Source organism: Zosterops lateralis (assembly GCF_965231275.1).
Source record: "Zosterops lateralis genome assembly, chromosome: 5".
NCBI classification, from domain to species: Eukaryota; Metazoa; Chordata; class Aves; order Passeriformes; family Zosteropidae; genus Zosterops; species Zosterops lateralis.
Genome location: NC_139766.1, coordinates 13,735,304 through 13,807,392, shown reverse-complemented (window position 1 = coordinate 13,807,392; position 72,089 = coordinate 13,735,304). Strand labels below are relative to the sequence as shown.

Sequence of the window (72,089 nt, the reverse complement as noted above, 5' to 3'; positions counted from 1 at the left end):
TTAAATGTCCTGAAGAGCCTGTATATTTTCTTCTTAGTCAAATAACAATGGCAAAAAACCTTAAAGCAAAAAAAACAAGGATGTACTGTCTAGCAAGATATTATTAGAACACTTGCACTAACTATCCAAATGAACAGACAGAAACCTTCTCAGTTATAAAATGAAACATTTTAAAATGCTTAGCATTTCAATATACTGGGTCACCCCAAGGATAATGCAGGTTCCTGTGATTTGCTCCAGTCTGATGTTTGGACAAACAACTCATGAAATTTCCTGCAGGGCTCTGGAATTTGTTTGCACTGCACATCCCTCTTCTGAAAGTAAAAGCCCCAGGAAATCTGCTGTCTTTTGTGCAACAGAGCTAAACTAAAAGCAAAGCTACACATCTTCACTTTTCCCTGACTTTCATTTTGAAATTTCATTTAAGTAACTATAATTGAAAGGTTTTGATCATTTTTTATTGTTCTTGGCAAATAGTACTTGGCTGAATTTTTAACCCTGCTTCATATGTTCACTAGTCAATTTTTTAGACAGCACATAAAAGCTAATTTTCATTTTCTCATTACCCTCAGTTACGCTTTATATAAACTCTTGGTGGCTTGGGGCCTTTAATTTTTCTTGCTTCTTTTTAGGTTGCATAGAAGCATCCCTTCTGAGCCTAGTTCATGGGAGATTGGATATTTTTGTTGCTGTTTTTTTGACTAAGATGGTCCCTTAAGGACAAGGGCATGAGTGGCATGTGCCCTGCTTCAGTTTGCTTGGCAAGGGGCCTCTTGTACCACAGGGTTTTAGCCAAAAGAAACAGCCAATCTCCTTGACTCCTGCACAATGTGCTGCATGTCCTTGTGTTCCTGTGTTTGATGGGCAGAGGAAGAATGGCAGTGTAAAGTTCATCATGAAGTCCCAGCATTTTTCTTATCTACAAAAGATTTTGTGTTGCTGATGAAAAGCAGACACACAACTACAATTTGTTGTCACTTACTCCTCCTTTCATCCATGGAACGCCTACATTTACAATCTGGGCCAAATTTGCTAGTCTAAATGATTGCAAAACCTTTTCTTAATCAATAGCAGACATGATTGGGAATTTTATTAGTTATATTTATTCCAAGGATTTATTTCCAGTGACCTCCACACCCACAGTAAAGGCAGACACCCAAATTCAGTAGGTGTAAACTGCCAGAAAAGTGGCTTATCACAACACTTCTGTAGAGAAACTTAGTATAGTATTACTTTTGCACTCTGAGTGATTTTCAGCTAGATTAAGATTCAGCTAGATAAGAAATAAGGAGGTGTTTCAGTGATTCAGCTAAATATGGTTCTCAGTTGAATCAGCTAATGTATTTGAAGTTTTCTCCCTACTACATTTTTCATTGCCACTACTGACAACTTCAGTCTTTTAACACTCTCAAAGCAAGCTTTAGAAAAATAAAGAGGTTTTTTCATGAGAGTTTTCTCTTTTGTTCCCTTTCTAACTTGGACCTTATATTTTAAGATCCAGTTTACATCAAAATGCCTATAAATTTTCATAATAATATTGCATAACTATGTCATAATTAAATTCATAAACCCACACTCATTTGCAATATTATGAGTTATTAGAAGTTTACAGTTTCTCTCATGCCATATTTGAACACTTTGAAATAGGTTCAACAAGTGTAAAGACACAAAGAAAACGTTGACCAAACTGCTTCAAAAGTGCTCATACATTGATAGCAAATTTTCAGGTAGCTTTCTTCAGAATACAAAGGATTTTTCAGATGTTTGAAGCATAATGTTCAGTATTTAAGGCAGGAAAAATAGCTTTATTCTTGTAGTATGTGGTAACAGAAGTCAGAACTCTCTGGTGAATTTTTTAAAAAGAAACTGTTTAGAGAAAAGTGCTGTTTCTTGCACATCTTCCAAATTTTTAATTCTTTCTTAATTTTAAAAAGTAATTAAGGAACCCTTTTTCTCAGGTGTCCATCTGCTTTACCAACACTGCAATTCACAAGCCATGATTGGCAATTTCTGCTATCACAAACCCATTATTGTGATTTCAGAGAAAGAGCAACCTGCTCTTGAAATTTACTAAGAATACCAAAAGCACAGAATAAATACAATCCATATATAACAACAGCAGGAGAAAAGAATTGTAGAAAAATAAAAGTTCGGTTCACTACCAATAGGATTCAGCAACAGCAAAACTGGGTTAAAGCATTTTAAAATAAACTGAATGTGCACACTCATGGGTAAATAGAAAGCTTAAGAATTTTAGTCTGTGAATTTATGGCCAAATGGAAAGAAAATGTAAAAGAGGGTGAGGATAATAGAAAGCTCAGAAAGAGTTGATATACGTACAGTTGCAAGTCTCTGCCATTTGACAAGTTGCTGCACATTAGGAGAGCAGACAATAAGACTATTTTTTACTTTCACTGCAGTTATTAAGCTGAGAGAAAGTAATGGCAATGGACAGTGATATAGACAGAGTAAATGGAAAAGTTATAAATTCCATTTTTATGTCTAAATTATGTGACTACTGAGGCTTCTATTAGGAAATATCAGGCAGAGACAAGCAGACAATTGGAAAATTGATTGAGTCATCAGCCTAAAAGTCTTGGCAATACAGGAGCTGACAACTCTGAAACAGGTTTTAGAATTCTAGATTTCTTCAACAAAATAGTAAAACCGAACTTTTGAAAACTATGTGTGCATGTGTGCTGGTTTGTGCATGTACATAAGTATTTTAACTCCCTATTTTGTGACCAAGGAGTTTCACAGACCCATAGTATTTAGATTTGGTTTTCAGAGATAATTTTCAAAATTTATGCTTTGTTTTTAAAATTTAAATTTCACTTTTCAAATTCTCATATAAATGCAGATCCCTATGTACAAATTCCATTACTGACTGCACAGACAGTTGTGGTAGAACAGTGTGTGCAATAAATGAAAATTTGTCCATGTACAAATGGAGATGGCATTAAGGGCACTTTTAAAAACATGATCGCACTAAACACTTCTGGATGCTGCTCACAGTCATCATCATATCTTCAAACACCTGCAGATTAACACCTGCTAAAATTGAAACATTTTCTCCTTAAAATAGAGTATAATTCAAGATGAGTTCTTTTCTAATTTAGTAAAAATTCTTTTTTTAAAAAAAAAAGATGAAAAAGTACTGAAAACTGAAATATGAAATACATCTATATTTTTAAGTCTTTAAATAAACAGTATGTTTATTTTTTCATCACAGACCCTTTTGAACATATGCATTTCCCTGACTCAGGAACCATGAACAAGGAGTAAGTACCTGAATGTTTGCCAACCTCCCTTTGCCACTCAATATTTAGTTGCTATTGCATTCAACTTTGATTATGGATGCTAATTTTATGCTTCACTCATGCTAAGGGTTACATGGCATCAGTCTTTCCACATCTTCTAATTTGTTACTGCCTTCTGCTTTTGTCCTTTCTGAAACTGCCATGTTCTACTTTATCTCCTATTTCTCAAATCACCCCTCCAGTATGATTTCTGAAGGGTGACTTTAATTCCATTACACTAGCCTCTGTATAAACTGAGTATAAACCTCTAAATATCGAGTATATAAACCTCATCTGTCTTTCTAGGAGGGCATTTCAAGGTTTTTAAAGAAGGCTAAAGAGCCATCAGCCCCATGCAAATCATGAACTGAGAGGACACGTGGGGGGAAGTGAAATCACAAACTAATTTCATATGTGCAACTAAAGATCCTCCAATACCTGGGAAAAACAGATGTAAAACTCTAGACTCAGCTTGTAGGAACCTCTAGTAGGGCAGAAAGGTGAGGCTTGGTTTTGAAGCCAGTTAAAATACATTGAGTTCATTACCAGACCCAAGCTCATATAGAGATTGAGTAGCATGTCCCAGCAAGGAATAGAAGCTTTTCAAATCCCACTCAGATGTCCTTCCCTGTGAAACACTGCCCCCTGTGTTTCTTTTCAACTGGGGACTTTGAACACAAAGTTTTTCAAAGCAGTTCCAGAGACATATATTAGTGGATAGCTAAAGAATATGTTTTAAATAATCTGGAGCCAATGGATTTTTCCATGTGTAATAAGTAGACTTTAAAATTATTATTGTGTTACATTATCCCTAAAAATACTTCTGTTGTGTAAGCATCCAAAATTAACAACTCATCTGGGAGATGGACTCAGTAACTTTACACTTCCTTTATGTGTTTTTATTTTTTCTCTTGCATACCTCTCCAAATTTATGTCTGCTTCTTGCAAAAATATTAAGACAGAAATGAGAGGCAAAGACTGAAAGTGACTTCTGTGTTTGCTGTTGAGATATTTTCCCCAAAGAAAATCTAATTGTCCAACGAGGTGACTCATCTACTGTGAGGTATCTTGTTTTTTACTCATAAAAAGTACCTGAACTTGTGCTCAGGTTACCTCACTTTCACCACTTACACTGCTGTTGCAGCATTGTACCATGGATGCAGTCCATTTATCTTCATTTTGGGGTGGCTTTGCTTCTGGGTAGCATCACAAAATTAGTGTCCATTTGCTGCACTTAGTCATCCCCACCCTCTTCTCCTTTGTAGCAAACATCTAAAGCACATTGACTCTCACCAGCTGCCTGGGAGTGCATGTGTTGCATCAGGATTAAACAGCACACACAAAAAGGAAATATTCAGCACTGAAATATATTCCCTTTGCTGCAAACCAATGCAGCTATAAGGAACAGAGCAATTCATATGCTGCCAGGAATGTGTGTTTTATTTCAAAACATGTCTTAGGTAATTGAGAGCAATTACTAAAATTGACAAAGGGAAATAACTCCCTAAATCAGTCCTTTGTTTTAGATCCTTGTGTCTCAGACTTTAAAGCTTTACCGTCTTTCTCCTTTATCACGCTCTACCCTTTGCCTGTCTTTCCACATTGCGTCTTCTCCATGGGTTTTTCCATGTTTCCTTCAGTGCTCCCTAATGATGGGAGTCCACCTTACAAGGCTTTCCCTTAAACACAGTTTAATTTCCTGAACAGATCCTCTGATTACTAACATGAAATTGTTGACAGTTGAAAAGCCTTTATTTGATGTAATATGTAAGTGAACAAATCATAGAATGGTTGAGGTTGGAAAGCACCTCTGAAGGTTACCTTGTTCAGCCTCCCTGCTCAAGCAGGATCAGCTACAACAGCTTGTCCAGGGCTTTGTGCAGTTGAGTTCTGAATATCCTCATGGATAGAGACTATGAGAAAACTGTGACAGTGTTTGATCACCCTAAGAGCAAGGAAATTTTTTTTGCTTTTAAACAGGAAGAGCAAGGAAAAGAGCAAGGAAATTTTTTTTTGCATTTCCTGTATTTTAGTCAGAATATATTGCCTCTTGTTCAGTCACTGCACACTACAAAGAAAAGCTTGGCTTCCTCTTCAGTCCTTCCTGTCAGGTATTTATGAACACTGATAAGCTTTTCCAGAGGGAACAATACCAGGTCTCTCAGGTTCTCTTTGCATGAAAGAGACACCGGTCCTTTGATCATCTTCATGGTCCCTTACTGGACCCACTCCAGCAAGTCCATTTTTTATTTTATCAGTTCGCCCCAAATTCCATACTCAAGGTGAGGTTTCACTGGTGCAGAGTCACAATCCTCAGCCTTGCTGGCAACACAGAGGATGCATCTTGTCTTCTCTGCTGCCTCATGCTCAATTCGGTGTCCACCAGGGCCCCTGGGTCCTTCACCAAGCTGCTTTCCAGCCTCAGCACGGATTGGTGAATGGAGTTGGTTCTTCCCATAAGCAGGAGTTTGCAGTTCCCTTTCTTGAGCTTTGTGAGTTTCCTCTCTGCCCATTTCTCCATCCTGTTGAGGTCCCTCAGAATTACAGAACAAGTGACTGATGTATCAACAGGTCCTCCCAGTTTTCCATCTCCTGAAAGCTTGCTGAGGCTGCCCTCTGTCACATGGGTCAGTAATGAAGATATTAAACAGAATTGGCCCAAATATCAACCCCTGTGGTACACCATTACTGACTGGCCTCCAGCTGGAATTTGTGCCACTGATCACAATCCTTCAGGTCTGGATATTCAGACAGTTTTCAACACTTTTTACTGATCACATGTTTAACTCACATTCAGCTTGTCTTTGAGGGTGAATCATATATGTGTATGCACATTCTATTATGCTGTAGCTCTTTTTTCCTATTCTTTTCCTGTTTTTCTAACATCATGTTAAAAGGGATGTTGTCACATCCTGTACTTATTTTAATGTCTCTGACATTCCCAGAATGGGGCTTGATAGAGCAAGGCACCCTGGAGGTGTAGGGACTGTGCAGTTTGGGAAACAGTAATTTTGCCTCAAGCATTGAATTTTGCTAATTTGTAGTTTTCTTTCAGGGGCACAAGCACATTTCACTTTTTTCATCTGCTGGCTTCAGGGAAGAACTCAAATTCACAGGGAACATAAAGGAGGCCATGTAATTTCCTGCTTAAAGGTTTGCAAAACCCTCAGGTTTTGTGTGTCACAGGGGCTACAAGAGGAGCCATACTTCAGAAGATGTTATTTTTGGCAGCAGCAAGAGGTCGTAGTTTGGGGAAAGGGTGGAGTTAGTGAGATTCTTTTAAGGTATGACACTCTTTCGTTCAGACTTGGATCCATCAGTCAGAATCACTTCACAACATTTCCACAGAGAGCAGGGGACCTGCAGCTTCTGCCTGCCTCCCTACCAGGAATTATAAGAATCTGTGAAAAAGTGATTTTTTTTCTGCAGAACAGCTCAGCCTCCTCTTCATTTTCTCTTGTTATTTTTAGGCACCCCTGACACCAAGAAAATGTCACTGCAGAAACATCCTACAGCTACCATGACTTGTAAAGAAACACCTAACTCAGCTTAAACTAGTCAGCTCACTACTGAGAGTAACACACCAACAGCAGCTCACTGCTAGATGAAAGCAATCTTGGAGGATTTACCCCCATGAGCAGGAAAGGCTCTCAGTTCAAAACTGGCTCTAGCAGATTCACCTTGACTGAAGTCCCTCTGGTAACTAAATTAAAGACATGGTTTTATGCATGAAGTCGAATTTGTGTGTGTGCAGGAGCACTGACATAAAACCTGGCACAAATTTGTGTTCTGGCAGGTAACAGGGTCACCAGTTGATCAGCTGGTCAGCTCTTCAGAGAAAAAAAAAAAAATAAAGTTTTGTGTATAATACCCAATATCAGGTAATTCTGTCTGAAAAATAATACCTATGCTGCATTTGTAGATTTTTTCTTCTTCAGATGGGGAAAGGGAGTGCTCAGGTCCAGCAAAATGAGAAGGCTTCATGAATAGTTATTTTATGAGCTATCACAAAAAACCCACTTCATGTTTAAGAAATTTAGACTTTCACAGGGCACTAGACTTACGAACGAGAAAGGACAAACACAAATTAGAAAATTAAGAACCATTTCTGAGGTACTGACAGGTTTATATATACTTTTTTATAGCTTTTATAGATGTCAAATACATAGCTAGACAGCTCTCTAGCCTAGCCTATCCTTGTTTTTTAAACTGTCATCCTTGTGGGTCCCCTCCAACATAGGATATTCCATGACTGATCAGTGGCAGGACTCACCCAGTGTGGGTTTATAATTTTGAATGCTTAATAAAATTCAAAAGAATGGTCATGTGTTAATTTACACCATGACACACATTCTGTAAATACAGAAATTTATTAATCACTGAATGAACTACTGTAGTTTTTTTCAGCTGGCAGCAAAACACATGGCTGTGGACCTGCCCAGTATAACTTTGGTGGAAAAATACCATATGTACAAAGTCACCTAGCATTTATCAAATCAGAGTTATAGTCAGTAAAATAATACAAAATAAGTGATGATGCACATGTTTTCTCTCCTATCAAATGAAAAATAAAAATATGTCCCCAACATTTCTCAAAATCTTGCTACAGTCAGTCCTTTGGTACAAAAAAGCAAAGACATAACCCATTATTCCTGATATTTTTAACTAAGAGCAGGAATGAAAATAATATCTCAAATGGAACTCTCTTTGTACATCATAAAATAACATCAAAGAGCACAAACAACCTTTGTGGTTCACCCTTCCACACACTCTCACTCTTGCAGTGCAGCACAGAAATGGGGTTAATGCAGAGTTTCTGGAACAGTGCACTCATCCTCCTTTCTGTTTTTTCACTTCATTTTCTCATAAAGCTGACCAGAGGGAAGGGACACACAGCTGCAATTACTCTCTTCAAGGTCTAATAACAGCCATGCAATATATCACTTTAAAATACATTTTTTAAATGAACAAGTTGTCCTCGAGGCTTAAGAGTTGTGAAATCTCCCATGTTAGATCAAACCACCACTTCTGGTGTCAGCCACAGCCCCTGCTGTGACGGCTCCTTTGAAGTGCTCACAGGTAGGGGCAGCTCAGCAGAGAATGCCCTGCTGTGCTAAACCACGGAGCTTGAACCCAGAGATCCTATTTTCTGCTTGTTCTGGAAAAAATCCTGCTGAGCTGCAGGCATATGAATTCAAATAGGAGGGCTATAGGTACTTTAGAAATATTGCAATTGATTAAATGACATTTTGCATGAGAAAGGAGCTCACATTTAAGTCAGGGTCTTTGTGCCTGAGTGTAATATAGCTATAAACTGAATATCAACTTGTGTTTTAAAGCTGGTGGCTTACTTTTGCTGTGGGAGTGGGTTTTAACTACATCTGAGACAGAAGTGTGACATCACCTGCCTCTAAATTACATACAGAGATATCTCTCTGCATTGAGAAACAACACCTCAAGTCAAGTTCCAACTAAGCTACAGCAAATTTAAAGTCAGTGTTTTAAGACAGTGTATTTCTTTGTCTGCAGAGAGGAGCTTCAACTCCAGCTGTGAGTGCTTCAAAGGCATAGATTCCACAGCTGGTACTAGAGCTAGAATTAAGATGCCAACTTTAACACATGCTAGATTTTATGATCCAAAGTTTTTCATTATCAGTTTTATCAATGTAGACATTTTAATAAATTGGAAGTCATCTATAACACTAATTTGCAATTTTAAATACAGCTGCACTCTAAAATATTATTTAGATGAAGGAGACATTTTAGAATTTGTGAATTATTTACGTTTTTCAGAGGTTATCCTTTTCAAAGGATCAGACATATCCCTCCTGTAGTTTGGTAAGGTGCTGAAAGTAAGATTTGCCTTTATTAGCATATCTAGGTAGAACTTTCCTATGATCAGTCAAGGCCTCTGAAATATTTATGCTGTATACTGAGGAATGACTCCATATCCTAGCCAAGTACAATATTCAAGCTGCAAAAAGGCCAGTGCTACTATAGGGAAAGATGTCATTATTTCCCAGACTTTGTTCTGAAATAACTAAAACACATCAGCCACATAGCTTGGCATGTGAAGGGAGAGCCAAGAGTGAGACTGCAGCTTTTTCCACCCTGTAAGTGTAGAAAAGCAGGTGAGCACAGGCTCCTCACCACAGAGACACTGTATCCAGGGGAAGGATGGCTCACACTGGGGTAGAGCACAGATTTCATAATATTGCTTAAAAAATCCCACTGATGCAGGTTTAAATACTGTTTCCTAGATTAATTCACAGGAACCATCTGCTCCACACACACTTCTTATCCCTGACCCACAGACAATGTGGTTCTGCCATTCTCCTTCTCCTGAGTTTGAAGCCTAAGGAAATGATCTAGAGGTGGGCAAGGGACACAATAGGAAAACTCCTGCTGGTCCATTGACTACAGGGTGTATTGAGCCAATAGGACTGGAATAGTATCTTAAGAACAGGCTTTCTGGAGGCCATCAAATCTATTTTTAGTCATGGGATTTATTTCATCTGAATTGAAGCCTAGTTTGAAGAGTTTGACCTTTTATTTTTAATGAAAAATGTAAGTCAATAATTTACAGCCTTGCTGACAAAAAGGTCTTTTAAAAATTATTAAGATTTTCTTGGTGAAATAGCTTTATTTCACTTTGTCTGAATTATTTCATGAACAAAGCATTCCAGTGTATTTGGCTTTGTTTATATGTTTCCTCTCCTCCAAAATGAAATGAAAAGGGACAAAAATGTAGGAATGAGATGAAATCAGGAGCAAAAGCTAAATTAAACTGGAGACAGCTCAAAGCTTCCTGAGAATCCTTTCTGAATAGTCATTACAGCTCCCATTTCTTCCCTCCCTTCTCTAAGCAAGAGGCAACACTCCATTTTACTAGCCCACAATGAGAAGCAATACAATGTTTGCTATCTGGCCAGGCTGGAATTACTGTCAATTCATCTGCTCTTTGCAAGAGACATTAAAGAGCATCTCTTGTTCCATACTGGGGTTTACATTTTGTCTGCAGCTATGAGGTTCTTTCAGTATTTTTAACAAGGGCAGTACAATGTCTTTGGAGGGATTATATGGTTGCCCTTTTCTTACAGCAACTTAAAATATAATAGAGAACCATGGAGTAACTATAATGCTGTAATTAACTGGAGTGGCTCTGCTGATGTTATTAACCATGAGCATATAATTCAAGTGGCTTCTGAATAGCCATAAAGCCCCAGGAGTGACATACAGCTCCATATTCACTTCATAACCATCTGTTATTATCAAAATACATTGGATTTTCCAGTTTATGGTGAAAGTTTTAAAGTAATGACTCTCTATGAGATGTTGGAAAATGCTTTTCTAGATGGTCCATGACTGGGGGAGCAGACAAAAATTATAATACATTTGTACTAAATATTAGCTTTTATTTTAGTCTATCAGAGCAAATACATGCTTGTAATTCTTATTATCCTTTTTATTCCTCCCCAGTGCAATATTCTTTTTCATTCAAATTCTTCATTCTGAGCAATTTATATACATCTGACATAACTGTAGACTGCATTAGGGAGAAGTGGAAAGCACAGCTCAAAGCCATTATGACTCTCCCTGCACTGTAGTGCAGAGCTAAACTGGTGTGAGTTGTCATAGCTTTAATAAGGTCAACATTCCAGCAACTGGTAGAGCATCTTTTGCTCCTATGGTTCTGATCTGAACACACTCATGATTTCCCTCCCATCTGCTTTCCTTTTAAAATGCTAAACATTTATATTTCAAAAACTGTGTGCCTAGAATTTCACCTTTTAATTCACACACAAGCGCTTAAAAGTTTTAAGGTGCATATGCTCTCTCTGGCTCATGGGAAAGCAAGACTGGAACAATGGCTAGGAGAGCAGAGCTTTAGCAGGTATCAATCCTCAACTTTTTGGCAGAAAAATGGAATTTCCTGAATTCTTTTTTCCTGTTTCCCTATTATATGCAATATGCCTCTAATTCTATTTTTAGAAATGGAATAATTTTCAGGACAAATTATTAAAAGCATTAAATGGGTCACAAGGAGCTAATAACCCAAAGGAATCAAATAAGATGGGCAAGGTGAACTTTACCCCTTCCCTTTATCAGTAGTCTGGCCAAATGTCTCAACCACAGTAAAGTATCCCCAAGTCTCTGCAGGCCTCTGTAGCTGTGTGGAAATAACTGGAGGCTGAGTTGAAAACAGTCAATAGAAGGATGAATCCAGTTGATGGGCAGGGTGTGGAGATGGGGTTATGGAGCAGTGTTTAAATTTGGCACACAATCAGATCTAGGACTGGAGTTTGAGCCTAAAGTAACCAGAGCTTGTTTATTACAAGTCTCTGAAAGGCATTTGTATGTAACTGAATGGTGCTGCTGCTATGGACAAAGAACCTCTGTTTGTCTGAGGCTGTATTATAACTAGAACTAGAATCAGAGTTAGTGTAAAGTTTTTAGAAAGTAAACAGTGACAAGATGATTGTGTTGATGAATGACAGTGAGACTCCTGGGGACAACAAATGTTCATTACCAAATGGATATGGTTTGTTGAGACACAGTAATGTCTGGGGCAGAGGTGAGAGAATTAAATGAGCATTAAGTGAATTAAATATCATGGTAAATTTTATTGGACTGGCAGAGCTTGGATAAAAATGGTCCCAAGGGATGCAGAGCCAGGAGTCAAGGGAATTGATAAATTGATAAATTTTCAATTGATAAATTGATAAATCAGAGCAAGGGCTCTTCCAGGCAGTGATAGCCAGATTTAGCCCAGGGTCCAGATCGAGCTCATGGCAGTGAGGCGGGGGCAAGGCCAACAAGGGAAGGCAGTTTGCTGGTCAGGGTTCTGATCTGATGGGGGTAGCAAGGGTTAGATATAGTACTGTGCTTGCTGGATCAAAATCATGCTGGGAAGTCCTTTGTGGGTTGGGGATATCAACAGGGTCCATGGACAGACATTGGCACGGCCGTGGCTGAGCTGGAGCCTGAAATTTCTGTGAATTCATTGAGTAGGGTCTGACAGCCCATTTGGACGGAAATGGGGATCCTGGGCTGGGCCAATGCCTCAGGGTTGGCTGATCAGTCAACCTTTAAGGACTATCAGTGCTCTCAAGGTCCTGGCAGCAAATGATAAGTAATGATGATAAGATCCTTCTAGGTTCAGAATTGGGGTTGAGGCTAAAGGGATAGATTTATGACATAAGCTTTAAACTGTGTCAGATAAACCCCACAGAATTAGGATGTGGGTTGACAACAGCAGCATGGTGGTTAGATCTATGAAAAGTTTCACTCAAGTCCAGTTAAGGCTAAGTTATATTCAAGGAATAAATAAATATAGTAAAAGGCACAGTTTATTTCTAGATCAGTATAGGCTAGAATAAAACTTAATGAATTTAGCTGCCTGATGGGTAAAGCACAAAAGCACAGCAATGGCAGGGAAAAAAAAAAAATTTCCTGAGTTTTTTACTTCTGGGCATGAACAGGAATAAGTTGCAGATTGATCTAAAGCAAGGACGAAGGGCTTACCTAATCTTCCTTCAGAAAAATAGATGGGGTTTTGTATATGTGCCAATGGTCAATTTAGCAAGGGCAAATACTGAATGTGGATCCCCCTTCTAAAGAGGTTTTGGTTGTAATTGATGTTATTGAATGTTAGATATTACTAATACTATGTTTGAAGCTGAGATCAAAGTATCGGCTTTAGCAAATCTGTTGAACTAGATGGAAAATTATCCAGCCTTTCACAGGACTTTTCTGAAGCCACCCCTTTGGGCGCATGATCACAGTAAAGCTGGCTGGGTACAGGACCACTGACCTTGGCCTTGAGACTAAATCAGCTGGTATCATTTTGAGCACCCTCAGGGATGAGCAGCAGAGTCTGCACTTAGACTGTGCCAGTGGGTTAGCTGAAAGTATGAAGGCATTATAAACAGTGAAGAAACTCTGAGTCTGATGTAGTAATAGCCAAGGCAGAAGAGGATGACTGGTTCCTTCCTTTTGACTTTCTCTAGGTTCTTTTCCATATTGTAATGGGAAAAAGAGTACCAAAAATGGTAATTTTGGATGGACATTAAATGAAATTTTCATTTTTGGCAAATGGATTAAGTTTGACTTAAAAACCCAGCATAACTCTTTTCAGCTTTCACCAAAGACACTGGTAAAATATGTTTTTTCCTGCAGTGGAGTCCATCAGTTCTCATTTGACTGACTTTCCCAGCATAAGTTTCTATTTGCAGATATTTTTCACACACTTTCTTGACATTTAACCTTGTATTGTTTAATTTGGAGCTGGAGGTAAGAGCTGGGTTTTACTAGGCACATAATCTGAAGAGTGGATACTAGGGATAGCTTTATTTTAAGTGTTTCCTGTTTGCATTGTCAATCTTTAGTTCATTTTACTTAATTCCTTAATTTGTTTGAAATGTCCATCTACACATTAACATCTCTATACTAAAGTATTCTCCAGCATGCTAGAATAAGGGCATGCAGTAATGGTACCAACTATTGAAAAAGGAAAGTTGGAAAAACAGTTTGTTTACAGTCCAGCTTTTTGACAGTATTCTATTGTAAAGAAAATAATTATAGGAATCTAATCACACCTTTTAAAAGTCGGTGGGAATTTTCCCATAAACTTATTTGGCATTTATTAGATTATGAATGAAATTGATGATGGAATTATGTAATATTAATTTTCTCCCATGAACTGCAGAAGTAGTAGAGATTAAGCAGATTTTTTGAGACAGTTATGACATAAAGTTAGCACTATTTTTTTTTACCAAGTAGTCTAATCACTGTATTTTCCCCAGATACAAAAGCAGCATGTTTTTCCTCTGCTCCTCTAAATGTTATCTGACAGCAACTAAAGATGCAAGAAATAAATACAAACAATAAAAAATAAATTATTACAGTTAACTGGAAGATATTAACTAGCCCAGTGTGGAGTCAAGCCCCATTCCCAGTCTGATTTCAAGTCTATTTCATGCACAAAGGATGGATAACTTGAGGACTGTTCAAGTTTTATCATCCTCAAATCCCCAGGCATCACAGACAAACTACTTGTTTTTAACAAATTTGTGCTGATCTTTTATGAAAATCCAGTTATTTACAAAAGAGTTTGTTTGCGGTTTCTGAATTCTGTTTCTGTTGGCCTTCGAGAAGAGAAGAACAAAGATTCAACACCAGGCTGCAGCTAAAAGATGATTTAAGAAATCTTTCCTAAAAGTAACATCGTGCTTCTTGTGAAACGTGTCTGGTTTTCATCTTTGCCAGCTACCAGAGTCAGGCACTTATCCACAAAGGCTCCCAAAACAGCCAGGTCTATTCCCCTGCAGTCCCCTCCTTTAGTAAGCTTTTCATGCAGACACGCAGCCACTCACTGAAGCACACTGCTGCTGTCAGGCTGTGTGAGCTGAAATCCCAGGAAGCCACGAGATGGGGTAGCACGAGCAGGTATCCAGCCGTGACTTCTGGAGAATTTATACCCCCAGAGTGGGTCACAAATGTGGCTAAATGTGAGAAGAGGATTAGTCTGGGACTAGGCAGGAACAGACATCAATTGCCATGCTGGACAAGTCAAGAACACGAGCTTTTACACCAAGATGGATAATAGAGAGGGAGGAAGGGAAAATTCTTCTGAAGTGGAGGACTTTTGGTGGGCTTTTTATTTGCAGAGGCACTTAGCTACAGCTAGAGAAAAGCTACTCTTCTCAAACATGAGTGCTGACACTGAGTCAACAGAAGGCTAATTCAGCCATGTAATTCATATTTTAAGACCCCAGTCTGAGTGATATGAATGTTTAAATAAGTAAATATAATCTATTCAGAAAAGTCTCTTCACTTTCTCCCAAATTAAGCATTTCTTACATTGGATTTTTCAGTGTGAGTTCTACAGATTGCTAAATCAAGACATCAGTATATTATGAAATTTACATATAATTATAAATACAGTTTTCCAGTCAGAAATCCCCTACAGAAACCAGTGGCTTATGATTTGTTGTTCTCCCTTAAGAACTTTGTGTTTAGGAAATGTCAGGAGCTGTTTTCCTTTAAAAAATAAATAATTAAATAAATAAGTTTTGTTTGTGTTTTGCTGATGATTCAAAATCTCCATCAGTATGCTTCTAAATGAAAGAAACAGCTATGAAGGTACTTGCTTGCTTTCATTTTTACTTGGAAGAATTACCACTATACTTACCTCTAATACAGCATGGAAACCATTCCTGTGGTAACACTTGGAGCAATCATTTTTATCCTCCCCTAAACTGGATTTCACTGGCAACCTGTAAATACAGTATGACACTGTTGGGTTCACAGATACTAAGAATGTGGATGTAGGTCCAGAGGACAGTTGTCGTGGAGTGCTTCAGTCTACCCTGCTTTTTTCACTAGATACATATTCTCTCCAACCTTGGGCAGGGTAATTTCATTCTCCCTGGATACTAAGAGCCATATTTTAGGCTATATTCTCTGTCTGTGAGGGAGGGATCAAGGACTTACATTATTACATTTATATGTAGATTAGTCCACCTTGACTCAGATAGAGTGAAATTAAATTAAAAGCTGCTTACCTGCTAGCTCCTTCCTGACAGGAGGTAGCAAGGAAGAACAGAAATGGCATTTTCTTCTAGTTCTACCTTGTTACTTGCCTGTCATATGCATTAGGTAGGCTCAGGTTGTTTTATGATTTGCTGTGGTAGAGAAGTAGCAAACCATCGACATAATGGGAATAAGGAGGTAGTTTTGATCCAGGCACTTAACTCTAAGTCAAATATCTGCTGAAACTGTGGGTTTGCCTGGGGCTGTGAGGCAGATTCTGGCCTCTGGTATGTGCTAGAAAGAGCTGCACATGTTATGACAGCACTCTGGGCAGTGCTGAGTCTCACAGCACCCCTGAGGTTCCCTGGTACTCTATGGAGTGCCATATCTATCCATAGAAGAGGGAGATAGTAAAACTTCAGCTCCTCTGACTGCTGAGGCTGGGATTCCTAGGTATTCCCGAGGTGAGTGGAAATAGTGGAAAACTAGAAGGCTTTAGCTTCCTTTTTCACATGAAATAGTCCTCAAAATGTCTGGCAGGTAGTAACTCCAAGATTTCAAGGACTAGTGAGAGATTAAAGAAGTTAAATAATTTTTTCCCTCTGACTTCCCCAGGTGAATAGGGATTTGCACCCTTCATTACAAGATACAGGGACAGAGATAAGCAATATATTCTGCTGTACAAACTTAAAGAGTAAAAATAACTTGGTAGGTACCAACACAGAAAAAGTCTGAAAACTGTACTGCTTATGAGAGGGACAAAAGAGAAAATAATTAAATATATATAATATCTATCAACATTCAGAAAGATACACACTGTAGGTAGAATTATCTTTAGATGGCATGTTTCCAGAATCTGTGGGTCTTCTGAGACTGCTTTTGTTACAAGGATCTTCATGAAAATTAAAACACATTTGTTGCCTATTCACACCTTTCTCTTCATTCCAGAAGAAATCCTCTATGATTTAGATGTGAAATATCTCAAGGGTTTGCACAGAAGCCAGGGAATGCAAAAATTAATGTAGTCATAGTGATGCAACCATAAACTTCTATGAAGTGTTAATATCATCCCAGGAACAAATTCAGACGAATTTGTAATTCAGTGACTTCCATTTCTATGATCACAAACCACCAGTGCTTCAAAGGCATCCTTTTTTAATGTTAGTATGTTATTATAAACCACTTTATGTGCATAAAGAATTCCCTCAGTCATGTCCACTCAGTTTAGTATTTACCTGCTTGGACTGGAAAATGTGAAAACACTGTCCACATGATAGATTTGGTTCTTTTGTATCCTTCCTGATCTTCTCATAGAATACATGATTTTTGGTGAGTTTAGCAAAACTTACTGAGAGATAATTTTTATTGATTCTTAATAAGCATTTCTATTTCAATCCACTGCTTGCCTAATCTCTGCTCTATACTGTGCCATGGCAGAGCTGTTATTTTAGATAAGAAAGTGCTTGGCATAAGCAAGCACAGTACTGTGAACAGTGATTACAGGTACCCAGGCCTCCCAGCAGCATTCTTCCAAGGGCCAAATATTTGTGGTTACCTTTCAGGTACCCACAGCCCCTGTCTTGCCTGACAGCATCACTTCAGCCAGCCAGTCACTGCCTGACAATTTATCCCTAGGTCAGACTACAGGAACCTGACTAAATTTGGGTTGTCCTGTGGTCCAGGAGTTTAACTGGATCATTCTTGTGAGTCCCTTCCAATATGCTGTGGATTCTGTAAGAGCAGATTGGTCTCAAATGTATGGACTTGAGGTGAGAGATGTTGTGCTTAAACAAGTACATATTATTAATTAAGCTAAGATACTGCCTTGTGCAATGCATACCATTAGGGAAACGTACAGGAAGGGTAATGCAAAGGAGGGCGCAGGCTCATTGTTCCTACCACTTTAGTCAGAGGCAAAGTTTTCATGACACACTCCCCCAAGAAATCTTTGACATGTGGTTTGGATTATATTGCAGCATTTGGCTTGAAATGACCCATACTACACTGTTGCTGTGTGAATATGTTTTATCTGATTCAGTATAAAAAACTGTGGGAAGAAAACCATGCCAAACACTGAATCTTTTCCTGGCATTCCTTTGCAAGACATGGTGTCCTGCACAACAACAAAGACTAAATATCTGTTTCAGAACAGCAATGGCTTAAAAGAAGTCTCTGTCAGTATTTGCAATTGAGACTGAGTGAAATATTTCTCCCTCCTGAAAGATTGCAAGCTTTTGGCTTGAAATATGCCTTAACAGAGTGTCAACATTTACTTCATCCACAGTGGCTTACCATTTGTTCTCTCTTTCTCTCATCCAGTGCAGTCACCTGTCTAGGATTCATTACAGCATTTCCACATGAGATGATACTGTAATACAAATAAAAGTGTATTCTGTGTATGCTAATTGTCAGTGTGAATACCAGTACTAGAGAACTGACATTCATAACACATTCCCCAGGGACTTGATTCCCTGATAAAGTTAGTTCCAATGTCTTCTACAATTTTGTATGTGGAACTAGAGTACTGCACCCAGTTCTGGAGTCCCCAGCACAGGAAGGACATTTTACCTGCTGAAGTGAGCCCAGAGGAGGCCACCAAGATGATCAGAAGGATGGACAACCTCTCCCATAAGGAAAGGCTGAGAGGATTGGGATTGTTGAGCCTGGAGAAGACTTTGGGATGGTCTAATTGCAACCTTCCGGTGCCTGATGGGAGCCTTCAAGGAAGATGGAGAGCGACTATTTACAGGGGCATCTAGGAACAGGATGAGGGGAAATGGCTTCAAACTGAAGGGAGCAGGTTTAGATTAGATATTTGGAAGAATTTTTTTTTGTGTGAATGCAATGAGGCACTAAAATGGATTAAGTATTTGTGGATGCTCAATCCCTGGAAGTGTTCAAGGTCAGGTTGGATGGGGTCCTGGGCATTCTGGTCTAGGGGAAGCTGTCCCTGTCTACAGCAGGTTGGTTGGAACTAGATCATCTTTAAGGTCCCTTCCAATCCAAGCCATTCTATGATTATATGATTCTTGCAAGGACTTGCCACTTTGCATCTTACTGCAGTAAGATACTGCTGCAGTAAGATCTTACAGCAGTTTGGTACTATAGTGTCTTGTTTCTATTTGACATTTCTAAAATCTGAATTTAACCAGTACAATAATTAATTGCTGTTCAAAATGCTTGCATTTCTGTGGGGTTATCTGAACTGATAGCATAGGTTTTCTACTTATACATAGTATTTTACAGGTTGCCAGGGAAACCTAGAGCATTCTTTTAAGAAAAAGAGAATCCGAATTAATTGTGCCAATGATAAATTCTAAGTAGTTTTGCAAGTGGTCAGTTACATAATTTTACTAAGGTAATTGAGCCTTTAATATTTATTATTATGTTCCTAACATTTACTTTAGGCAAAAGAACAAGTGTCATCCAACATGGCACACTTGGAGGATTATAGTAGTTTAAAAGTGATAATAAGAAGAGCTGTTTCATGGAGTATTTATTGTAAGTCACAATAGTGAGTATAATGTTGCCATGGATGATCTTATTACTGATTCATAAAACTGACCTTTAAAAATTAAAAGAACAAAAAAGCTCCATTTTAGGGCAGTAGCTGGGACTATATAGAAAGTAATCAGGCCTTCGCCTTGGACCTGGATGATATTTATGGATCACAGTGTCAAAACTGTGATCCTGAACGCCCTGTGATCAGCTGAAAAGTGAAATGACTCTTCCCTCCTTTCCTATAATCCCTACCTGCTGATGTGCCTGCAGCAGGCTACCACTGGCTGGGGAAAGATGGAAAGCAAGTAAGGAAACTTGTGGGTTGACACAGACACAGTTTAGTAAGTGAAGGAAAGAAAAAGAAAAAAAAAAAACCTGAAACAAAACAAGTGGTATGAAGGCAATCACAAAACAAGTGGTGTGAAGGCAATTACAGAGCAGTGGATGTTTTCCAAAAAGAAAAAAACCCTCACTTGTTGGGATTTTTTTTGCTGTGCACATGCTGTGCAGTGTGGGATATCCCTGGGGTTAGCTGGGGTCAGCTGTGCCAGTTTTGTCCAATTCCAGCCTCTACCCACCCCCAGCCTATTCGCTTGGAGGGCAGAACAGGAAAAAGAGAAAGCCTTGATGCTGTGCAAGCACTGCTAACAACAGCCAACACAGTCTGTTGTCAACACTGCTCTGGTCACAGATCCACAGTACAGCACCCAACAGACTGCTCTCAGCACAGTTAACTCCATCCCAGCCAGAGCCAGTACACCAAAATACCTGATATACATAGAGAGGTAACTGTGTCTCTCCAAAACTCTCACACTGTCCTTCTGCATGTAGTTACAGCACTCAGGAACAGGACACATGTGGTGCACTTACCACCTCTAGTAGCTGTTTCAGGAAACAAGACGGTTTCTGAAGTAGAGCATCCTGTAATAGTCACTTGGGCAACAATTTATTTAGAAAGTAGCTTTAAGCCATGGATTGATATAATCAGAGTGCTAAATAGTATGAACCTTTTGCTGTATTAAGTAGCCCATAAAATGTAACACTGACCACTTTCAACAATAGTAATTGAAATGCAAATCTGAAATACAAGTGCGGTTTTCTCTCTTCAAAGCCCTGAGAGGTGCCTATTTTCCAAACTAGTGACTGACCCCCTTCAGATGTCTACAGTCAGCACAGAGCTGCATGCTTCATGTCTTATTCCTTTCCTGCTAGAAAAACTTCTTTTACCTTTAGCTTGCTGTTTTAGCCCCATTTTTCAGTTGCATCAACCTATTTTCCCTTGGTTTATGCATCCTTTGGACAGGGACTAATTTTACAATTGTGAATCATCTGTCACAGGAGGACTGTTCTATGATAGGAGCACTCAAACATATCTGCAAAACCAAATAAATATGCAAATAACTGTAAAAATAAGTAACAACAAAACCAAATAACCAAAATAATGTTTAAGCATTAAGGAATTGCTTCTGGATATTTTGAGCCAGATTAGGCAATTTACAGTCTGTCATGAAGAAGGATTTGACAGGAATACAACAGGGCCTTTGCAATGTAGTAACTGATTGTACAAAACATCAGGCAATATTTCAGTGTTACATGCAAAGTATTGCAGTCAGAGGAGAGCTAGTAAATATGATCACTACTTTTCTTCTTCTAGTTTCATTGTTGAAACAGAAGAAAAGAGAGACAATCAAAGTAAGAGGGAATGGACTTTGTCTCTTTTAATCATCTGTACTTAGCCAACTTTCATTCCTAATAGAATAAAAGTCATAATATTAATATTATAATAATTCTCTTTAATGCTGTGAAATAAACTTTTAAATGGAGTGTCTCAAAATTTACCTGAATTGCTCCTGGAAATTATAAGGTCTTTGAAACAGACACTTTTATACAACCAATTCATCATAAATTAATCATAACATCACAACAAAACAATCAAAATTAATTCAGTTGACTTTAATGTAAATGTAATTTCTATTTCTGTAGGTTCTCCATTACAATTGGTCTATATTAATATCAGTCAATCATCAGCTAAAATTAAGTCTATCCTCACTTTTTCTCCCCAGTATATTTTCTGGCCATATACATAATGCAATGTATTAAATCTTGACAGGAATGGGTATTGCTGCTCTTTCTGTGCCACTAGCCTACAATCATTGTGTATCATAGACACACAACTTAGGATTTTTTATCTGGTCAGTATGGTATGAGTATCATAAATGGAAAAACTTATAGAACATATCCAGCTAAATGAAATTCTACATTTTGTTTAAGAAAAATAGGTTAAAGTGTCCTAAATTGCATTTTAAAAAAAAATCTTTCTGCAAGAGGAAACAACGTTGCTGTAGTGTTGAGCAAAGAATGAAGAAAATTCTGTGAAGGAAAGATGTTTTGGCCCTACAACTAGACATGGAGATTTTAAAAAAATAGCATGGCAGTATTTTTTAAAGCAAAAATGGTGGAAAATACTTCATTTTTAAGCAAGGTGAGTATTTTATTAATGTAGAAGATTCAAAAGGTCATGAATGTCCTCATGGTCTCATCCATGATAAGTTTCTGACAAATCCTGAGCAATTTATGTTACTAGTTACCAGTAACATGTATGTAGTTCTGATGGAGTCATAGAGATACCAGTAAAACCTCGTTGCTGCAACTCACACAGAGACAAAAACTACCAAACAGACTAAAGTAGTTCCCTGCTGCAGGCAAAGGAGAACCTGCAGAGGGTCACTCTGCAGGTGCTTGTTGGGAAATTTGCCATAGGAAGGGGCAGGGAGGAATGAAGCAAATTCAAACACAAAAATTATGTTCATGCAACAGCCTTTTGCATCTGTAATACAGACTGCCTTGGGGCAGCTGGAGGAAGGTTTTTGCAAGGAATTAAATTGTTCTTTTAAAAGACAAAAGAATTATACATGAATGGTAAAGAGCATTGAGATGACAGAAATCAGTTACCTGTTCATATTCCACATGCTCCTAGGACATATCACTTCAGTACAGATTTAACCACAACCAAAATTCTCTATAGCTATAGCAACTGCTCAAGCATACCTCTCCTACTAAATCCACAGCTGAAAATAAATATATCTTGTCATTCTTCTAAAATTTGCATCTTTGCATTTATGCCCTTTAGTATTTCTATAATAAACTGTCTAATGTGACAGTTAAAAAATTCATTAGCAATGTGTGCATCTAAATATTGATTAAACTGTGTGTATGTGTAGGTGGGTGGTTTTGTTTGGTTGTTTATTTCGTTGTTTGCTTTTTTCAAATAGGTTTTGAGGCATGTTTGTAAAGAAAAACTGAAACCTGATTTGGCAACACTGATTATAGGATCCATGAATTTTAATATGTTTGGATAGGTCCAAAAGGACATGACCATCTTTTCATCTGTAGGAATTATTTGTGAGATAATCCTAACTCTTTTTGCTGAAAACACTGAAATGTCCGGTAATCAAAAGGTAAAAGTAGAAATCATCTCAGTTTTTGTTTCAAGGATTTATAAATCAGTATGATTTCACCCGAGTAAAATAAGGAGCTCTGTTTGAACTCTCAAGAGCAATCAGAAGTAGAGAGGCCAAGAGAACTGAGCTCTGTTGTTTTGGTAGCAACACCGCTGGTGTTTAGCAACTATTTTACCAGCAATAGAGATCTTGGATTGGTGCCCCTGGGTTTTAATTCCTATTCAGTTGAATTCAATAAGTACCCTATTCTAATGTAACCAAAACAGTGGACGCAGGAATTCAGCTTCCAGCTTTTCATTCCCTCAGCAGGAAATCGTTGTTCTTTTTTCCAAATAGCTGAAAACAAAAAAATAATCAGGAAAATATTCAGAGAATGAAAATGTTTGAGGTAGAGAACAGGATAATCATCTACATATGTGCATTAAAAAGTTTTGAAAATTAATTTTGGAGCTCTGCTTGCACTTGTATTTCTTCCCCAGTTATTATTGCTCTCTAACAGTAAACTTTGTTCAATTCTGTCAGAGCCAACAGAAAAAAAGGAGAATATCACCCAGCAGATTCAAACAGCAGGAGAACAGCTTTGCCAAAAAATAAGTGAGTAAATAAATTATTTTTTAAATCACTGATAAGTAATAAAAGTTTTATTATTGATGTGACCCTGCTATTATCACACACTCTACTCTAGTGCACTCTTGTGTGGTTTACAGCTTGGTCACTGAACAGGAAACCATTCAGCCTCACCCTATGCTCAAAAGCTGTTGCTAACCTAAATTATTTTATAATTGTAAGAGCGGGCTAGTTGAAACTCAGAGGTTTGTGGTGGTATTTCCTAAACTTTAGTCAATTCCAAGGGCGGATGCTTAGATATGGATAAAATGAGTGTGCATTAATGCAGTCTTAATGTGATCCCTGGCCAAATCTTCACTGCAAAATAACTTTTGATGTTGCTTCTGAATACTAAGTACTGCTACTGCAATGATCCACAAGTATTGCTGGGCAAGCTGATACAGAGCTACTGTCCAGTGGATAAGGAGGGTCATGGTGAGAGAACCAACACTAGAGTAAGGTTTATGTGGCTTTTCCACACCCAAGGTATCTCACATATTCTCCATGGCAGAGTAATAGCAGGGTGGAAGAATACCACACTAGGACTAGGGGAAGTGTTATACTTATTTGGCAGAATGGGAAAGGAGCCATGTGGAGTGGCACAGCTGCACGTGAAAAGAGAGTTTTAGCTCCTGTCTCCCTAAGGAAACTCATCCCTCCAACAACACACTGAATATGCTAAAGCAACAATAAGGCTGTTACAATATTCATGTCTAAAACGAATGTTTGCAAAATGAGTAGAACTTTCTGCAACAAACTGGGAACTGTAAGTGAACAAAAGTGTAAGGTTTGACCCAAGATTGTTGAATTTCCAAGTCTGCCAAGTCATTTCTCAAATGTACTTATTATCTTTGCAACTTTCACTTATTAGTTTAAACTGGACTCTTTGAGAAGTTTCATAGAACAATGGCAATTTCTAATATTTAATTAAGTGGAATTTTTTTCTTTTTTATGTATTTAGATCTTGCCCAAACCTACATGAAGTAATGAATCCGAATATACATCTGAAAGGTAAAATTTTTTCACTGCTGAAATAGAAACTACTATAATATGTCTATATGGCCTACTTCTTACTCAGAGCCAGTAAAAGTCTGTGACAGATCTGAATATTTTAATATCATAAAAATTAGACTGAATTGGTAGAAAAGATGAAAAGTAATGGATATCCACTAAGGGGATATCCATTAATGTAGACAACAAAAAGGTGTTTTCTTCCAATCTGCCCCAAAAATGTTTGGCTTCATGATGGTGTACACTGTAAAAAGCCAGGAATAAGTTATTCTCTTGATGTAGACTGAAAGCATTACTTTGGTTGATGGCTTCTAGAAAGCAATTAAGGGATCTTTCTTTTTCCCTCTGCTGCTACCTTTGAAGGTGTCTCCTCTTTTTGCTGTTTGACAACAAGACAATGACAGACATACGATCTCTAAATCTGCTTCCATGACAGATTATGGTCAGTAGCAAGCATGTATTTAAACTACATTAATTTCAAAACTAAAACACTGCACTTACTTAAATTGCTCATAAATGATACTGCAGTTCACCGCTGCAGCTGAGCTGAGACATTTAATGCAAAGCATATAAAATTATCTAAATAAAAAGTGGCACAACTAGCCAGATAAATTTATTTGATGAACCATATGTTTATAGTGTTCTGTGAAGTTTGCTTAAATGCATTAAATATCCATATAATATAGAAGGTTTAATTTAGGGCTGGAAAAGGCAGTTCTGGGAAAAATAAAACCCAGAAATCTATCACCTTAACTGCAAATCTTTTAATATCTGTGCATAGCTGGTCTTGGCCCAAATGCCACCATAATTGGTATTTATGCACATGCCTTTTTCACATCTCTGAAGTGAAATCTGCCTAATCTTTTACTTGGTATTCTAATTAAATCTATATTATTCAGGAAGCTTGTTTATCTAGCCTCTCTATAGGATTAAGAAAGATGCCTGTATACCTGAAAAGGACTAGGTTTTGCATCATAATTTTGGGCAAGACAGTAGAAAAGTGTCTCTGAAAATGTCTACACTGTTCTTCCTTGCAGCATTTCCAGCTTCAGGGTGCTTTTCTACTGATCCCTGTCAGGATCACATGGTTTATTAAATCAAAACCTAAAATTCTTTATCACTTTCTGCCATTGGCTGAAACACCACAGTGACTAAAAAAACCACTGTGCATTCACGGATTCAGAGAAGCCAATGGGAACAGATTTACCTTTTGCTTTCCCACTTAAAGGGCTATGTCTTTGATGTGGGATTTTCATGTAAAAATTCCTAACCTGTGACCCTTTTAAACAAAACTTTTTTAGGTCACTGTCATGGGTTAACCCATGACAGTCACCATGTAAAGTCAAGGTTTCCACAAAATGCATACACTTGTTTTTTCCATTGCAAATTAAAGAGAAGATAATTTTTTCCATTTTGTCCTTTGACATCAGGCATTCTCTGTCAATGGCAGAAACACACCCACATGCATGCCACAGAAATATAACACCTTACTATTATCATAAGTCATAGTCTCTATTTATCATTTTCACAGGCTATGTAGCAAAGCAACGAAAAATTTTCCGACTGAATAAAACATGATTAGTCCCTGTAGCTTGAGGATACTCTAGCCTGTGCCAGTTTTAAATCCTTAGCTTGTCGTGAAAAAAAAATATGCCAGAAGGTCCAGCTGATTGCAGCTACCTGGCACAAAGATTCTGTTCTCTTTCATCCTTGTTCAACAGCCAGTGCAGCAAAAGCCAGAAAATCTGAAGATATCTCTGCTCATTGCTGGTGGGTTGGGCTAGATGACCTTTAAAGGTCCTTACCAACCCAAACTAGCCTATAGTTCTATAATAATTTGGATGTTCCAGCGAGATGATAGATAGATAGATAGATAGATAGATAGATAGATAGATGAATGACAGCTGAAATAGTCTCCCCTTAGGTGTTTAACTTCTATGACCTCATCTAATACCTGGACATTGCACAGCACTTCTCATTCTGAAGGCCTGATACGTACAGCAAGGCTGACAGAGTGAAATATTCATCTTCATTATATTCTTAAATAACAGGAAGAGTGGCTTCTCACTGGTTTGCACTCCTCAGCTAGCACAGAGCTGGGCATTTAGTTTACATAGAGGGCAGACTCGCAGAAAGGCAGCACCAGTGCTGCTCCCTGGTCCAGTGCAGAGGAGGCCTAAGAACAAAGAAGGCAGATGGAGTTCATCCCAAATCCAGTGATTCATGCATAACAGAAGAAATGATAAACTGACCTGGACATCAAATTGTAAACTAATATTGGATAGCAATACATCACCCCAAAGGCTTGTGTCAAACAGTCCCTTTTCGCATTAAGCCATGAAATGCATGGGCAATAGCATTGACATTTACCACTGTTATTCATTTTTTATTGTTGAGGATAAAACAACCACACTTTTTTAATGAACATAGGTACAAAAGCTGCAAATTAAGACACTGCATTTTTTATTATTATCCTGGTATCACCTTTAACTAGGCTTACTTCTGATAAGCACCAGTATAACTAAACAGAAAATTAGACAATGCATGAATAAGTCACCTTCCCTATTGCCCATGAATGATGCTCCAAGCAGAGATTAAGGTACTACATATATTGAATAAATGAACATTCAATGCCATCTGCTGGGGTATACAAAAATATGCAATACCACACTCACAGAATGAGAGAGCGACAAATGCAAAGAGGGTGTTTAGGCAGAGACTTGCTTCTTCCAAAACACAGCAATAAGGGAGGGTTGTGGGATGCTGGCTGTCCTTAATACCCTTCAGCCATGGGGTAAAACCCCTGGACAAGAAGTTGTTCTGGTTTTAACTCTCTCCTTAGCATAAAAGTATTTAAAGTATTTCAGTGCACAATTATCCCTTTTTTTTTTCTAAGCATTAAAACGTGCTGTAATTATTTGTTATTCATTGGTCTTGACAGGACTTTCATGTTCTGCTTTTGAAATCAGGCCATAATGTAGCCAGAGATGCAAGATTTGTGAGATTACAGGCAGCCTAAGAAAGGATTGAAGCAGTCCAAAACAAAATCAGATACTGGGCAAGGTTATACCACAGCTGTTTTGCATCAAAGAGTCATTGGATTTCATGTGCAACTCAGGTTAAGTGCAAAGTTGGGAGTGTCTGTTCACCAGCTCTTTGGCCCTGTAGCTCATGCTCTCCTGGTATACCATGAGACAGCTTCATGGCAAACACCACTGAGAATTGTTCACAGCCTGGCAGCTGGAGTGTTCTCAGATTTGGGATTTTCTTCTGCTGAAGAGAACAAAAGAGAGCAAAACATGTTTCTATTCACAGAGGGATTTCCAGACCAGGAGTTCCATAGCTCTCAAAGGTCTGCATTAAGAAGCAAAACTCAGGGGAGAGAGAGGAGCTCAAGTACATTCTCCTTTGGGTGCTTTTGGTGGGCGGGCTTAGACATACTCATGATTGTGAATCCCATTTCCACACAGCTACTTCCTCACACATAGTATAGGTCCACAAACTCGTAGGTGGACCTGCTTCACATCCTTTTTACAGTATCTCTAAAATACTGTAAATAAATATTCTAAAATCTGCAGTTGGCAGACTTTTATTCCTTTATATAAGTTATTAGCTACTGTATAATTTACTACAGAATGGGACCTGCTGACAGCTTTTCTCCATTTCATACAGAAAAGAGAACTATTCCTGCTAACACCTATCATTCTGTAAGTACTATGTGTTCTTCCTAAAATTTGACTTTTCTTTCACATCCTGATGTATGTTTATATCATCTGGGCTATAATACTAACAAAAAATGCAATCCTCACTGGTTTTTAATGCAAAATAAGGCAAGAGAACTGTGAAATATAGATGAGAGTTTTACTTTTATTTAGTGGTATCTAGACTGGAAAAGTCACTCACTCTCTCGCCAATCCACCATTTATGGGCTGAATTTAAATACACCTTTATCAAAAGATCAGGTAAAAATAACAGGAGTCAAGCTGAAAAAGGATGTAAGTCATAAATTTCAAGATTAAATATGTAAACAATACAAATGAAAGCTGAAAAGCAAACAGTACACATTTCAGGGTCTTTCCATTTGTATCTGAAATCTGGGTTTGAGTTTCAGTTCAGGCATAGAAGAGAATAGTGTAAATATTTTTTAAATCACAGAAAGCTGAAAATAAAGCACAGATCTATGTTTTAATAAGCAAGTTGGACAAATAAAGGATGACTGAAGATGCTTGATGCAATCAATACTTTGACTGTTTCAGATTTTACAGAATTATTAATACCAATCAGATGCTATATGGGATTAATACCAAATAGAAGGGAAAAACAGCACAGAGCAGAATGGGGAAAGAATGGTCAGGAATTAATTTGCTTATGCTAAGACACTTAAAGAATTACTTAAGAAATTTCTGAGATATTAATTTATTATCTTTGGGAATTGTCCAGAGTCCTGAGTTCCTAAAATTATGGAAAAGAACAGTGATAACTGCAATTTCTTCCAAAAAAGAAAGAAAGCAAATCCTGAGGATTTATTTGGTACCTGGAGAAATTATTAGACAAAGTCAAACTGAAAGCATCTTTTGGAAATAATAGGTCTGATTATGTAAAGCATTGTTAATGTGAACATTAAGAACATCTCATCAACTCCTCAAACTAAAACTAATTTCCTCTTCAGCAGAAACATGACTACAATAATAAGAAAGAAAACAGTAAATGAGATATATATTGATTTTTATTAGGCCTCTGATATTTCCCAGAAGACAGTCCCACAAGTACATGCCTGGTCTAGATGAAAATGTGTTTCATTTAGATGAAAGTACTTGCACAACTGATTGAAAAAATAGCCACTCTCAGCCTAGCTGACAATGGTCTGCTATTGAACTGGAAAGAGCTGTGCAGAGAAGAGCCAGAAAACCCAGGTACCCTGAAGGGGTCTGTCTAGGGTGTGGTGACATTTTTATGCGTTGTCATATAGACAAACCTCACCCTGCAATGTACTGTAAAGAACACTTCTTGGAGGTCTGCCTCACATTGCAATAACGATGTGTACAACCTGGAGTGAGCTCACAGGAAAGTAACACTGGGGATATGAGATCCAAAGTCTTTTAAGTTGGTTGACATCCAGGAAAGATTTAAAGAAGTATTTGCTTAGTGAGAAGAGTAAAAAAATATATAATTATAGGCATTAGCATAATAAAGTTTGAAATAAAGTGGATAGTAATAATTTCTTTAGTGTCCTTGGAGACTAAAACAAATTGGTTTAAATTTTAGCACTCAAGAGAAAAAGCATGAACTGAAAGAGCAGTTAACTGGTAGAAGAAGCTACCAGTTAATAGTCAGGAAGCTATTGATTCCCCATTACTAATGAGAATAAAGCAAATATCAGGGAACAAATTTGAGAATAAAATAAATTTGAAAATAAACATCAAAGAAGATCCAAGTGCATGGATACCCCTACACTGCTGGCAACAAAATATGACTTCTAGAGGCATGGGGTACCTTCAGCTGAGTTTCCTCAGCAGCAGTGTCAGCTCTGTGCTGAAGGAAGCCAGCAGTTATGTTTCAGAAAGTAATCAGTGAGGATGAAGGGTGGAGCAGCACTCCAGAACACAGCCTTAAACAAACCTATACAACTGTACAGACGCATCCAGAGACATCTTGAGCCACTCTCAGCACCACGTTTCCATGGACTCCACTCTACATACTCACTATCACACCCACTTGGACTGCACATGTGTTAGCACAAATTCCCCACAACACTGTATGTTTTTATTTTGAAGCATGACATTTGTGATGAGTTAGTTAATATGTTCTTGCAAGTAACATATGTAAACAGTTAGTACAATACAAGTACCAGTGGATAATATTACAATAGAAGATATAGTTTCAAATGTTTGCAATGATCATAAATTAAACACTCTCATTGTATTTTCAAGAACAGAGAGGCAGAATTCAGAGAGACATTTAAACTGTCTCCCAAATGGCTATTTTATGAATCTAAATTAAAAATTTAGGTACTCAAATTGCTTCCTCAACTACTTTCCAACCCTTCAATTTCCATCAGAACATTTCCCATGCACCAAAATGTCTGGTTATGGCAACTGTATATTTCCACAGCGAAATCAATCTTGAATTTAAATTTATCTGTACTTATTTATATTTATCTGTATATCTCTTCTTCTATCCAGAGTAAATACTTGACAATGAAGGGCAAGAATGATTTACAGTTTTCCTCCAAGCAACCTGAGGAGGAAGAAAATTTGTACGAGACTGTAAGTTCTTCAACACTGGAGGCCATTCATTCTTTGAGAATCCTTCCTGCCAAACCTCTACAAGAATCTGAATACGCAGGTAACGTTTTCTGTCTGTGGAAACTGAGAAAAACCTAGAGTTATATATATGCAGTACAGATGTGGAGTTTTTAGTCCATTTTTTTTAAATTAAATGGTTCAACTGGAAAATAACACTGGTAGGCAGAAACATGAGAAGGTCTTAGTCTGCTTCTTCATATTCAGTAGTTACCCTGATTTTCATTAGATTACGCTAAACTAATAATTAAACACTGCTTTTTAATTTTAGTATTACCTTCACGGGATAAATTCCATTATTCCCTTCCACATGGAATGTGCAAAAAAATGGCTGATCAAAGTCACAGCCATTTCAGAAAATCTCACTGCTATTTAAGCTTATTTCCTGTAAGATGGAAAACATATTAAAAAACACACTAAACTTTCCTCCAGGTGATAATGTAGTATTCTTTCTAAAGGTGTTCTCTAATGCTTTAAATAGCAGTAATAAGCAATTATTTTGAGTGTATTTCTCAAGCATTCTTAACCTTGTAAGGTAGCTGCATTAATCATCTTCTGGTTTATTAAAGCTATTCTAAGTCACGTTTAATGCCTAAACATACAGAGCCAATTAATATCCCATTTATGGAAGTGAAATGTCATCCTAGCTGTGCATTGCTCCAACCCAATATAAACAGTCTAGAGGTTTTAAATACTTAAAATACGGGAAGTGAGCCCTAGATGAGAAAGACTGGAAACCATAAACCAGATAGCTTGCTCCAGTTCACATCAAAGTCAGAAAAGACACTTTCTACTCATCTTTTGTAGGAGTTTTTTTGATGTCTAAACAAATAGATGGCTTTTAAAGTGAGTAAATTTATCAGTGTGTGAAAGGATCACAATCAGTCTGAACAACCAGATACTCTACATTATGTTCCAAGACTTGTCTATTTTATTTGGAAACCTGAAGTGAATTCCAAATACAGTTTTTATCTTGGTTAGTAGTAAAAACTTTCATCTAGCAGTCAGCATCTTTTCTTGTTTATGTAAGATTGTCCTGAAATAGCCAAAAGACATAGGTTTTGTTTTGTGTTTTCATGTAAAACACAATAAACAAAAAAAGCTGCTTTTTATCTGTGTATTATGCCCAGTAACTATAATGTGGCAAGATGCAAGAGTGAGGAAAGGACTGAAAATATATTTCAAAAGGGTAAAATTCATTGCTAACATTTTTGCCATCCTTTCTAGATAAATACCAGTGACCTTAAAATGTAAAATTAATGACTGAAAAACACATGTTAGTATACAACATGAGCATTTCTTTTTGATGGCCATGGATGCAGATTTTATTGAAAGCTAAAGTAAAAATTAAAAAAACTACCTAGAGAATAAAACCCCTACAACCCTTGCAAAACCAGAACAACACGATGGCATTGCCAAGAGTAAAGTTTCAAATGAAAAACAAATTCAGTAATCTAACCACAGTTAAGGTCAAACGTCTGCCTTAACTGTTTACCAGCTTATGAAGGCTTTTATTTATAACCACAGTGGGGAGGTTAACCATAAAGCTATTACCAGGGTCATGCTTATGTCCTCCATACAGCCGCTAAAATGGTTGCTATGTTCTTGGGGAAAAACAAAACCAAGTTATAAAAAAGGCAAGACCTGACCTGAAAAACACATTTTGAACATTAAAACCCGTCCTTCTTCAAACATAGGACTGAATTACTCAGGCTTGATTTTTCTTCCCCTTTTGCAGATAAACGTTGCTTAAGGCCTTCAAGTACCACTTCCCCAACAAGCGAGAATCCATCTCAGCCCCTTCAACACTCAGCTGTAAGTAAAGATACTAAAACTTATTCACAAATAGATTTCCCCTTTTTCTGTAAAATCCCCCAAAGTGCAGTCTATTTAAATTCTTAGCCATATCACATTCATTTGCAGTGGGCGGCCCAAGTTCCCGTGAGCCGTTCCTGTTTCACTTTGCATGGTTGCCTTTGCCTCTTGCTTTCACTCATTGACTGCTAGGGTTCTAATAAGCCTTAGAGGCATCCCAGCCAGGAGCAGCACCCTTTCTACTGGCCATAGTTTCAAGAATGATGGCTAACCTCACATCTTTATTTTGGTTTATTAACAGATTCGCACATTTGATCCGGAGGGGACAACAGTGCCAAATGTAAGAGGTATAATTAAAAAAAAAAAAAAAAAAAAAAAAAAAAAAAAAAAAAACCTACCCATTTCTGCAAACAAAAATAGTAATTGCTACTTCCATATTTACCTTTTGTACATAAGGCAGAGATTACATGTGCTAAAATAGACACAGTTTTCAGAACAGTAGCTGCTTTCCAAAACAATCCTGCAAATTTTGCAATACTCTTTCAACTATCTTTAACTATCTAACACTGCAGTAATTATTTAAAGGAGATATATTTTATTTCAGGAGTTCCCCGTTCCTACAGGGGGAGTAAAAAAACCCCTTCAGCTTAAAAATCAGATTGTCCTTTTCACTATATTGTAAGGACATAAGGGGAAGGGAGAAGCCAATGTCTCCTGAGCTCTTCAACCAAAAGGCTGCAAGATCCCTGCTGTGCTTTACTTCTAATAATGCAATTCTTTTTCACTCCCTATCCTTCTCTGGCTTTTTCCATGAATATATTGTAAAACATAATCTAATAACTATTTTTAACTACCAATACCAACTTTAGCAATTCCCACTAGGGATTTACATCCTAGGGCGACTATTTACAAAGGCTGTCTGACAGTGTTCACCAACTCAGAATATGCTGCGTGGTACATCATCTAGAATATTTTTTTCTCCGCTACTTTACCTTTAACCCTAAATTTGCTTCGAAATCCTTTAATTTTAAATCAAAAATGGGCCTTAAATTTTTGTTCTGTTTCTTGTGGTTAAATAAGAGACAAGAACCTAACGGAGTGCCCAAATATTAAATCCTCTGATTGACAGTTTTACTCAATTGTAGGATTGTTTTAAAAGTAGGTTTCTATACACTTTTTTTATATTTAATTTACTTTGGATGTGGCAGTACATCATGAAGTCAGCTACTGAAGGATTAAATATCTGATTATCTTTGAAAAGAAACGGCATTTTTTATCTTACCATTTTCTTTGAACCATATGGTAATATGGTCAAAAAGACTGCAATTGCCAAGCCAAGAAAATGGACCCTTCTGTGTTTGCTGTTGCACCTGATTTTTAGAAAATATTATCATTTGATCAGCCAGAAAAATAACTCAAAGAATTCCATGTAAAATAGCATTTGCTTTCCCCTCCCCCCTCTTATTTCACTCTATAATGCAAAACATAGAGAGAAATAATTCCTGCAGATGAATGAAAAGGTAAGCACTATACAGTTTGAAAATGAAAGGTTAGATTGATTCTTGTGAGTAAATCCTCATGTAGCCCAGAAAAAAGCTGAATTGAGATAAATTCGAGTAAGACAGCTTCAAAATCTGCAGAAATCAGTAGGCAAGGACAGTGCCAGTTTATCTAAAGCTTCAAATTCCACCAGGATTTAGTAGGCTGGATTTACATGTCCACATATGATGTGTGCTGATGTTAAGATGAACCAAAGCCAGTGCTGGAAAGTAAATTAAATTCTGGTGTTTGAGAACACAATTGATACAATATTTTTAGTACTTACTGAGTGAGTAGTACTTATAGAGAACACTATTATTTTCAGATAATAGCTACATTGTTTTTAAATACAGCCTCACTTTTTTTTTTCTCATGCCCAGTGCTATTAAGTTGCCTTGCCACAAGATGGCATGAATAGCACAGAAGACTTTTTTCAGCAGTATTTTCTAGAAATGTTAAACATTTAAAGTAACATTATATTATTCAGAGCAATTTGTTATGGTTTAGCTGAAGGAGAGCTTGAGATCTCTTGCATGCCCTTTGCATTTGTTAGGATTTTAGCATGTAGAACTTAGGAAAATAATTTCAATATAGCAAAAATAGATTAAGAATATTTTTTTATTAGTAGTAAGATGTTAAATTAAATAATCAGACATATTTTGGTATATTTTAAAAAATAGAACTGATTTCATTGGTTTTCAATATTTTTATAAATTTCTACACAAAAATAAAAAGAGACAAAAAATGCATCCCTAACTAGATAAGCATATATATATATATATATATATATATATATATATATATATATATGCTGAAAAAATATTTAAATTTACAATACCTGAATAAATATCACCCTCAAGTGTTTCATTCTGAAAGCAAGAGCAGAGTTCTGGAGCCAGGGGAAGGCAAGGAATGGGGTTGGACTACCCATAATAATAATAATAACAATACCAGAATAAAGCTGTAACTTCATTTGTGAATTATATGGGTAGCACTCAACTAAGAATTATTTGTAACTATTTTTAGGAGGAAGAATGAAAATACATGGACACCAGGTAAGCAGAACCTCTCACAATTAAATTTTTACTGGTTATTTTGCCATGTAATAGATTTCTAACAGCAAGCTGCCATTTTGCTAGCACTAGCTAAAGGAAAAGAGAACTCCTGTCTGCAGTCCCACATTGTCTCACTTGCATTCACATGAGGATGTCTTCTATTCCTCAATGATTTTACAATGGCATGTTATAGCATGCTGTTTTGTGCTGTAGAGCACAGACTCTCGACACAGGCATGTCTACTTAATTCTAAATTCTTCATATTTCTCTCTAGTAAACCAAGGTGGAGGTAAAAGCTTACAGAGATTTTTTTTTTCCTCTCTTTTCCAGGAGCCTACACCTCCCCCACGGTAAGATCACATCAGAGATCACTTACCTGTGGTCCCCGGGGAACTCAGTGCTAATGAATGCTCACATCCATCTGTGCTGCTCATGGTAATGAGGTGACTGGAAGTGAGCCAGCATCTTTTTACTGCTGCCTCTCTTTGGACTTACAGGTTCTGATGTGGAATTAGGGAGAACAAAGCCTGAGCTCTAAGTATTCATAGCAGGAGCTCAGGCCTGCATCTTCAAAACCAACTTCGCTGTGCCTATGGACAAGTCAAAAACCCTGAAATATTGAATCTGGTTCAACCAGATACAAATTGCTGGGGAAAAAATATCCCACCAATTTTATTGATGCCTTAGGCTCTGTTCACTGTGATAATATTGACTTCATTCTCACTTAAATTTATTTGCCAGTGCTTTTTGCTACACATCTAAATCATGTATAGAAATCAACTGGAATATTTCCACTTACTCCCACAGAAGATAGACCAAGTTCTATTCCACAGATATATTTTTCTATGATATACCCACAAATAAAAAATTAATCACTTCTTGATTTGGTCAACCTCAAATAACAATTGCTATAATTTGCCAAAAAAATCCTTTCAAAGGTCATCTAGGAACAAGAAGTTTATTCCTCCATGCCTACACTGATTTCTCTAAAAGATATAAAGAATTTTAAAATATTATTAGCATTACATATTTAGATTTGATTCTAAAAAATATGAAATAGCGTAAAAGAGTAGTAAAATTTCACAAATTCAAAACTGTAATAGTGCAGGAATAAGAACATTCTCAATCCATTATTCTACAAAATTTCACTATTTGTTTCTACTTGTATTATTGTGTCCAGAATTAATTCTCTCACTTGACTTAATTTGGGTATGTGCAAACACACAAGGCACCCTTCCCAGGAGCCCACCACTGAAGGCAGTTCTGCCAGGCACCTTGGATGCACCCCCAGTTTTGTCCAGCCAACCTCTCTATGCTACAACTTCCAGCTGGAGTTGGGCTGTGACTGCCTGGTCTCAGCACAGACAGGGAGTGCCCACATCTGTCAGAAAACACCAGGCCCATGTTACCTGTGAGTTTTCTCACAAGTATGAAGGACACTTTTTCCTCTGTGTCTGAAACTGCCATGTGTGCCCTGGCTGGACCATATACATAGCCATACCTACCCAGGAATATCCCCACTGCAGAGCTGTACTTGGCACACACCGTGAGGCACACAAAAAGCAATATTTAGTGGCACACAAGACAGTGCAGTAATGTCTTGCAAATGTAGAATATTATCCAATATTACTATTGTTATTGAAGGGCCCTGCCTGAAGAGCTCCTGGATCTGAGCTTGGTTCAGCACAAATACATTGAAATACTCTCAGAAAAATCCAGTCTCTTATTTCTAGAACTTGAGCTTAAAACACAGTCCCTGCACCTCCTTTATTCCCTAATAGCTCTTCAAGTTCTTCTTTGACTTCTCTAGGCCTCTGAAGATGCTGCCAAAGCAGTATCAGCCCCTTCCTCCAGAGCCAAGAATAAGCAGCCAGGTCTGTCACAAGTGGAACACACTCAGCCAAGATCCCACCTCTCCAATATCAGCAAAAGTCACAAGGTACAGTGCATTCCTCATCTTCATACCCTGAGAATCAAAACACTCTCCCTGCTCAAACCACAAAATTTCACTTCCATCACACCTCTGCTTTTACTTAAGAAAGTTATTCTTTAGACAACTGTGAATAATTGAGAGAAGTGGTATTTAGCGTAATGTGACACTGGCTTTTTTTTTAAAGAAGAACTGGCAAAATAATGCTAAAGAAGTAAAGGAGTAGAAAAGTAGACAGAACTTTCATGAACACTAAGATTTGTCCAATTTTTTTCTTTAATAATATTTAGAGGCCTTGCAACCACTTTTAAGTACAAAAATGCTATTTACTTAGCACAGTTAGTGAATTAAGTGATGGGGAAACACACTGACTGCCCCAGAGATAGAGAAACACACTCCACATCCCAAAGACATTACATTCAGCAAAAGAAATGACTCATCTGTAGGCAGAAGTCTGGCTTCAGCCCATGAGGCCAATGAATCCAGGCTACAAATCACTTCTTGCCCTTTACATTTTGCACTCCCTAGCCACACAACGCCTGTGGTCATTCAGCATCCTGACGTGGCAGTGAGGATGAGTCACCTGAAGCACAAACCACTTGTGCCCAGCTGTGTGACCCAGCACATGCTTACAGCAGGTTATGAGTTTGGTTGCTTTTTCCACACAACATGTACCTGGTCAGATGAGCACGAACACACTCTGCTCACTGTCACATACAAGCAGATGTACATGTGCTCTTGCTGTCTGACCAAAATGCACATTCACAATGGAAACAGCATTGGAGACATGCTGGGAAGAGGAATGGCACAAATCCAGGGGCCATGGGGTATGATGCTCAAATGACTCTTGACAAAAACCTCTAGCAGCCAGAAGCTGTGTCAATCTTGTCCATCCTTCCTTAAATTATTTCAATTTCAGCTCATCGGGATGGAATTTTGCTTCATTTTACAGAGGTTACTACAAACCCCTTGGGAGGAAAATAATTCCTTACAAATCAAGGAAATAATCTTGTGCTTAAAGTTAAGAATATACTTAATGAGTGAGCTCTAATTATGGGTTGTTGGGGTGGAGTTTTTTCCTGAATGATGTTTAAATTTTTTCATGAATTAGGTTCCAAAAGCTGTTGGTTGCTAAGACATTTTATTAATATGAAGTAGCTTCATATTCAGATGCAAGACCTGGCATGGAGATGCGAAGTTCCAAATCCCACGACTGATCCCCTCCCTTGGTAGGGCAGCACAGTTTGAAAGCTTTGTGAGAAATGTTATAATCCATGTTGCCAGCAAATAGCAGTATGCAGAGCACTTGGATTTAAAAAGTCCTATCATAAAGACAAAGTCTGTAATAGACATACATATCATGTCTATTGTACTAGGGGGTTTTATCACATGAGTAAGACACAGTGGCACAGAGTACACCACACAATATCTGGGGAAGGCACTTGACAAATTTCCCACAAGCACTTCACTCAAAATATTTCTCATCCTCAGTCCAGCTACAGCTTTGTAAGGAGAAAACATACATATGAGCTGCAGAGGGAAGGAGTATGGCACTACAGCTTACAGTCCTTTGCTAGACTGTAAGCAAATCTGCCCAACCACAGATGTGATTTGGGAGTGCAAGTCTTGTTTTCCAACAAAATTTGGAAGACTTATAAAATTTAACACATCATTACTTATACACTCTAAAAAATAGCTTCATAAAAAGATAGGCAAGTGCAGGGTCCTGGAATGTATCTTAGAAGCTGTGGTGTGACTGAAACTTTTATATGCCCATGGAAAGCAGGCCATGGAAGGACCATGTCCCTTGGCAGTGGAGGCCAGCCCTGCAAGCACATCTTTAACGTCATGGAACTTTACCACACACCCAGTGTCCTGAATATGGGCTTTCACACATTAAATAACAGCCCTGGAGACCAAGCTAATAAATTGAAGAAACTAACACAAAAAACAACTGTCCAAACCAAAACAGGCCCTTTCCTTTCTCCAAGCTTTCTTGAATAATGCAGATAATTTCCAAATTTCTTGCCTCAGGCCTCTGTGCTGATCGATGTTTTCAACACAGACATGAGGAACAGAGCCCTTGTCACTGTTGAAAAATAGCTCCCAGAGTTTCCTATACCAGATCTTCCTTTTGTCTTCTGACTGATTTAGCAAAATATCTCACTGTCATATTTTTTCAGTCATATCTTTTTTAGGATAGGCTAAACAGGGACTAAATCTCAGAGCCTTCCAAAAACTACTAGATGCTTATTCACACCTTATGTTGCTAAATAGCTTGTAAAATCTGGTCCTCTGTCTCATTTATTAGGAGATACATGCTGCTAAAAAGCATAAACTTTCATCATAACCAAAACATCTAACAGAAGATGTCAGACTCAATACCTACTCCAATTTCTTTTTATTTGGAGGGAGAATATTTCCTTCCCGGGAAAGAATGATACTCCTGTTGATCAGGCATATCAGGAGAAGGCAGAAAAATACCTTAACACCTACTTAATCAGGGCCATGGGGAGTATTCTCCACTCATCTTTCCCTGGTTTGCACCTCACTTCCTCTACACTTTCCATTTCAGCTCTGTGAGTATTTCATTTTTTTAATTCTTCAGTCTTCAAGGAACTTACTTCCATTTATAGCTGACTTTACAGTGTGTAATAAGACCTTTTGGTATGAGATGAAAAGTGCTGAAGTAGATACTCTTCTTTTACCCCTCCTCTCCAAAAGGATGGCATCCACTGAATTTGTTATGGTATGGAGTAAAAATCCTTTAAAAAATTGTCTTATACCATAACAAATTCAGTGGATGCCATCCTTTTTTTAAGGAAGTCCAAGATACTTCTCCAGAAAATAATTAATGGAAAAAAAAAAAAAAAAGCACCCTCTGAATTTCTCTAGCAGTAACAAAATCCTTCCCTTGTCGAGGGCTGTTAGTTTTCAGTGATGATGTAATCATCAATGATGATGTACTCAAAGTGATTTTTATTTTATCATAATTAAATGTTCTGCATATTATTCTTTCTTTTCCAGACACTCATCTGTTAAGGAATCAAATAAAGTAAGTATTCATCTTTGTATGTATTTGGACCATAAAAGCCAAACACATTCCATGGCTGCACAGCCTCTCTTGAAATAGTACTTTAGCTTATTAGGTTTAAAAAACTGTATGTAAGAGTCATATTAGCTTTGTGTCACTAAAGTATTCATATTTAGTGTGTGTTGCAATTTCAATACTGCTACTTCCTGAATGGGGTAAGTTTCTGAATTTGTTTGTAGAAATAAAAACATAGGTACAGTGCAAAGCTACCTGTCCAACTATCCACATAAAGCATCTCTCATAACTGCCTGATGTGGATGCCAGTGAAGAGTGAGCAGCAGGAGACACTCTCCTTCTGACAGAGATTCCACATACATTTTTACAAGCAGAAAACTGAAATCATAAGGTCAATAGAGGAGTGTAATAGCATTAATGTAATATAAATTCTTCAAATATAAGATGACACATTTCAATACAAAACAAAAAAATGGACAAACTTTAAATCCAGTTTTAACGGTGCCTGCTGTCCCCCAGCTCGCTTTTGCCTCTCCTTCCCCACTCACCTTCTACTCAGATCAATGAAGTAAAGCAGAAGAAATGGTTTTAGCAATAAGGGAGTTTAGTTATGACAAGTGGTTTCCTATAAAAATTATTAAGAGATACAATCCCTACAATCATGCAGAGTGTTAAAGGATGTTTGTAAAAGTTGGAAAGTGATTATAATTTATAGCATTTTGTGCTTCTTACTGAATGTTCTAGTTCCTGCACTAATGTGTTCCTACTGTATTGGTTTTATTTTTTTCTCTCACTAAAGGGAACCTATAATAGTTAATCCCAACTGTTTCCTTCCATAGCAGGTTGTAGCACAAATCTACAGACTTGCCTAATTTTAAATCCATTGAGTTTTCCTTCTCTATAGTTCTGACTGGAAGACTGCCCCAAACCTCACTCCTCTTGGTTAGTAGCTTATTTAGTTTGAAAGATGGTGACAAAAACATGGTTTGGTTGCAATATTGTAATCAACACTTAATGCTTAAAAAAATGTTATATTGGCAAGAAAGATAGTATTTAAAAAAAAAAAAAAAAGCGCTCTTGTCCTGGATACTGACTCATTACAAACCAAATATGAAAACACTCTCAAGAAAAATAAATATCTTACAGCTGTAATTAATATTTCTGGCTGGACATTGTACAGCTGCACAAATACTTCAGCTCTTAACAAGCTCTTAGTTTGACTACATCTTAAGGAGAAATCCTGTGTGCCTCATGATGAGGAAAAGATAAAATTTAATTTTGATCACTTCCTAGTCATATAGATGTGAAGGCCTAAACAGTTTCAGTGTGACCTGGAGGAGGAGAAGACAGATTGTGCCCTTGTCAGGGTTTCAGACGCTGAAGGGCAGGTCAATAGGTTTGAGAGAAGGACTGGCCCTTCACCATAACCCAGGAGAGGGTACTGAGGAGCCTTTTGAAATTGGAAAGGACAAAGGCAAAATGCTACTCAAGAATGAACCAAACCCTCTGCTCAGCTCAGAAGGACCTGGGGACCAAAGGCTGAACATGAGCCACTGGTGTATCCTTGACAGCCATAAAGGCCAACAGCGTATCAAGCTGTGTCAACAGGAGCATTGCCAAGAGATCAAGGGAAGGGACTATTCCCTTTTACTCATCACTCAATAGACAACACCTGGAGTACTGCTCAAGGCTGAAGCTGACAGAGCAGAGAGGATCAGCACAGGGTACCAGGACAGCCAGGACATGCAGTATTTGGCCTGTAAATTGAGTCTGGTGGGACTGGGCTCCCTTTGTCTAGAGGGGACAGCCCTGGGGGACCCCAATAGCTGCCAGTCGGTGTCTGAGAGATGTTTGTCAAAAAGGCAGAGCATAGTGCTTTACAGAGTGCACAGTGGAAGTACAAGAGGCAACAATCTTGAAATGATGAAGGTTTCCATCAGAAATAGGGAAGAAAAAATAACTATGAGGGTATTAAAAGAGGTTTCCCAGAGAGGCTGTGAAACCTGCATTCTGGGAGGTTTGCAAGACCCAGCTGGTTAAAGCTCTTTGAGGCTCCAGGTCTCATCTCACAGTTCTCCATGGTTTAAGAGGGAGCTTGGGCTAGAACCTGCCTAGGTCTTGTCCAGCCTGAATAAGATTTGAAATTACTACGTAATAGGTAACCATTATTGGGGAAGTAACTTCTAAGGAAGGCTCAAAATGCAGCATCTACAAAGAATAACCTATTTTTCTCTTTAATATTTATGTTTTATAGTCTTAGATGTATCAAATTAACAAGCAAAATAATTGATATTACCATAATTTTGATCTGTGAATCAAAATAATACAGAAATGCAGTGAAAGCTTAGGAGTCAAACTCCAGTCTTTAGAAACCTATCATTCTTATTTTTAACATAATATGCTGGATTAAGACTCTCCACACAGTGATTTTGACTGAAATATCTGTCATAAAAATAATTGTACTGTCAGGTAAGAAGCCTGAAAAAAAGTGACTGATTTTAATCTTTGGATAGTGTCTCTCCAGTCCACCATAATCAATCTTGATTTAATACAAGATCAAGGAAGGAAAACCATATTGTAACTTAAACTGATATACAATACACATCATTAAATGGTGATCTTTGCAGTAAACTATATGTCCACTTACACCCCTAAAAAGTTCAATTCTTATTGTTGCTAGCAAACTGAGATCAGTATTCAGCCCAGGTTTTTGACAAAGCGACCAGGTATTAATGTTTGAATGTCTATAAATTATTTTAAAACTGGCAGATAGTTGAGTCTGTTGGGGTAAATTCAAGTTAAGAATCCAAAGAAAAATATTTACTATGTTATCATTTTATACAGGCACCTGGAAGAGAGCAAGGTCAGTATTCAATAATATGATAATAATTTGTTTTCTTTCCTTTGTATTTCAAAATTAAAATATTCTATAATTAAAATTTCAACTGAAATGAGAGAGATTCCTCCAGGTATACATCTGCTGAGAATGGAGTTAGAGAGACCTCAACAGTTGCTGATGAGCAGCAGAAGAAAGGAAACTTAACTTGGCCTTAGCTACAGCTATTTGGGAAGCCAGGTTATCACATTTGTCCTAAGCAAATGCCATAAGGTTTTGGGAAAAATAATGGTGTTGGTACCTAAAATACCAAGAGAAGGATAATCCAAAAGAGATCTGCACAGAGGACACCACTCTTCTCTCAATCTTGCTGCTCTACCATTATCTGAGGGTGAGAATTTTGAAATAAAGTTTCTTAAAAGCTTTAGGCTTTTAAAGCTAAAAAAAAAAAAAATTAAGTAATTTGCTGTTTTAAAAACATGTCCATTCTTTAGATGTACATACAGCTTTGAAAAAGTGGCTTAAACCACTCGCTGTTTCCACGTGCACAAAGGCCCATGACAAACAAAATACTTTGAAGATAGATACAGGTTACATGGCTTTCATACTCTTTACACTTTGTGTTAATGAGTTCATCATTTCCTCTGGCATTTCCTTTTGTGGATTAAGGCACCATTTCCTGATTTTCAGCAAGAAATAGAATCAACTGCATTAATAAATTCAATACCTATCCTGTCCTATAAAAATGACTTGTGAACTCTCCACATATTTCTAGTTCAACATTCTACATTATTTACTAATATGTTAAGCCATATTTGGCATTAGCGAACTCCATAATGTCCCCCATGTGACATTCAGTACTAATCCAAATGTCCCACTGAAATCATTAGCTGACTCATTCAAGCCAGACTGATTACAGCCCTTTAAGGTTTTCTATTTCTGCCTCACCCTCGTGTATGAATTTACTTAATTTATTTCACAATAGATGCTAGATGCTCTCAGTTACACAAAAGAGGAAATATTAAGTTCTTATCTTTTTCTAATAGTTACAATTTTGGGGAAGAAACCTGAAGTACCTTTTCAAGCACAACAACCTCCTGAAGCCAGGTAAGAATAAAAGAATTTCATGAGTTTGTACTGGATGCTTCAAGGACTAAACATTCTGACCTAGAAAATTATATTTCACTATGCAATAACAGCAAGATGATACTACTTTCTGATGCCATGCAGTGATATATTATGTTTTGCCCTGATGTATGACAAGAACCATCTTTGGGAATTGCTTTCAAGCTATTGTAATTGCACAGCCAATTTTTATCTTTAATAGCATACTGCTGTAATACATTTCTGCTGCTATTTCTGTGATAGGGAGTTAAACATATTGTGTAAAGAAGCTGTGCTATCTCCAGCCTCAGCATTTCCTCTCCCCCTCATTTTCTATTTTTATTTACAAAGGATACACACCTGGGTTTCTAAAGGCTGATTATTCTTCCATAGAAATTTCCCATAGTTAGACCTACTTTTTTTTTCTAACCTATACAAATCTTTCCTTTCTAAATGTCTGTAATTTCTTTTCTCCTGAAATATGCAACAAAATCCAAAAATATGGGAGACAGCATAGGAAGTATATGTATGATTTAACATCTTTCCTATACAAATACAAAATCTCATGTAGCGTTGTTTACAATAATGGCATTTCTCCAGGATAAAATTATTGTATGGAATAAATATGACCATATTTGTGACCCCTAATATTCTGTTTCTTCTTATGCTTCTGTTATGTTATTTAGTCAATATTCCTCCCAGTGTACCAACACAACAAAATACCAACTGGCCACTCAGGAGCAGTCTAGAAAATCAGAGCAGGCAGGGAAGAACTACTCCCTGGGTCTTCCTATAGGGGCACCAAGAATTAGCAGTGAACAAAAGCAAACTGTGCTCCACTGCACATGCAGTTAAAACGTCAAACTCTTATGGAGAGTAAAAAACCCAAAACTCTATGCAACTTGAAAAAGTGGTTCATGAAAGGGAAATGTGTCTAAAAACACTAAATACAAAATTACCACCCAAAACCCGGGAAGGCCCAAAGCTGCCATCAGTAAGAGGAAGGGGTATTCTGAGGAAGCACAGCTATGCATTGCTCTCTAATTTGACTCTTACACTGCCACTAAAAGAAATGTTTTCTGACATTATTTTTATTCATTGCTTTTTCCTAGCCCTCAGTGTACATGGAGCTCTAAAAACATTTGCAGATCAGGTAAGAACCAGAGATTGCTTTGAAAGCCAAACTAAACATTGAAAAATAAGAGTAAGAAAGAGACTCAGGATGCTATGCTTATGTGTCTGCACTGAGGATTTTGAATGTACTTCCTACTGTCCTTGACTACACGGCATACTTTTACTCTTCTGTAACTGCCTCTGCAAATGCCCTTTTTTATCAAAAAAAAGAAACCCCTAAGCTGTGCCAAGAACCTATGAGTGCATAACACGAACTTACAGTAAAAGCAAATACCACCAGGAAGAACATATGGACTGCATTATTTGTTCAGATCAAGTAGGATTCAAATTAACTTTGGTCAACTGCCAGGCTAACCAAGCCCACCTCCCCCAGGTTTGCTTCACAGGCCCCAGCTCCCAGATTCTGGTGGACTCCCTCCATTGAGTCGCTTTCTTCTTGTGCTGGAGTGCAATTCCACACACCCTCCCCTCTGGACACCTACTAAAAATCTTTCTTCACAAAATCTGTAAAGCTCATCTAGGTCTCTGTTTGCTGCTGCCACTTCAGACACTTCCTACTACCCTTACCAGGGCTTTTGCTCCTTCAGGGTCTCTGGGACAGCAGAGTATCCTTTTTCCTCTGTCAATTCCTTGCCCTCATGAAGCAACAGGAAGAGAACAAATAAGTAGCCTTCCCTCTGCTACCCTACAATTGCCTTTAAAGTCTACATTTGGCTTAAAAAATGTTTTAAGAACAAACATTAATTTTATTAAATCTAATTTCTTAACAAGCTCCATCTCAACCAGACTTGGCACATAAGCATTGCAAGAGAACTTTACCTTCTTATCCCACACCTTAAGACACAGCAGAAAAAAAAAATCTGCAAAATATACACAGCACAGGTCACAAAGCAACTATGGTCCTAGTGGAGTGGGGTCTCTTTAAAAAAAAAAAAATCTGAGGATAGCCACTAAAAATGCAATGAGAACAAAAATGCTAAAATCATGATCCAATAGGCTGAACAGTAAAAAAATTCCACATTTTGACACGTCAAAGTGATTGCAGAAACAAAAGGTTGATGTCTGGTGCCAAGCCCTTTGAATAGACTGACTGCCTGCTGAAGACCATGGCTCTTTGTCTACTGCTATCAGTGGATCTTGTTTGAAAAAAAAAAAAAAAAAAAAAAAAAGTAATGCAGTTATAAATCAGAACATGGTACATACATGAATGGAACAGCAAAACGCAGTGAAAACTCCTTCCCCCCATACAAGAAAGTCTTCCTAGTAAAATTTAATACTGTCATATGCTACATTCCAGCATAACAATAATAAACTGATAAAGCATGAAGAGATAAAGCACAATGAAATACCACACTGAAAAACAGCACTGTCTCTAGTGACAGTAACCAGAAGGAAAAGATGGAAGCCATTGATAATCACATTTTTCTCATTTACTTTTAAAATGGACACTGGATCTTTCTCCTACCAGCATTGCATGAAACACAGAGAACTGTTTTCTGTTATACAGCAGGATATGGTGGTTTTTATCTTCAATTAACAATTATTCCCCATGTCACATATCTGAAAATTACATTCAATCTTTACATTGAAAGATGCTCTCTTTACATTTCTTTACATCACATAAAGATGCAATCTTTACATTGAAAGATTAGTTTTCTCAGGCTGCTTCTGCTGCATCCTCAGAGTCAGCCCTAGCCTCACACACTACGTGACTCCTTGTGTTCCTCACCCAACCCCTGCACTTCCTTAGCTTCACAGAGACTTGGGTATCTGGGTCTAGCTAGTAAAGGGCAGCCCTAAACCTACAGACAGCAAAGCACATTTGCTTTGGGAAAAGGATTTCAGCTATTCCAGGCCCCTGCGCCGGCAGCACTGAATGGAGCAGGCACATGCAGCTGAAGACCAACACCTTCTCCTTAATGTGAGAGCAACCTCACCCCTTGGCCCTGAATTTATTATTAGAAACAAGTCACAGGGCAGACTGAAATTTATCAGCATGGCAGAACTTCTGAATCATCTGAGGTTTCAACAGCTTGTTAGAAACAATGCTAGCTGGCAATGGAATAATGAGGGGTTTTAATATGATCTAACATAATAGCAGCTGGGATCCAACACAAATAAAAGGGACTCAAAAGGGGAAAGTAGAACAGAATGAACCATTATACTTGTCCCATATTTAGTATTTTATTTAGTATTTGCTGTTTTATTAACAGTTTATTATTTTGCTATGTGCACAATAGCCTGTCAGATTGAAGTCAATTAAAAACTATCAGGAAACTAATGTGTTAAATCTCTGGGGGCATTAATCTGAAATCACTGATGCTGCATTAGCACAAGACCACTCATAACTGACAGCTCTGAATTTCAAAGGTTAATATCACAATACTCTAAATTAAAAGTACTATTCTCAAAATTACTAAGCAAAACATAGTGTAAAATTAAATTATCTTTTAAGAATGCAAATTTTTTCCTTCTGAATTTACTTTCACAGGTTCCACATTAAGTGTAGATAATTCGAGAGTGAAGAAGACACCACCTCCTACATCATATCCAGCATGCAAGAATAAATCAAAACATTTGCTTGTAGAACCGGAAATGCAATCTCGTACCCAACACACTCAAAAGGTAAAGACCAACTTTGCTGCATAAAAATGCGTGTTTTTAAGAAACGGGATTAACACTATATGGCACCGCCTCTGACCCCCTCTGAAAGCTGTGGGTGTTCAGCAACCTTGAGAAAGTCCAATATGAGCTCTTGAAACCATGGATAAGAATTTAAATGTCTAATTTGATTAACACTTCCTAACAGGACTTCTCAATATGCATTATCATTCTCAAGATGCATTACCATTATATACTGTGCTGAATGTGCTTTAAATGCAGATTAGATACAATCTGGTTTTGCTTCTGCCACTTGTTAATTTCTATACACTGATTATGCTATCTTAAAATTAAGGATTTAAACAAATGTGAATGGTATGTTGGAGAATATGATCGCCACAAAGCAGAGAAGATACTGTTACAGAAAAACATTGTAAGTACCATTTTTCTCAAAACCTGGGACGTGAACTCTTGGGGGAAAATTGCTGTAAGCTGTCCACAATGGCTTGCAAGTTTTGTTGTGAACTAACCATACAATCCATAACTTAAATCTGTACCATATAGGACGAGACATTCTTGGTTAGAGATTGTTCAAAGAAATCAAAGGCTGAACCATATGTTTTGGTTGTTTATTATGGAAGAAGAGTATACAACATTAAAGTACGTTTTCTGGAAGAAAGCCAACAATACGCGTTGGGAACAGGGCTCAGAGGAGAGAGTGTAAGTAAAATCCCATCTGCTGTTACAGCCTATTGCTTTTATGTTGGACTCCAAAAGTTCTTAATACCAAATATTGGATACAAACTCTCCCCCATAACAAACTTGCTGTGTCATTAAAGTTTCTTTTACAATACCCTCATTTTAAGTATGTCTCAAGTTTCAAGCAGCTTCAACACAATAATTTAAAACCAAATTTTGTATACTATGCTCAAATTCAGATTTAAATCAATGTAAAAATTTCCTAAGTACTTACAATACTTCTATCTACTGTAACACCTGCAAAGTATTAAGGAAAGAGAAGTTCTACCTTTTCTGGTATACATATTATTTTAGCATATTTTTAAACTTGTGATAATTTAAGCAGGCATTTTCAAATATATACAGCTCCACATATCTGACAGCAGGACCTGGTGCTATGAAGCAATAGGACAACAGTTGTCATGGATATTCAGAAGCAATTAAATCATGTGGGTCCCCAGCAATCAGTCTTTCAGATATGGTAAATTTAAATTAGAAAATCCCTTTAGACAAGCAATGCTTCTTTACATAATTAAATTCAATTACAGTCATGGTAAGAGTTTAATTCTTATCCTACACACATGGTTAAATAATAAACACTGTATCTGCAAGTCTTTCACAGAAGAAAAAAAAACATTAAAACTGAAAGTCAACTCTATTAAAATGTGATACTTGCAAAACAAAACAAACAAAAATAAATAAAAAAATAAAAACAGAACATAAAACTTAAAGAATGCTCAACTGCAGAGCAAAAAAGCAAAGCAACAACCTCCTAATGGGTTATTAGCTATGTAAATCACTGACACAAATCCAACTCAGGTGAAGCAGCAAAGACTGTAGCTGAATCTTCAATTATACCCAACACATATCAGAACTTACCTTTTGTATAGATAGACTTTAAAAAGCCTGAAATCACAAATGACCCGAGCTGACTTAAGGCATTTGATGGGTGCAAAATTCATATTAGAATATTTATTCAAAAACATGGGATAGGACTCATGATATTCCACAAGAGGAACAAAGTTTACTGGCAAGTTGTTCTTCAGGGACATTGGTTTAACGGTAAAGGGGGGAAGAAAATCCTCCATTATGCAAGCACAGTGAAACAGTTTGGAGGCTGAATGGTTGTACAAATCAAGAACTGTACTGCAGGTACCATCATCCTGGGGCTGCTGTAGTGACCATTAGTCTTCTGTAAAGCACTGGCTGCATTTCTGAATGGAAACTCCCAGATGATTTCCTGGAATTTTAGTACAACTTAGGAGAAAGCAAGTTTTGTTTTCAATGATTCCGACATTGTTTAGTCTTCCTCTAATGGTTCTAATACAAATAGGCACAGAACAGAAACAATGACAGAAATAAGGCACACTACAGCATAATATAGTATATGTGAACCCTCACTGGAGAATAAAGACATAGAACTAAATTTTCATTACGTCAACAGCTTTAACAATTAAGGTAACTGGAAAATTACTTGAACAGTACACAAACAATTTTTACTGAACTAAAAGGAAGGAGAACACAATCCCTCCCATCTCAGGAAATACCAAAATATATGACTTTGTTGTTTGTCCCAATTTCTGCACAGACAGCATATATCTTAAACAGTGGGTCTGGACTGACAAAGTCAAATTGCAAAGTACAACCCCAAAATAAGAATTCCAAGCATCTAGTTAAAAATATACAGTGGATCCAAGACTTGGCTCTACCAGGCCAAATCTGTAATCATGATTGCCTACTTTATGCCTTCTGCTTTGAGGACTCTTTTTCTTTAACTCAAATCTTCCCACAGATCAATCACAACAGAAAAAAAATCAGATTTGCTTTGCTGGTCAACTATGTGTTGTACCAGGGAATCACAAACATGGCAATCTTCCACTCCTATGTATTATTCTCAGCAGTAGACATGAAAACAGAACTGGGCACAAAGCATATATGCAGCAATGAACAACCAGTGGCACCAACATTGCTCAGAAAAGCTTCTACCATCTCAGCCAGTCTCAAAGGGTTCCTCATAAAAGATCCTTCTTGAAACCTGTCACCTCAATTTTTGCAGCTCATCTAAGGGTTTGTTTTTTTTTTTCCCAAAGAAGGTGAAAACACTTTCTAAGGCTGTGAATTACAGCTAATTGCTGCCTGTAATTTTTTAGTACCTGTTAAAATGCTTTCCAGAGTGCTCTGTTTTGTCCCCCTGCAGGGATACCCTTGTTACACCACATTTTGCAGTGCAGCCAGACCTAGCTGCTCTATCTAGATTAGTTGAATATTTCCTCTTCACCAGCCGAAGAGAAAGAAACCTAAATGCCAACAAACACGTGCAGACCTATTACATTTTTCCAGAGTTGGTGATTTTATTCAGATGTTTGGTCATAACAGATTTTCTGCAGTGTGGTTTCACTTTTGAATTAGTCTATTTTCTTCAATTAAAAACACATTTTTCCTTATACATAAATATAATTATTCAAAGTTTTCCCTATCTTATTGCAACTTTTGATTTTTACTATACAGCCTACAAGTTGTTAACATATTGTATCATTAAATAAGATTTCAGATTGACAGTTATTTTAAAAATGTATTTAACTTTTATGAATGCTTTTATCATTAGTTCCCATGTAGCCCTATAAGGTCATAAACGGGGAAAAAAACATCAGATTTTTATGGCAGAAGTAACTGAAGTTCCATGCAGCTAAATTAGTATCAAACTCTAACATAATACATAGAAGGGTAAAAAAAAATCTCTTAGTGGAGGTACATCTTTTGCTAGCTATTTAGCCACAGATGTTCACAACTACATACATATTCAATATACTATATTGAGCTTTCTAAAGGCCAAATTACAAGAAGTTATAAAGATCAGATCCCCAAATGACGCATACATGGAATTTAGGAATTTACATTCAGAATTGCTACACTGAGCACCCTTTACTTGGCTGCTGCCTTCCTCTACTCCAGACAATATCACTATTAAACCTCCAGAGATCCCCGTAACACTGGCTTTTCTCATGTGCATAAGTTCTTTTGAAAATTATGAAATACACCTTGCTCTATTTAAAACTGATTATGACACGAAATTTACATATTTTTATCTCCTTTTCAAAACAAGATCTGCCATATGCAAAATGCACGGGTTTAGCATGTCTGTAGCACCAGTCTCAACTGCAAACACAGTGAAAAATGCATAAAAATGAAAGGCAGGAGTAGGCTCCTCTTCAACTTGGTGCCTGCTTTGCAAAGAAGTTTAGAGCAGAGGCCAATGTGTATCACTGGATCTCCCTGTTCCACAGATACTTTCTCCATCCTCACCACTGCATTTACAGGTACCTTTCTCCTTCAAACCATCAGTCATAGCAGTTACATCATTTCACAGGATTCATTTCCATGCGAGCCAAATGGATTAGTTCCACCTACCTTCAGCAGCCACCAAACTGGCCTGGCCTGGCCAAGCAGATTAGGGAGCACTTCCACAATGCCTCCCACTGACAGTGTTAAGTCAACAGTTACTGCCAGCAAAAGAGGCACAACAAACAGCCAGCACCTTCAACTGAGAGATGTTTAGAAGATAAGCATCTTGTCCACAGGTTAAATGACAGCTCAGGGATGAATGATCTCATTCAGGATGTGTAACATAGCCCAGAGTTATACCACCTTCCCAACAAAATTCAGAACAACACCTCTGATGAGCAACCCTTCAGACCCTATTCCCATCTCCCCAGAACAGTCTGGAGACCTGCAGAAAGGAAATTCCTATGACAGAAATGATGGGCTGTGTCTCTTCACAGACTGAAGGGAAACAAACCAAATACTAAATTTTCTTCATCTTTATGTCTTCAGGTGTAACAAAATGTGGAAGTTTCACTTAAAATTCCATTAAAAGAGCTGAGGACATAAAATTCTGAGACATTTTTCACCCCTTATCAAAGAGCTATAAAAATGAACAATGTGGCATTAACCTAGTGAAGCCTAATAAATTTCCAAAGCAGATGAACAATTATAGTAGACCTTTTGACTTTCCAACCAACAGAAAACATTCAAAACCAGGAAAAGAAATGGTGCTGGAAGAGTTAATTTAGAATAAAATGTAAGGATTACTTTCATAAGGCATGAAATACAGACCACAGTTTTGCCTCAGTTTTCAGTAGCAATGATGACTATGAATGTAAGCAAAGACAAAACAGCAAAGTAAAACAAATGCATATGAGTAAAAATTATCAAAACAAAACTTTAAAAAATAACCATACTGGATTTGAGATCAAATAATTTTTATCTTAATACAGGAACAGTTTCAACAAATCCTTAATCAGATTCTGTTGTTACAAACTAGGTGTGAATCAGGTGGGGTGAGAGACACTACCATGAGACACCACCAGGTGTAAAATGAAGCCATGCTTACAGTAAATGTTATATAAATAGGTCAAAGCAAGCTTTTCATTACTGTGTGTAGTTCTGGTGGTTTAATGCCAATAAACACAAAGACTAGCTCCAGGAGAAAACATGAATATGATGAGAGCTTTGTGGTGTGATGAGAGCTTAGAAGGTACACACAGGGAAGAGAACTATTCAAACTGAAGGACTGTTAATCATTGGAATGGGATTCTTCCACTAGGGCAGATGAGAATAAACACATTGGGTAGTTTTCTGTTGCTGTTTGATCAGGTCAGCAACCTTGAACCATACCTTTTATCACTTTAGGAGTTGCTTGGAGAAAGTAATTTTTTTGGGTGTGAGAGAACAAGATGCTTCTTGTTCCATACTTCAAAGGGATTCTATACCAACTGTCTCAATAAACTGAATGGGAAAACAAAGCATACATTTAATAAGGTAGATTGAAACCTGCAGTGTAAAATATCATGTACTGCTAATTAACTGTAACTTGTAGCAGGAAAAAGCTAGTAACAATTTATAGTTGCTTCATCATTTCAAGATCTATCATCACATCTGGCATCACAACCTTTTATGGCTGATACTGCATTATCAGGGCTTAGACATGCTCCCTTTTTACCCTAAGGATCTAGTTGCTTTGTCCTGTGCACAACAGAGACACAGAAATATGAGGAACAAAATATGGTGCTTTTCCTTTTAGAATTGCTTTCCCTTGTGCAAAATGTTACCTATTTCAGGTAGTCTTTTGCAAGTCTTTTAATGTTATAGATTAAACCATCATTTTGAGTTGTGGGGATTCACGAGATATTGACTCACTGATTACTATCTTTCCCCCCACCCAGAAATTTAATTCCGTGGAAGAGATCATTGACTTCTACAAATCCGTTCCCATAACACTCATTGACGGAAAGGATCAGTCAGGAAACCACAGAGAACAATGCTACCTCACACATCCATTCAAGTCATGCTGACGTTTTCTGCCTTACTGTCACTGATTCATCTGTATAGATATAAATAGCACGCACATTTAAACATCTCAAGAATCCAGATTCGCCTTTTGAGCAAGGAGCTCTCCATAACATAATGAAGCCTTCTACAGATGTACTCCATTTTTTGATTGTTGCATTTTCACTTTGAGGATACAAGAATATGTCAAATGTATTAATTCACAGGAATGTGCTGAGACTGACTCCTGATACCTTGACAATGAGTGATCACTTTGCTTACACTTTGCACTCTACCTTCAACCTTCTAACTTCTAAGATGAAAATCAAACTCACCCTTGCTTACCTAAATGTCACTGAAACTCCGCTAAGTATTAAAACCTAATAAAGTATACCACAGTCATTAAATAAATACTCTTGCTTTTAAAAATACAAATGAAACACTGTGTGTTAGAGTTCTCACTGTCTAACAATTTCATGTGGTGTGCATATGTTTGCTCAACAAGCTGTGCTCAGCTGCCAACAAACTTAGTGTCAGCTGATGTTTATAGGCATTGGAGATTTTAAAGCCAGCTGTATTATGTAAATTCTACTATTCAACGAGCATTTATTCTTTAGCTTAAGCAGCAGATACGTGTATTCCATACCTGAGCCTTCAAACACTTATATAGTAGGACCATTATGCAAACAGTCACTTTGAATTAATACCATGTGCAAATGTAGATGAAAATCATAAGCAAGAAGAGTAGATGTACTTCAAAATCAGCAAGAAAACATGCCCCAGTGTGTATGAGCAAAGAATATGAGAATGTGATTATTTTTCCAGAAAAGAAATACAGAAATATTTATTCATGCAATTTGAGTTTTGGAAGCCTAGCTAAATTCCGTATGTATATGAAGGCAAACTACAATTCCATATGTATATAAAGGGGTTTTTCTGCACAGCATTGATGATCTTCCCAACTACACTCAAAAGTTTGATTACGTTATTGTAATATACCAAAAAAGGAACCTCACTTACTTTATCCTTATAGAACAGGAACAAGATGAACAAAACCACTCAAGCCCAAAACCACAACATTCCAACCCAATTTATGACATACTATGTAGTGGCACAAACCAGCTCTAAAAAAACTTAGCAGTTGATTGTTATTTTCTTGCAACCTTTTTATTTCTCAATGCTGCATCAAAAGGGATGAAAACATCCACTGTAAATTACTTCTCTCAAACTGATGACACAGTTGAATGAAATTATTCTGACATAATTTTATGTAATAAAAGTAACAAAACAGAAGCTGCTAAAATAGTTTAGCAGAGTTCATAAAAAAAGGATGACATAATCTGCTTTAAGAATTTCATAACCACAATACAATTTAACTTACAAAAGGTTTTCATGTTGAAACAAACAAAAAAAAAAATCTAAATTAAAAACCATAAAAACCCCAAGGCTTAACAATGTAGGTAACAGATTATGGCAGTGACATACAGAGCTTTGCAGATGTTTACTTAAGTAAACAGTAAACTTGCTTACAGAAGACAAGCATTACTAGTATACTTAAACCACCCTGTTCACAAAGCTGAGCAGCAACACTTCCCCCATCCCCCCCAGTACAGCTTTCATGAGCAATGTTCTGATTTTGCCAGTGACAACTCTTACAAAGCAAATTCAAAACTATTTATTTGGTAGCTTCTACAGAAAGAAAATTAATTCAACCAGTAACCTGGACTGAAGGAATTAAAACAAAGGAGGAATGCTAACCATGGGGTTTTTTGTGCTAACCATTTCAGTATTTATCGTATACGATACGCTTTAGTTTTAAAATGGAAACTATTTTCACCATTGAAAATGCAAATAGCACTGATAGGTTTGGCATCGAAGTATATGAAGTGGAAAAAAAAACCCTCTAGTGTACCCATCTAAAAAAATATAATTCCATTTGAATATAAAATGAGAACTGTCATTTCCTTATTATTGACAAAACAGGAAAAACAAAGTTTGTTCTGTGGAATAGGTTAGTCTGATACAAATGATACAAAAATTTTCCATGTGTACACGATGAAAAAGATCTGACTTAAAGCACCAGCTATCTGAAGGATTTTAACACTGTATTGCAAAAATATGGGAAAGCAATAAGTGGTTTTGAAAATAAACCTCAGTCAGATGTAGTTTTAAAATATTTACATTCCAATGTAGATATGATAAATATTTTATCAAAACAATGTATAATCTGCTGGAGTATATAAAAAAATATTCCCAGCTAAACTGTTTACAAAAATGCACCATCAGTGAAAAGTTAGGGACAACCAATTTACCAGAGAAGTCCCAGTTCAAACACAGAACACACATCCAGCATTAGAGTCAGTACTGATTTTCATATTTCTAAAACTGTAACATATTATTTTAATTTTAAGTATGTGCTTCAATATACTTCATTCCATACGATTCTAAAATGATTTAAAATTGACAAGATGAAGAGAAACATCCACAGCTCACATACAGAAACATTAACTTCAGTGTCATCCATCCCTCTTTTTTACTAAAAAACTGAAATTTGGCCCTGATTTAGAGAAGTGTTTAAGCAACTGAGCAATGTTTACACTGCACTGAAGTTAGTATGCATCAGACATAATCTGTAACTAGGCACATGCTTTATGAATTTGAGGCCTACAAAAAATAATTTGTAACATCTAAATTCTTAAGCATAATGAAAGATTGCACTGAAAATCTGGTTCAACACTGTCAATGTAAAAGCTGTGCAACGTGGCTTTTCATTTCGAAAAGTCTTCAACAAGTTCCCTCGTAAATAAGCTCACCAACTAGAGTTCTAACCAAATACCAAGTCTGTAAATGCTTCTATCACACACAAGGTGGAAGAGGGTTTATGTTTGGCTAATACTATTTCAGAACAGCCTTGAGGCCACATAGAGAAGTGCTTTTCACTATCAGCCCAAGCTGAGTGATACCACTGGAGATGGTATCTCTGGCTTGATGGTACAGAACCCTGACAGTGTTCTGCTCCCTCACATCTATACAATACAGTCTAGGTAAAGATCCAATACTAAACAAAATTATTTTTTTAGTGCTATCTGATCTGACAGGAGTAACTGATTCCACAGATTTTTCATTTATACCCTTGTACCTCCTCTGAAGTCAGCAGAAGTGTATTTATTTCACTGAAACAGAGCACTTGCATTTAAATTTTACTTTTTATGCATAGTGCTTAATTTGCCACTAAAACCTATGACATACACTTGCTGTCCACAGAGGAGCAAAGGTTCATTTCCGTACAGATGTGCTCGATCTCTGAAACACCATGCTGTAATAAAGCAAAATAAATCCTGTTAAATTTACAAAGATCTCATCATCTAAGATTTTAATCCATACAGACCTATCACAAACCACATACAGCACAGTATCCTAAGCTACCTAGAAAGATGTTTGCATAGCAAATCTTGAAATTTCTCCTATGGAACAGATGAAGCTGACCTCCAACACAAATTTCAAACACAAGAGTGCAAAGTAGTGCTTAATTCTCACTATCAGCTTCTCTGCCTCTCTGTACCTCTACTCTCTTCTTCACTTTGCTAACAGTAGAGGACTTTTGGCAAAATAAAGCAGTCATTTCCATCCTCCATTCCAAGCAAGTTAGTGTCACTCATTAAAGCAAGAGGGGAAACCTCCCCTAGGCTCCCACTTAATGTTTTTTTGCTTGAAGAGAAAGAACATCCCAACCCTTGGTTGCCTCTATTAAGTGCCTCTGTCCATGACTTATCCATTCTTCTTGGTCCATATATACTCTTCCACAAAACCAACACTTAAACAGACACTGAAGTGCTTCAGCTGGTGACGTTTCCACCACTTGGTAGTTATTCTTGTGTGTCTTTTTTAGCTTCATTTTTAGCATACTCTGCTTTTTCGCTTGGTTTCCTGTCTCAGCATTCTGAAGAGTAAGACGCTTTCGATAACGTTTGACACCAAGACAACTACTAGTCCTTTCTGACAGAACTACTTTCAGGACTTGACCTTTATACTTGTTGATAGTCTTCATTACATTAATTATCTCTGGTGAATCGACATCAGGATGGTTTAATACCACAACTGGCTGATTACGACGAGGGCATCTTATCAACTGATTCATTTTCAGAGGAACAAGTCGAAGACGTCTTGCTGTCAACAGGTATGACATATCAGAACTTGAAGTGGCTTCTGACTGAGCTCTTGTTTTCCTCTTAGGAAGTTCTCTGAAGCTTGCTTGTTTTGCCTTATTTTTGGGACCTAGCTGACTTCTTGAATAGGGCTTGCTTTGCTTGCTCACATCACTGCTTTTTTGAAATGGTACACCAGTTTGCTTGCTGTTATTTTTAGCACTTGCCTCTCGCTTTGGTCTTTGCCTGAGTGATATAGTTTGGGACTCAGCACTTGGTTCGGTCTGATTAGGCAAACATGGGAAACTACTGCTAAGTGTCTCAGAAACACTGACAGGGACGGGGCGAGGCAGAAACATTTCATTGTGATGCACAGGAGCTGATGTTTCACCCCTGTTTTCTATTCCATATGCGCTTTGACTGCTAGTAGCACTCAGCACTCTCAGCATTGTCCCTTTGGGGATAAATACTGGGGTAGCAACATGGGAATTTTTAGTTACCCTATTTTTAGAAGTTCTTGCAAATGTCAAGAGCTGATCTTTACTGTGCTCTTCACCACTAATCACACTTCTTCCACCATGCACTTCAGACAACGCTGCAGGTTGTTCCACTTCAGTGGCACAAACAGCTCCCTCATAGCTTGCTGAACTTTCTGGAGGCAAAAGCAACGTTTTTCTGGAAGCCTGACATCTCAAGGGCATGGATTTCATGTTAGGTTCAGCAGAAGACATGAGTTGAGCAATCTTTTTACACAGCAATGTTGCTGATTTCTTCCTGCGTGTTGTGTAATCCCATCTGACATCCTCTGGAACGTTTTCAGCCCCAGAGCTAAGAGAAAATACAGATGAAATAACAGGTCCTTCAAAAGGACTGCCTTTATTTTCCATCTTCTGTAGTTCTAGTGATTCCAGAAGGTGACTACTCTTTTGACTTATGGTTTCAGTTCTCTTTACTTTGCTCAAGCTGAAAGTTCTATCCTCAAAAGGTGGAGTTTTAGCAACATGGAAGTTTTTTCCTGCTTCAGAAGATGTAATACATTTTTTATCAAAACCCTTTCCAGCTATATGTGCTTCCGTAGAGCTGACTGGTAGACTCCTACGTTCTTTGTCAACCCTCTTCACAGACAAAGTATCCTTTTCTTTATGGAAAGCAGAAAAAATTTTGCCCTCCTGAGCAGCTTCTACTGAAACATTTTTGAAACTTTTACCTTCAGAAACAGAAGCGTATTTTGGACGGTATGTATCTTCAGCTTCTTCATGACAATACAGATCACTATGCAAGCTATTTTTTCCATCTACTTTCCCTCTTGAGGATTTAAGATCACTTTTTTTTTCAGTACTGTTCATTACCAGAGATGGAGAACAAAGTTCTATAACACCTGAATGGACATCAATACCTTTCACTAAATGAAAGCATAATTTTGATGTATCTTCCCTCTGTATAGATACAGAGCTACAGTCTGAGAGTTGAGAATCAGAAGAACAAAAACATTCCGAATTCTTGTCACACGAACTATCCAAATTAAGCTGGTTACTAACACTGGATAATTTGTTTACATTCACTTCCATAGTTAGTAATTCATTTTGACACACAGATGTTTTTTTTACTTCTGCAGATCGTTCTATACCTTGATTCTCAAGCTCCTCTTCTGCACAGTTCACCTGTTTGTAAGCTGCTTCTTTCATAGGAATTAGTTTAAGAACCAGCTGTTGCGCTCCATTCACTATTTTAAGCTCTACTATCTGAGCTAAACAGTTGGAAGGAACTACAAGTTCAGATGGTGCAATTACTGTTAAAGGCATCCCAGGTTGTAAAGGCTCTGTTTTTGGAGAATAAACTTCGACCTCCACACTTTGACTCTCACATGCACTCATTTCAGATGGCTCCAGTATTGTCTTATCCTGGACTGACGATGTGTTTATGCTACATTCTACATTTTGAGACGAGCAGACTGTTTTAGTTACTTTACTTGGAATCTCACAAACCATATTTGAAGATAAATTTGAAAGTTCATTTTGGAAAGCAATTTTATTGTATTTCTGCTTTTTATATAAAGTGCTTTGACTCTGCTTCTTTTGCTTATGGTTCATGAGAGCATTTGACAGCCGTTTTCTGGGTGTTTCATGCACTCTTCTCGTGTGTTTAACTATATAGTCATGTCTAACAGCACCATATTCACAGTACTCACACTGAAATGGAAAGGTTCCAGTGTGTTTCACCAAATGTCTCTGGAATTCTCCTTTGGTGTAGGATACGTAACTACAGTGGGAACAAAGAAACTTAATTTCTTCATGTTGCCCTACATGCTTTTTATACTGTAAAGGATCCTTTGTTGAAAATCTGCATTTATCACAGTAGTATTTACCTGGCAGAAAATTTTTTACTTTAAATGTTTTCTGGGTTTTACTTGGGGTTTTTCTTTCATGTTTTTCATAGTCTGCAGCATTGGCACCCTCGGGAACAAAATCAAAAGCTGGTGGTTTAGTATGACTGCACTTCTTACAGATGAAATTTTTGTCTTCAGTCCACTCAAGCTTCTTATGCTTTTCTATATCTTGCATTGAAATTTTCTGAACATTTCTGCATTTTATACAGCTTATCAGTGACAACTTATTGTTCTCAGCCTCGGTTCCTTGGTAACAGCAGTTTTGGTCATCCGCCCCCTTTGACAGATTTGCTTTATCATCAGATTGCTTTGGGGATGTAGTTAAAGAATTATTTTTATCATTAATTTGGCCAGGGTACAATCTTGGTAAAATTTCCCTCATTTTTTTCAACTGCATTTCAGAAGAAGCAACTCTGCATCGTTTTCATTAAAACAGCAGCAACAGACAGAATGTTTTCTTGGTATTAGTCTTGTGTATGTTGCTTATCAATCAATCATTCAGGCCACCAATCTGCAGAATTCAAGCTTTGGAAGAAATGATGTTCAAGCAACTGCATCCATATTATATTCCATTTTCTTAGTCAATTAGCTTGCAGCACTAAAGAATAAAAAGCAAAAGATAAAGTCAATTAAGATTCAGTGATCGCTGAAATACAATGAATTAATAAATGAACTATTAGTGGACTACAGCTGAATTACACAGTGCAAGTCTACTGTTATATACCACTGATTGTATTCTGCATATACAACCAATAACTCTAAAACGTACCAAATCAAATAATCCTTTAACATTTGCTCTCATTCAAAATGTTCCAAATTTGTATCATTACCTGCTATGCATCACAACCTAAAGAGTTCATGTTATTTCTCCCACATCATGAAAAATTTTACACTTAAGAAACATATTTATAAGCCAAACAAGATACTTGATAACAAAACTGAGCAGCAGAGTATGATTTCCGTTCATATATAGCTCTCAGTTCAGGGCAAGATACCATGAAACACTGCAAGTGCCATTCATATGTGAATAGCAGGGAAGCAGAATGTGGCCTTGATGGTTACTAGAAACACAGAACTATTAGTTCATTTTTAAATAAAAGAATTTAAAGTTAGCATGAAAATTCCTGACATACAGAAGGAAGTTCTTTTTTAATCAGTGCCAATGCTTCAATACAAACAATCTTGAGCACTAATTCATAACAAGATGTGATTTATGCTTCATATGTTCTCAAAGTAATGAAGTCAAAACAGTCTGTGGCTGCAAAATTAATTACTTTCTCTTCTATTAATATTACAGTGTAATCACTTCTATATATGTGGACAAGCATATAAATAATTCACTTCATTCTAATAAAACAGAACGTCAATCAAGCAAAATAAACAATACAACATAAGGCAGAGGGAGATTAGTAATATCACTGTGAAACACCAAATTAACACATGCAATATATTTGGCCCACAGGTTTTAGCACTCTGTCTCTCTAGTATATTTAACAGGAAGAAGATCTCAGCCATTAAGCTTTTGGCAAGACTATGAGACCACTATTATCTGGAAAATAAACAATCAAGTTAAGCTTTTGAGACATACACAAAGTCCAATCAACGCCTTTCTTATTCTAACATCATTAGTTATAGACATATTGTTGCATACACTTGCAATCACAAATAGACTCAATTGCATGAGGCTATTTCTGATTTTCAATACACCCCACAAAAGGCTTCTGCTTCTGAAGTCCAGAGTCTCACCAAGTCTGCCTACAGACATCAGGGCCTGATTTGGACTCCAAAAGCACAGTGCTGAGTTCATTTAAGCAGCTTCCCATCACAATAATCATATGCTAATAAAGATATTAAACTATGTTACTGGAAAGACATTGAGGTGCCTGAGTGAGTCCAGAGAAGGGCAACAGAGCTGGTGAAATGTCTAGAGAGTAAATCTTACAAGCAGTGGCTGAGGGAGCCGGGGGTGTTGATCCTGGAGAAAAGGGGGTCAGGGGAGACCTTATTGCTCTCTGTAACTACCTGAAAGGAGGCTGTAGCCAGGTGGGTGTCAGCCTCTTCTCCCATGTAGCAAGTGACAAGAAAAGAGGAAATTGCCTCAAGTAGCACCAAGGCATATTTAGATTGATTATTATGAAAAATTTTTCATTGAAAGGGTTGCCAAGAATTGGACCAGGTTAGCTATGGAAGTGGTGCAGTTACCATCCCTGGTGATACTGAAGACATGTAGACTGGGCACTCAAGGATATGGTTTAGTAGTTGGCTTGGCAGTGCTGGGTTACAGCACAGGCTGGACTTGATGATCTTGTAGGTCTTTGCCAGTCTGAATAATTCTGTTACCTTCTCAACAACTTGACAGGACTAAACATCTGATCCAAGAAGGTTTTCCTACATCTTATGTGCTCACAACTCAGAAAGCAACCATACCCTGTGCTGGATCAAAAGCAGTGTAGCCAGCAGTTTGAGGGAGGTGATTCTCCCACTCTGCTCTCATGAGACCCCACCTGGACAGCTGCTGCATCCAGTTTTGGGGTCACCAACACAAGAAAGATGTTTAGCGGCTTTCCTCTGGATCTGTTTGAAGCTGATCACAGAGCTGTAGCACTCCTCCCATGAGGACAGGCTGAGAGAGTTGGGGTTGTTCAGCTTAAAGATGTGGCTTCACAGAGACCTTTATGCACCCTCCAGTACCAAAAAGGGGCTTTCAAGAAGGCTGGAGAGAGACTATTCACAAGGGCATGCAGTGATAGGACAAGAGGGAATGGCTTCAAGCTGAAGAAAGGTAGATTTAAATTAGATACTAGGAAGAAATTCATTACTGTGAAGGTGGTGAGGCAGTGGAACAGGCTGCACAGAGAAGCTGTGGATGTCCCATCCCTGCCAGTGTTCAAGGCCAGGTTGGATAGAGCCCTGAGCAAACTGGTCTAGTGGAAAGGACTCTTTCTCATGGCAGGAGGTTGAACTAGGTCTCTTCCAACACAAACCACTCAGTGATTCCATGATCTTCCTTGTACTCCATTGATATCTGTAACTATTATAGCAATGCTGCCCTAAAGATGAAGCTCCTCAAAGTACTCTGATGTAACCACAAACAACAGTAAAAACTGGTTAGAAAACTGGTTAGGGACAACATAATAAGCTTTTCACTCTTGATGAAGCAGATGGATGGGTGTACACTAAAATTCCTTAGTGGGTAGTTCTAGAACTGTAGTAATCTCATCTCATTGCAATGCAGACAGCTGTAAAAATACACACAATGTGAAAAACAAATCAGTGGCAGCTTTGCAGGAAGGAGGAAACTTGAGGAACACATGATTATTGTATCATGATCTGGAGAATTTTCTTCAAGCAATTCTAATGTGGACGACACTATGTGCTCTTCTACTCTGATTCTAAAGAGGAAAGAAAAGCAAAACATTTGCAGTAGTTCAGACGGAACATCCTTCCCTGGCTACTACCATTCTGCAGACTTAAGACTAATCCACTGACACACAAGTGTGGTGGTAGGCCTGTGTTCAGGACATCCACTGTTTTGTGTCAGGAGAAAGATGAGAGATCTTGATAAGTTCAAGATCCAGACCAAAGATGCTTTATGCATTTCTATACAGCTTTAAGAAAGAAGTAATACAGCATTTGAAAGGAAAGTAGGAAGCTATATCAGTATTTGCCTTTTTATGCTGTCAACATCTGAATAAACATCTGTTAATACTGAAACTGCCCTCCATGTGAACTAACTGAAAGCGTAGAGAATTTATGTCACCAAGATCCTTGACCGCAAAAAACATATAAATCCAGAGAATTTTCTTGTATTTTTTAAAGTCCATAGATTTCACTTTATGGGAGAACCTGAAAAAGAATCCACAACCTTGAAAGGGCAAGGAAGTACAAGAAACACAGTCCAACATTTTCAGAATGCTTCAATTTAACAGCTCTGGGCTTCTCAGTCCAAGACTATAGCAGAAAAATATAACATATGTAATTCGAAGAACAGACGAGTAATCCTTTTAAACTTTCCTAATTCAAACAGCTATATGTAGGAAAGCCTGCCATGGTTTAAGCCCAAAACCATACTTTCATGAAGACCTGTGACAAATACCGTGTTGCTGGAATGCAGGTTTCAAGCATACGTGTGTGCCTGCATCCCATATGTGCCGAGGTTGATCCCAGGCAGCAGCCATGCAGCCACAGAGCTGCTTGCTGCTCTCCCACCCTCCCCTCCCTCAGCAGCAAGGAGACTGAAGAAGAGAAAAAGCACAGGAAAGTTTATGGGTCAGGACAAAGGCAGTTGAACAGAAGGAAAGAAGCAGGGAGGTGACATAAGGGGAATCACTCACCACCTTCCACAAGCAAACCAATGCCCAGCCAGTCTCCGAGCAGCAGGCACCCTGGAAGGCAAAGCGCCCTCTGCCCTTCTTCCTCTGCTTCCAGTTTGCATGGCTGAGCATAACATTGTATGATGTGGACTATCCCCCAGACCAATTCTGGGCAGCTGTCCCAGCTTTGTGCCCTCCCAATCTCTTGCCCACCCCATGCCTATTCACTAGAGTGAGGCGAGGGGGCAACAACCACAATACCAGTGTGTTATCATGACTGTTTTAGCCACAGATCCAAAATGCAGCACTGTACAGGCTGCTTTCATGAAATTTAACTCCATCCCAGCCAGATCCAGTAAAAGGTAAAAAAAAAAACAACCTGAATAACCAGTTGATGTCGAAGTAACACCTCTGCTGTCTTCCTAGCTAGTTTTTCATCATGTACCCTGAACACTGACCAGTAAATAACAAAACAATAAAATAACAAAAGCTGTTTGATACAAACAGCTCCAATTTATATTTATTCTGGATAAAATATGCCCAAAATTATATTGAAATTTCATGCCATATTAAAAAAATATGTATTTTTCTGGTCACTTCAGAAAGCCAAGATCATCAATGTACACAAAGGGAGGTGAACATTACATACATTCACTCCGTATCACTGGGGGAGGTTGGGAGGGGGAGGAATTCCCCTAAAGACTTGTTTTGGTATTTGAAGGGTTGGCAGAAACATGCTTCAGAACATTTAAGAAGATTTATAATTTAGAAGACAGATAGTTGATTTTTCAAGATATAATCATATGCAGTGCATACAGACCAACCCAAAGATATCATTAAAGGAAGACCTCGAAGTCTACAAAGAGTCTCAATGGCAAACACAGGAATGGGATGGATGAAAAATAAAATGAGACACTAAGAGCGTCAAAATCAATTCCAGTGACTGCCTGAATGAATTCAGAAAAAAAAAAAATTAAAAAATCAGAAATACAACAAAGTGCCCAAATTAGGAAACATTAAAAAAAAATCAGAGACCCTAGTTTGGAAAAAAAAAGCACATGGAAAAAAGACATCACAAGAAAGATAAACCAAATTTTCCCATTCGCCCCTACCAAACACCTGCAATTCAGTGACATTAAAAGGTCAGACATTCAACGACACAAACATTTCTGCCTTTCACACAACACTATCATATCTTGAACTTTGCTGCTCAAGACACAAGAGATTAATAGATCCACAGGAATTAAAAGGCATTCCAAATTGTGGATACCCCATGCACATAAAGGTTAAAAAACAAAGATCCATTAAAACAAAGGAAAATAGGACAAAACATCCTCTGCAGACTGACTCTGCCAAATTGAACCAGTACAAGGGGTTTTGCACTGCAGTAGGTTATAAACCACTGACGTGGCCACTGTCAGACTGGAAATTTCTATTTACTTCAAATATATTGAACATGTGTTCATCATTTCAAAGAATATGTATATTCCAGGGCTTTAGTTTCCTTTAGTTCAAACTATATGCTGCCATCAGTGAAAAGGGTGTGATGAGAAGGATGCATTTAGCCTATGTGATCAAATAAATGAGCCCTTACTTCAGCAAAGCACACACGGCAGAAAGGTCATAGACTGCAGCCAATAACTGGGGTGTGCTTCGGTACTGAAAAGCCCATATAAGTCATCCCTAGGAAAAAGAAGTTTAAACAGAATTGGAAGACACTGTGCATCACCGCATCAGGAGGATACAGTGTATAAAATTTGAGCCACTGTGAAATATTTAAGTCTCTGTGCATGCTTAAAATTATCTTGCCTGTATTTTACAATTTTACATAACAACACACACACGCAAACACACACACAAACATATATATATATATATATATACACTGACTGTTTAACATCAACTATCTTTGTTCAGCAGAGTTAACTGTTCTACTGTTCTACTGACCCAACTACACGGCTGCCAATTACCAGTCACTAATTTTAGGCCTAATGACTGGGAGAGAGCCAAAGTGCTTCACTCAAGTATTACATATTGTATTAATTAAAATAATTAATTTTGTATTTAAAAACAAACTATTCAAATACATCAAAGAAAATTTGTCTACAAGTATTTCTTCTTAAAAAGCCATTTTGTCTTAAAATAACAGCTAATCACAGTTGTAACAGTCTTGGTTTTTAGTTGAAAGTCACATGAGGTTATTCAAAGCAAAATGAATGAGGAATGACAATGCAGACAATTAAGACGAGCAAGGACCATGCACCAAGTTTTTAGAGCTCATTTTTATTAAAAAAATATACAGTTTTTTCACTCTACAGGAAAAAAATCAATTACACTTAAAATGTTTATTACTTATAAAGTCATGCAAAACACAGACTGAAAGGAAATACTATTTTTTAAATGCATAAGTGAAAAACTGTTCAATCTACTAACGTTTTTGGCATTGTATGGATGCAGGTACATGTATGTACCATGCAGCATTCTACTGAAATGGAGGTCTGCTTCCCTGTGGCTCTAGGAACAAGGCCCAGCTTTATTTGTGTCTGAAAGATACACATTTCTGTCGTATCATTCAACTGCTTGGTGGTCTTCCTGCAATAAGCTAAACAAGGCATTACCAAATAACTACTCTATCAAAAGTAGTATTCTAGAGAGTGCTCAGAGACGTTTGTAGAGTTGTTTATCATTATATGTATAATAGATTTTTTTAAATCTATGCTGCTCATTTCTTCATTTTACACAGTTTACAATGATTTTCAAAGTCCTTCTGCATAACCAGAGCATACGGAGTAGTACAAAGCATTACCCTACTCTTGAGTTCTAAGGCCTGTAGGAAATGCAGCAAGCAAATATGGCACTGAAGAAAATGGGAGAAGAGGGGGAAGAGCCCCATTAAAAGCACATATCCCTCCATGCCCTGATCTCAAAGCACTCGTGTAGATGTTAAAATAGATTTCCACAGATTTCTTTCATGCTAAAATTAGCCACATACTGTTTGTATGTGCAAGAAAAGAGCCTTGACTGTAACCACCTACTGCAGTAACAATGCACAACAGACTGCTAGAAAAATCCTGTAAAACACCACTAGTCTTCTTAATCATAAAACAGTTTTTAAATTAAATGTACATTTCAGGACATTTTGGCTACATCTACGATAACACTGAATTATTTATTTGGAGGAAAATCTGTTTATACGTCTAAATAACTTTAAATGCCCAATGTAACACTTTTCAATGATAGATTGTCTTGCAACAAAATTCAATATGGGATTCAATTAAGCCTATCTTATGCCCAAACAATCAAACGAACCTCATTTGCACACAAAACACAGGATGTTGTATTTTGCCCATGAACACATTTACTAACCCGAGAGCTCCTTTTCTTCAGGAGGATGACCAAGACGACAAACCTGGACAACAGCTTCGGTCCAAAGCGGCCTGATGGCGTCCACGAGACGGCGAGCACCAAACCCCTCCTTTCCTTGGGCGTGCAGCCCAGGCAGGCAGCAGTCCCGAGCCCCAGGCGGGCCCGGCTCTGTCTCCCGGCGCGGTGCGGGCCCGAGCGCGGCGCCGCGGGGGATGCGCTGCGGGGCAGGCGCTGCGCGGGCCGCGCAACCTCCGCCCGCCGCCGCGCAGTGCCGCCGCCGGCCCGCAGGGGGCAGCACCGCCCGCCCCGGCCCCGCGCGGGAGGGCAGGAGGGGAGGGGAGGGGAGGGGAGGGAGTGAGGGAGGGCGGCGGGAGCCGCGGGCCCGGGGCTTGCCTTACCTGTCTCGGAGCGGGACGAGGGGGATGAAGGAAGGGCAGCCTCCCCTCGGCGCCGACCCCGCCGGCCGCCGCCGCTCCCGTCGTCGCCGGACACGGGAGGAACGCAGCGCCGCCCCGCGTCCTGCGCGGCCGCTGCCGCCCCGCCCTGCGGCGCTTCACCCCGGCAGGGAGGGCGAGCGAGCCCCCCGCCGCCGGCCCGGCCCGGCCCCCGCCCAGCCCAGCCCAGCCCGGCCCAGCCCGCGCGGCGGCGGAACTGACCTCAGCGCGCCCCGCCCGCCGCGCGTAGAGCTCTACCGTGCCCGCCACCGGCACCGGCACCGGCACCTGCCCGCGGCCCGGCCCCTGCCCGCCAAACCGCGCCGCCAGCCGGGCCGGGCCCGCCGGCCAGGCCTCCCTCCGCGCCGACACTGCAGGCCACAGGATGCGCTGTTGTTCCCAACAACCTCCCTACAGCCCTTCCCATCCCGTTGTGTTTCACTAGAGTATGGAATGGGCCCGCAGTTCACTCAGGAAAGTACTACAATGACGCTGTTGTGTGTTTTTACATCCTTCCTATGAAATCCAGATGTCTTTTGAAAGAAAGTGTTCTTAGCAAAATTTAAAGGGAGAAAAAGAGGTTTTAACTGACTGCATGTTGCCGTATAAAGTAGCCTTGATGTCACTGCAACATCAAATCACTCCACTTTAAAAGCAAACCACAGGGCCCGAGGTCTTGCCAGATGAGCTCTTTGAAATGAAGCTTTGTCGTACCTGTCTTTAAAGTTGAACTCTGCGTTGCTGTGACGCATTTTCCAATCTGTTCTCTACTGGAATGATTTGAGAGTGCTTGATCTTGTCTAGGTATGGACATACATCCTCAGGGATCTTGGATTTTGGGACAGGCTCTTCAGGTCACAAAAAAAGAGAAAAAGGAAAGCTGTAGACAGGGAAGTCTAGGGGAAAAGAACCGTCTCAATCATAACTTTTTTTAGTTACAAAATGATATCTTGCCTTCAAGTCTGTCACCTCTTTTGGTTGGCAAGGTAACAAAGCACTCTCAATTGCAGTTTGGGACATTGTCATTTACTGAGTATCTTTAAACTTGTGAAGAAAGTTTTCTGTTTGATAGAGCCTGTTGGGATTTCTAGAAGGCTTTTGACAAAGACTGTCAAAGAAACTAAACTGTAACAATGAAAACCAAATATCTTGGCATGAATAGCTGGTTAAAGGTAGAGTGAGTGTGTGGTCCTTGTAGAATAGAGGTGATGGGTGCCCTGCTCTATCAGTCTCTGCTTGGACCTGCTCAACATACAAGTGACTTGGAAAGGGAGCTGGGCACTCAAGTGAGAGCCTTCTGATCATCCCAAGCTATTGAGAGACCTGAGGACAAAAACCCACTAAAGATCTGTGAAGGACATTATGCAGCTGAGTAACTAGACAGCAAAACGGCAGATTATATTTTGGATAGACAAAGGTGATGCAGAGTGGGGAAAAACATCCTGACTTCAAATAAAAATCATCAACTCTAAGCTGACTAGTATTGTACAGGAGCAAAATCTTGGCCTTAGAAAAAGTTTCTGTGAAAATCTTGCTTCATTATTCGAGTTGATAAAAATAAGCCTTATGCTGAGATTTGAAAAAGAGCAGACAACAAAGCAGTTTAATGCTGCTGTTAAATTCATGATTTAACACATTTTAAAAGCTCTTTGAGTTTGTAAGTTCCCTCAGCTCAGGAAAGACAGAATAGTAGTGGAAAAGGTTCAGTGAAAGGTGAAAAGGGTGATCAAAGGTACTTTGCTCTCCACTTTCACAAAAGGAACAGCTAAGGAAACTGCTATCAAAAAAAAAAAAAAAGAAGAAAAATATGAGTATTGCTATAACAAAGGGCTAAAAATCATGCATGAGCATTGTACTAGTGAGCAGTTACACTTGGAAGTTGTATGTGTGGATCCTATGAAAGCCACCAGGGACAATTTGCAATTGCTGACTAGTGTCAGCTATTCTGCAAAGATGATTAGGTACTGTTACGAAAGTGTATTTCCCTAACTGTTAAATCAGTCAATTTTTGTAATATGAACATGTATTCACTTTGTTACTATATATTAGTTCACATAAAACAGTGAAATGGAATGAAATAAGTGAAGTTTTACTGGAGCCTTTGAGGTTTGTTCATACTCAAGTAAAAGAAGCCAGCCCAGCCCTGGAAATGAGGACTTTATTTTCATGGATATTTCTATGCTTCTAAGAAGCAAAGGACACCCATGGGCAACCCAGATAAAGCCAGAATTCTAGTCACTCTAATATGTCTGTGAAACCCTTCCAGTGTTATCTGGCAAAACTGACCCCAAGAACACAAAAAGACAAGCAGCAAGAAAGCTGCAGAAATACAGTTGCTTGACAAAATTTTACAATTATTAAAAATCAATAGTGTGGGTTTAATTATTTGTCAAATCATATTGTACTGGAGGGGTTGAAAGATATAACAACCCTGTGTAAAACCACATTCAGGGTAACCCAGTTTGGCTGGGACATCTCATGCACATGAACAAATATTTAATTTAATCTTGTAATTCTATACTTTGTTTCTGGGCCTCTCTTGTTCAGCACCAATTGTTGCAAATTTTCATAAAAGTGAACTACACTTAGCAGATAATTTTTTTCAAAACCAGAAAAATTAGGAACATTCCTAAAATACAAGATTATAATATTTTACACAATAATTCAATAAATAGTTTGCTAGCCGACAGGTTTCCTCACCTTATCTATCTGTATCTGAGAAAGTCCAGACTGAAATAAATATACTTCATATCAGTAAAATGGAATCATTTATCTGATACTCAACACTGATTAAGTGCTTTTACCTCTCATTCTTAGATATGTGTAACTAGCCAGGTCTGAGGTAGAATGGCAATTTCCTCTAACAAATGCAAATAGATTATTCACTACTTAAATAAGGCCAAATGAAGCAATGTCATCCAGAAAAAAGCTTTGTTATGGGACACTTGAGAGACAAAATGCATCTTCCTCAGTGCTTTACAGCTACATAAATTCAGTCCCTGCACTGCATTTTCTAACCTTGTGTTCAAAACCAACTCGATTTTTCCTTGAGTCACATGAACACTCTTTCCTTTGCAGACACGAGTTGGACCCGATCAGATCAGATCATAGTGCCTCTTTCTAACTTAGGCTCCAGCCCTGAACCAACTTAGAACACCAAACGGGGAGTAATTCCCTGCAGTTTCCACCTTATCTGTCCCCTTTGGTTCGCCATTTGCAAGCTGCATTTGGTGACCTCCAAGTTCCCAGCTCTTGCCTGGTCTTTTGTTCCTTCTCAGTTTATCCTGTGATTCAGCCTCCCACAGTGCTGGTTAGGGTTAATGAGCTTTCCTTCTGAGGCTTCTGGAGGGTCAGCTTTCGGTAATGTCAAGGCTTGTTACCCAAGTAGGAAACACTGACAGCAGTGCTGCTCATTAGCAAACAGAAGCAGCATCCAAGGAAGAGGCCTATTTAACTTCCTGCAATCCTTTGCAGCATTGCTGTCCATGAAATTGGTCCTGTCACCAGGAGTTCACCATGGTTCCTCAGTTGCCACTGCTTGTCTTGTTGCTATCCTGCATTTCTTTCCATCCTCTAACAAAATTATCTGATATGAAATGCTGATT

At 38.1% G+C, this 72,089-nt stretch overlaps 2 protein-coding genes across 4 annotated transcripts; one reads left to right on the top strand and one right to left on the bottom strand.

Annotated features, from left to right (window-relative positions):
- Positions 1-28,023: 28,023 nt before the first annotated feature.
- On the top strand, positions 28,024-54,295 carry CLNK (cytokine dependent hematopoietic cell linker). Its single transcript, XM_083862362.1, has 15 exons — positions 28,024-28,119; positions 30,595-30,757; positions 32,453-32,529; positions 32,831-32,876; positions 35,095-35,123; positions 35,454-35,473; positions 36,934-37,062; positions 40,081-40,108; positions 42,947-42,965; positions 43,985-44,045; positions 45,155-45,195; positions 47,668-47,801; positions 48,133-48,210; positions 48,342-48,497; positions 53,738-54,295. Exons 1-15 carry the CDS (start codon positions 28,048-28,050, stop codon positions 53,864-53,866), a joined length of 1,182 nt encoding a protein of 393 aa, XP_083718488.1. The 5' UTR covers positions 28,024-28,047; the 3' UTR covers positions 53,867-54,295.
- A 163-nt stretch (positions 54,296-54,458) lies between these two features.
- ZNF518B (zinc finger protein 518B) lies at positions 54,459-68,721 on the bottom strand. 3 transcript variants are annotated; one of them, XM_083861814.1, is made up of 2 exons: positions 68,707-68,721; positions 54,459-60,969 (listed from the first exon to the last, which is right to left on the bottom strand). In XM_083861814.1, the coding sequence occupies exon 2, from the start codon at positions 60,766-60,768 to the stop codon at positions 57,535-57,537; it is 3,234 nt and encodes a 1,077-aa protein (XP_083717940.1). In that variant the 5' UTR covers positions 60,769-60,969; positions 68,707-68,721; the 3' UTR covers positions 54,459-57,534. The 3 variants fall into 3 exon arrangements, with proteins under 3 accessions (XP_083717940.1, XP_083717938.1, XP_083717939.1); XM_083861812.1 differs by lacking the exon at positions 68,707-68,721 and adding an exon at positions 68,449-68,538; XM_083861813.1 differs by lacking the exon at positions 68,707-68,721 and adding an exon at positions 68,051-68,109.
- Between the last annotated feature and the right edge of the window lie 3,368 nt (positions 68,722-72,089).

Coding starts and splice junctions, on each gene's coding strand:
- CLNK (XM_083862362.1), top strand. CDS start 28,048: ATGGGACCTGCTGACAGCTTTTCTCCATTTCATACAGAAAAGAGAACT. Junction 28,120..30,594: donor CTGCTAACACCTATCATTCT/GTAAGTACTATG, acceptor TCTTCTATCCAG/AGTAAATACTTGACAATGAA. Junction 47,802..48,132: donor GTACCCAACACACTCAAAAG/GTAAAGACCAAC, acceptor CTTAAAATTAAG/GATTTAAACAAATGTGAATG.
- ZNF518B (XM_083861814.1), bottom strand. CDS start 60,768: ATGCAGTTGAAAAAAATGAGGGAAATTTTACCAAGATTGTACCCTGGC.